Source organism: Camarhynchus parvulus, chromosome 4A, assembly GCF_901933205.1.
Source record: "Camarhynchus parvulus chromosome 4A, STF_HiC, whole genome shotgun sequence".
NCBI lineage: Eukaryota > Metazoa > Chordata > Aves > Passeriformes > Thraupidae > Camarhynchus > Camarhynchus parvulus.
This window is the reverse complement of record NC_044600.1, coordinates 5,918,962-5,979,909: the sequence shown is the minus strand read 5'-3', so window position 1 is coordinate 5,979,909 and position 60,948 is coordinate 5,918,962. Positions and strand designations below refer to the sequence as shown.

General features: G+C 56.9%; 1 protein-coding gene across 7 annotated transcripts; it reads left to right on the top strand.

Annotated features, from left to right (window-relative positions):
• Window positions 1-4,557: 4,557 nt before the first annotated feature.
• Window positions 4,558-44,406, top strand: STARD8 (StAR related lipid transfer domain containing 8). Of its 7 annotated transcripts, XM_030967797.1 has the most exons (15): window positions 4,558-4,719; window positions 6,906-6,939; window positions 35,616-35,687; window positions 36,914-36,995; window positions 37,978-38,041; window positions 38,330-39,696; window positions 40,187-40,453; window positions 40,915-41,074; window positions 41,320-41,518; window positions 41,637-41,847; window positions 41,992-42,106; window positions 42,387-42,602; window positions 42,809-43,026; window positions 43,616-43,792; window positions 43,905-44,406. In XM_030967797.1, the coding sequence occupies exons 1-15, from the start codon at window positions 4,675-4,677 to the stop codon at window positions 44,020-44,022; spliced, it is 3,345 nt and encodes a 1,114-aa protein (XP_030823657.1). In that variant the 5' UTR covers window positions 4,558-4,674; the 3' UTR covers window positions 44,023-44,406. The 7 variants fall into 7 exon arrangements, with proteins under 7 accessions (XP_030823657.1, XP_030823662.1, XP_030823663.1 ...); XM_030967802.1 differs by lacking the exon at window positions 6,906-6,939 and having other exon boundaries at window positions 4,661-4,719; XM_030967803.1 differs by lacking the exons at window positions 4,558-4,719; window positions 6,906-6,939 and adding an exon at window positions 11,409-11,453.
• The last annotated feature ends 16,542 nt before the right edge of the window (window positions 44,407-60,948 follow it).

The following is a 60,948-nucleotide window of genomic DNA, read 5'->3' as shown; positions in this document are numbered from 1 at the left end:
TCAAAATGCAGCCTGATTTATATTTCTTGCTTTCACAAAGGCATCTTGAAGAGAACTAGAGAGCAGCAGCAGCAGGTTTTTGCTGGAGTTCTGTCCTGCATGGGAGTCTCTGTAAACACCCCCAGACAGTAACTCTTGGCTGCTTGAATACAAATGGAGTTAAAATTGAATGGGAATATGGCTCTCAAAAAATCTCTTTCCTTCTGTATCACTTGTGTCTATCAGTAATTTGTGTATCTTGTCTACAGTATCTCAAAAATGTCACCATTTCAGATATATGCTCTTTTAAGCGTGTTTAAATAGCCTCATGCTGAGCACAGCCCCAGGCCCTTGTTGAGCTCCCCAATCTTTCTGGCTCTGGGAATTGGGGTGGGAGCACCCCCCATCTGGTGCAGCAGAAATTCCCCAGAACTATCATGGACTGGTTTTTTTTTCAGTGAAACTGGGAGGTATTGCCAGTCTGTGAGGATTAGTCAGCTGCAACGTTTGTTTGGTTTTGTGTGTGTGCTAAATCAGTCGGTGTTTGTGAATTCTCTCACTGGTGTTTGCAAACTGGAGCATCCTGTGTGGGGAAATGCACAGAGCTGTCTGTGCCAGGACCCCTCAGGGAACAGGGAGTGCAGGAGGCTTCCTGCAGCCCTTGGCTTGTCTCTGGGAGTCCAGCGCACATCTGAGCTAAGCAAAAGTGTCACTGGCTTTGGATGGTGACACTTCAGCAGGACACCAGTGCTGGGAGAGGGGACATCCCCCTGTGCTGCCCCAGCCCTCGGGAAGGGCATTCTGAGGGGATGACATGGGCCTGGCTGGCTGCTCCATCCCTGTGGGACGGGGGGATCGATGCCCTTGGCCCCGGGAGGCTCTCCAGGGTACTGCCCTGCTCACCCGAGCGCTTCCTTCTGCCACAGGAGCTGCCTGCACGTGGGGATTAAGTAATTGCCTAATTGCCCGTCCCGGAGAGAAGCTTTCCCTCAGGGCTGGAGCTCCTGTGGTTTGTGTGGCAATCCCCGTTTGTCCTGAACCCTCCCAGTGTGTCCGTGCCCAGCACATCCCACCCCTGAGCCACTGGAGACCAGAGCACATCGGGATTATTTTAAATGAGGAGCTTTTTAATGGAGAAGCAGTGGTGGCAGGGGGCTCACAGGTGGCCTGTGGGACTGCGGGGAGCTGGGCAGTGTCTCCTGCTGCCCTTGGGCCTCTCTCAGCTGGCTTCTTGTGCTCTGCTCGTGGTGGTGCCGCTTTGGTGGCATCAGAGGCATTTGTCCTCTTGAGCTGGAGCTGGGCACGGAGCTTTGAGCAGGGCTGGCCCCACAGTGCAGCCCCAGCCCTGGGGAGCTGTGGGGTGCCATGGGGTGCCATGGGGTTCTGTGTGCTGGCCCTCGCTCGGGGGCACACAGAGGGGTTCAGCCCTGTCCTTGCCCTCTCTGTCTCCCCTCTGCTGCTCCTGTGGGCTGCAGTTTCCCCGTGTTCTCCCTCCCCCGTCCCTATCTCACCGCCCTCATGGTGTCACAGCCCCAGCGCCGCCAGCACCCGCCCCGTGTCCGGCGTCGGGAGAAGAAAAGGATCCCTGTTCCCGCTGTGTTAATGGGGAAACGCCAGCTCGGCGGGAGCTGCGCCCTTCCCAGCCTCGGGAAATGCCTGTGCCCGGCGGAAAGTGGAAAATCCCCGAAAATCCCCGTGTGCCGCGGGCTCGGGGCTGGGCCGGCCCGGGGAGGCCCCGCTCACAGCCCGCGGTGCCAGCGCGGCCTCTGTGGCTGCGGGGACCCGGCCCGGGCTGGCACTGATCCGGGTGACAGCCGCCACAGCAACAGCTCATCGGCACTCAGAAATAGCCCTGGACACGGGATCCTCCTTCCAGGGAATGATCTGCTGTGGGAAGAGGCTGTACCTGCCCTCCGAAATTCCGGCCCTGTCCCGTGACTTTCGGAGAAGGCGGAATATATGTGGCCGTGCTGGGGCTGGTGGGTGACAACCTGGTGTCCTGGGCACTGTGGGCAGCTCTTAGTGAATGTCTACAGGGTGACATTCTCCTTAGAATCAGCTTCTTAAAATTAACTCAGGTTTAAAATGGGTTCTCGTGTGGGTCTGAGGAGGATAGTGACACACACACATGCACACACACATATTTATTTATAGAATGAATGGATATTGCTTTTGCTTGTCCTGTGAGCTCGTCTGCAGAGTGGGTACATTAGGAATTTTGGGACGAGCCAAATGCAGCAGTAGGGTCGGCCCCCTGTCCACTCAGCAGAAATACCCATTTGGTGTGCACAGCTCCTGCCACTTCCCCATGGATCCAATCCCCAGGAGCTATTCCTGCCGAGGACAGTGTCCTGGCACGCTGAGGAAGGATCCAAGATGTAGCATTACTGGAATGCTTTTGGGATGACCGGGTAGGAAGAAGCTACACAAGTATGCAGAAACCGCTGTGGTTTGTCTCCCAGGCCTGGGAAGGAGACAGCCTGCTTCTATTTGTGCTAGCTCGGCTTTTTTAGCTTCTGGAGGAAGTGGGAGAAGGATCCGATGCCACTGGAGCCAGCAGGGGCAATTCTCCGGATCCTGGCAGGGTTATGGCTGCAGCAGCAGGGCCTGTCCTGCTCCAGAACAACGCACGGTGCTGAAGGGTGAGCCCCTGATGGGAACAGGAGCCCTGTGCCACCAGGCCTGGCAGTGCCTGCCTCTCTGAAGGGACAGGCCCTCCTGTGACAGCTGCCTTCAGCCTCACCCAGGCCCAGATATCCCAGAGCCTGTGGAGTCATTGAAGAGTCTCCTTGGACTCCTTAGAATGACAATGGCAGAGCCTTTCACAGGACTCTGTGCTGGCAGTGCTCTTCTGTGTCCTGGCCACGGTGGTGGTGCCCTGGCAGCCTCAGCGCCAGGACAGCAGTGCCCAGTGAGCTGAATGGGGATGGCTGGCCGTGAGCAGTGCCCCAGCTGCCTTCCTCCCTGCTGGGAACTATTTGCAAGTCCTTGGGGTAAAACTGCAGCTCTTGAGGCAGTGGTGGGTGAGTTACTGAGGGTGGGCAGCAGTGTTGGGCTTTAAATCCCGTGGGGAAAATCCCTGCTAGGAGAGGTGACCCTGGTGGGCAATGTGCCACAGAGGTGACACTGTCTGCCCAACCCTGGGTTTTTGAGGGAGGAGAAGAGGGATTGGTGTACAAAGCTTGTGCTGCTTTGGTGTCCCCAGCCCTGCTGGGGACATTAGTGGCCCAGTTACACCAGCAATGCAGGGGACAGGGTGAGGAGCTGCAGCTGGTGCCAAGGCTGGGAGCGGTGCCAGAGCCCGCGGAGGAATGAGTGAGGGGGAGATGGAAGGAGGCAGCTGGAGCCGGCGCCGGGACTGCTGCTGCTCCTGTGAGCTCCATGGCTGCTGGGGCCATGGCAGGGCTGTGCCAGTGCCACCACACTGCTGCCAGTCCAGGGCCCTGGTGCTGCTCAGGTCTGCTGGATGCTGGCTGCTGGCAGTGCCTCATGCCATCCTCCCCAGGCAGGTACACCTGACATGGTTATGCCGTGGCCTTCCTGCTTTCTGGGCTTGCCTTGTCTCCCTTATCCTCATGCTTTGGGGCCCCACACCCTGCCCTGGCCTGCCCTGACACGTGGCACTGGACACAGCTGCCACAGCCGCCAGCTGCTGGGGGTTGGGTACAGACGTGTCACATCCTGAGCAGAACCATTGTGCTCTGGCTCATGTTCCTCCTGCAGGTCCTGTCAGAGTGGAGCTGGCACTAGCCCGAGATGGGCAGTGGGCAGGAGCGATGCCACTGGAGAGCCTGATGCCAGTCCAGGGTGGGTGACAGCCACCAAGGGTCCTTGGGAGCAGGGCTGAGCCCAGGCATCACTGTGGATCTGCCCGCCCTTGCCCCTTCTGAATCGCTGACACAAATCACCAGTTTGTGGGGGGTTCTTACGTGCCTGCAGGAAGAACCCTGGCCCGAGGGGCTGCGAGTGGGGGGCTGGCACAAATGTTTGTGACTTGACCTTTTATTGTATTTGTGAACAAATGATGTTTGCAGAAGGCAGATAAGGAGTTGTGAATAGCTGGAGTGAAGGGCTCAGATATATTTGATGTCTGGGGGGGTTCCCCTGTGTTGTTTGCCCCGCTGGGATCCCACCAGCAGGCTGACCCTGCTCTGCTGTGCCCGTGGTGAGGCCAGCAGCACCTGAGCACCCAGGGATGGCACCACGGCTGGGTACACCTTGTGCCTGCAGAGGAGAGCACCAGGAGCTGCCAGCCAGCTCGGGCAGGACCCGAGTGACAATCTGAACCATCCAGGGTTTGGGTTTCTAACGTCCTACACGTGCCTTTGACAGCCCAAATCCCCCTTCTCCCGCTCTGGCGTGTCGGTCATCCCTCGCCCCTTCCCACTGCCTGGGAATGGGAGCAGCTCGGGTGCGTTCCAGGCAGGAAGGAAAGCCTGGAGCTGTTTAAAACTCGCAATCTTCAGGGAATTTCAATCGCGTCCAAGCCCGTTCCCAACCAACTGAATAACGGTGCAGGGTTTGAATGCTGGCCCGCCTCCGCCGCTGCCGGCCGCTCCTCCCTCCGCGCCGCCCGCACCGGGCTCTGCCGGCTCCGCCGCCGCCGCGCTGCCATGGGGGTGCCGCGGGGGGCTCTCCCCGCTGCCAGGGGCACCCCCGCGCTCTAGGGGGGTCTGCCGGGCCCCTCGGCACATCATGCCATTGCTGGACTTCTTCTGGGCTTGCTTCAAAAGAGCCAAGGTAGGGGAGCACGGTGTCCGTCGCTGACACGCTCCGCTTTGCGAAGCCTCTGCAAGGGGCGCTGGGGACGCGTCCCCGGCGGTGTCGGCGGCTGCTCCGGGGCTGTCGTGCCCGCAAGAGGGTTTAATTTTGGCTGGTCCCTGTGCCCTGAGCTCGCCCGCTGCCCTTTTCTGGGTCACCGTGTCCCGGCAGCGGCAGCCCTGGGTGAGCAGGGGGACTCTGTATGTCTGTCTGTCTCTGTGTGTCTGTCTGTCTGTGTTTTTGTGTGCGTGTGCCCACCCTCAGCCCCCCGAGGTGGTCAGCCCATGCCAGGACGGTCCTGCCGTGCCTGCCTGTGTGGTGTGGCCGGGCTGGGACATCCTTCCCAACCCGGAGGCTCAGGTCACCCGTGGCGTGGCTGTGGGACCGTGGCCAACCTGGAGGGTCAGGGCAGCTCTGAGCAGGATGACAAAGGAGCAGCAAGGCCAAGGGCTCCCAGCTTTTCATTTCCTGCAGCAGCAGTTCTCATGGCGTGACATCTGAGATTTTTCTTTAGGGTTTAATTCTTCATCTGTCACCTTAATAACAAACACCTCTTCCTGCCTCCTCCTGATCGCTGTTGGTTTATTCTGTCCCAGCCTATGCAGTGTGGTGGGAGGTGAGCTGGGGAGATTGTGGAGTTACATTTAGTGTGAATTTTGGGAGTTGCAGATTGGGAAAAGTGTTAAAATCCCTTTTCAGACAGTGCTGTACACCGGGCTGTGCTGGGTGAGTGGATCTGCTGTGGTGAAATGGATGTGGAATGCACGCTGTCCCCCCGGGCTTTCAGTGTGCAATGCTTAAAATAGTTGAGTCTAAAAATGACATTTGTGAAATTCATTGGTAATATTAGTGGCTGTCTTGTCCCTGCTGTCTCGTCCCTGCTGTCTCTGGAGAGCTTAGCTGTCCTCATTAACCCTGTTTGTCCCTGTGTGCTGCCTCTTGGCATTGCCATCATCCTGGTGGTGGCAGGGACAGGGACACTGGGTCCTGCATGGCCACAGGCACAGCTGCAGCTTGGGATGGCTCCAGCCTGGCCTGCACAGACTCTGGTGCCCATGGGTTTCATCCTCCTTGGAAGCACCCAGCAGTCCCCTGCCTTCAGCCCATGCCTTTGGCCCAATGTAGGGTCTGGTGGCCCAGCTGGCCAGGGCACCACCCTCCTGGTTGCCTTCAGTGGCTTCCTGTAGGGTTGAGCCTTCTGCCTCAGCCTGGACCCGCTCTCCTCGCCATGCCAGCGCTGCTCAGCTGCTCACCACCAACAGGCGAGAAATTCTCACCTTCCTTGCTGAGGAATTTCTTGAACAGGGAGAAACGTGCTGGGCTCTGTCTGTGGGATTAAAGCTTTCCAGGCTAAATGAGGTGGATCTGTGGCTGGTGGAAGATTTCACGGGAAAGGGAAGGTGTGGGAACAGATTAGGCAATGCCAAAGGATCCAGAGGAGCTGGGTGACCTCCCCTGTGGACAGGGGCACGCTGTGAGATCCAGCGATGGCTCCAGCCCTTGTGATGGCCCCCCTCGGGCAGGCAGGGCTGGGGAAGCACAGCAGCAGGGACATGGTTAAGCCTGGCTTTCCTGGGCCAGGCTCAGCCCTGCTGCCCCGGCAGGAAGAGGGGTTCTGAGGTCCGTGGGAAAGCCGGGCTCGTCCCGCAGCACATTCCTGCAGTGATCTCGTGGGGCAGCAGCACTGGAGGGGCTCAGTCTGCACCCAGACAGGGACTGGGCACCCTCCTGGGCTCTGGGCTCACCTTGGGACCAGGAAGGATGACCTTCTGCTGCTCCTCCACTCTGCAAAGTGCTGCTGTGTCCCTAGTGCTGCCCTGCTGCTCTGAATCCCGTTTCTTGTGGCTTCCCTTGGGAGCTGGGCTGGTGGGTGCCAGCTGGGCACAGCATCTTTGCCGGGTGCTCAGGGCCCTTGGGAGTAGCAGTGGTGTTTTACAACCCGTGGGGTGATGCCCTTGGGAGAAGCCTTTGCCAGGGCCCCAAGCATCATTGCTTGCTCCAGCTCTGGGCCAGCACTGCTGGTCTCAGGTCACTTCTGGGCACAGGGGAGGCTGGAGCAGGGACCAAGCCCAGATGTGAGGGGCAGCATTCCACAAATGTGAGAATTAAAATGATTTTTAAAAATTTTTTTTTTTTTTTTTTTCTTTCTTTCTTTCTTTTCACAGAAATTCACCTTGTTAGAAGATAAAAAAGATGCAGGTAAGCTGCAGCAATAATCTTTTGGGCAGGAGTGCCCTTGCTGTTAAACAAGGGCAGGTGAGCAGGGATCATGGGAAGAGGAATGTCCCCTTGCTGGGTTCTTCTGCCAGCAGTGTGATTTTCCCCCCGAAATGTTATTTTCAAGAGAATATATTTGCAAAGGAACCTTGGTTTCTTTGTGCAGCTTTGTGCTCAGCAGATAATGCCACGGGGAGCCCCAGAGCCCTGGCACTGCAGTGCCATGGGCAGGAAGGGCACCCCTGGCTCAGAGACCCCAGTTTTGTGTGCCTGGGGTGTCTCACCCCTGACTGCGGGGCAGGAGGGACTGGCAGTACAGCTGCAGGATCATGCTGGGGGTTGTGCACGGCTGCTGTTGCCCTGCTCAGACCTCTGCCAAGGTGAGGGCACAGGCTGGGGATGGGGCTGCCCTGCCATGAGGGGTCTGTAGGTGCTGGGGAGGCTGGTGGCGGTCTCTGGGAGAAGAGGAGGAGGGGGAGGATGTGTGTGCCAGCAGGACCAGGAAGCAGGGATGGGGATGGGGCTGTGGCAGGGGGGCAGAGGAGCCTTTCCTCATCCCACTGTTGGTGCCTTGGGGGTCTTTGTACAGTGACACCCCCAGAGTCAAACCTCTCCCATCCTATACAGGATGTCCCATGGCTCTGGTGGCCCTGGAATTGGGGGCACCTGGAGCTGGGGTGGCTCTGCTGCTTTGGGCACAGGGCTCAGGACAGGCCCTCTGGATGGCAGCTCTGGTGTCAGAGGTGGGGGCAGTGGGGCTGCCCACACTGCTGGCTGGAGCCCTGGCACCATGGAAAGGGAAACCCACCGTGCAGGGAGCCCATGGGATGTGCCTGGGGATCTCCAGGCAGTTCCCTGCCCAAAGGGTGGTGCACTGAGGGCCTCTTGTTTCCATGCACATAGGAGTGAAGTGAGCTCTGAGTCTGGCTGGTGAGAGCCCAGAGCACAGGAGAGCTCTAGGTAACAAAAGGTGCTTTGTGAGAGAGCCCCAGAGGTATCTTGGGTGGTCTCTGGCCCTTGCACGGGAGAGATTAAGAACATAAAAGTCAAGAGTTAAAGAGCCCTGTGGAAGGGAAGGGGCAGGGAAGGCTCCTATGGATCACACTGTGACTGGGATTTTGGGGCAAAAAATGTTTTTAGGTTTTTTTTCTCTTGGTTAAAACTGCCTGTAGAATCCAGGTTTCTCCTGATGAAGGCTCAGTGACACTCACATGACCCCAGCTGACACCTGCCTGTCACATGTCCCTGTCCCAGCTCTGGCTGCTGGAGGAATGCTGGGTGGCCATGGGCTCTGGGGGCAGGAGGAGCAGGAGCCTCATGTCCTGAGCATCTGCAGAGTTTCTCACTGTGGGATTTGTCACCTGTGACTCGATGTGATGATGGGGCCATAGCAGCTCCTGGTGTCACTGTGACTGCAGCAGCACAGTGCCTGGGGCAGGCTGGACTTCTCCTTTTCCCATGGATTACGCTGGACAGGAGCCGACCTGCAGGGGGGTTGTGCCCTCCACTGCGAAGGGACCAGGTCCTGCTGTCCTCTTCACTCGTTGTCCCCAGAAGATGCTCAAACAAAGAGGGCATTAAGGCTGTGGGTTTGGGGGCACCATTCCCTTCCCTTATGATGATTTTCAGTCACTTTGGATGGGTGACACGAGGACTTCAGCTCCTGACACAGTGGCACAAGGCAGGGTGGAGATGGTTCTGCTTTATCCCAGCAGCTCTTGGCAAAGTGTCTCTTCCATCAATTCCCAGAGCTTGCCTCTGACTTTCCCCCTTCAGCACTGCTGCTCTCCCAGCACACCTGGCAGACTCCCTGAGCTGCTTTCCAGGCATGGACAGACCCATTCCCAGCCCCCTGTTTGGAGCTGTGGTTGTGCTGCCACAGCCCCTTCCCTGAACATTGCTGGATAAGGTCATTAAAATACCTGGGTATGCCATGGCAGCTCCTGCAGTGATGGTGGAAAACAACTTGGATTTCGTCTGCCTTCTTGGAGGTGATGTTCCAGCCGTGGAGCACGTGGGCACTGCTGTGTCCCTGCTCTCCCTCCTGCTGCCCTGCCCCACATCAAAGCCCTCCCTGGCCCACCCTGCAGCCCCCTTGGCTGCATGGACACAGAGCCCCTGCACAGCCCCAGACTGAACCACTGGAACAATCCCAGCTGGGTCAGGTTTCCATGGATTTCCTAACCCTCTGTTTCCTCTCCAGCATTCACTTCCCATGTATTGTTCTGGACTGAGCAAGAAAGGAAAAGCTTGAAGAAAGGAAAGGCTCACAACCTGGCCATGCACCTGAAAACTGCATCCTCAGAATAAATTCCTACCAACAGCAGCATCAGGCCCCTCCAAAAGGGATTGGGAGGTGCCCTGCCCGTGTCACAGAGCAGTGGCTCCTCTTGCTGCTCAAGGACAGGGACAGAGCTGGTGGCTCCTCTCAGCACAGACAGACAGTGGTGTCACAGTGGTGACATTGCAGCATTTCAGGGTGGGCTCCTGTGGCTGGCTGTGGTGAACTAACAGGGAAAAGCAGCACAAGGGACTTGGCTGAACTTTTGCCCCTGCATGAAATAATAAGGTTGTATTTACTCAGCATCTGGATCACCGAAAATAACCTGCTAAATTTAGCTGTTGTTGATGTGTTGTCACAGCTGAGCTGTTCTTCTCTCCTTGCACAAAAATCTCCTGCACTGGCTTGTTGGGTTTGTGGCCTAAGCACGAGGCCCTCGTTCCTCACCTGACCTGAGCCCATGACTGTGGTTCCCTGGGTTTGGGGGGAGAAGCAGAGACTGGGATCTGGTTTTGTTGTTGTCTGAATGTGTTGGAAGGGAGAGGGGCTGGGGGCTGGCAGGTCCTGGGGTCTGTGGGTGTGCAGGGGCTGCTGCTCGTGGCACTGGGGCCATGTTCTGGCTGTGGCATCAGAGCCAGGGAGATCAGAGGGGACCCATGGAGTGAGTGGGATGCTGGATGGGGCAGCAGGGACCCGTTCTGGAACTCCTCGAGAAACTGCTGCTCTTACATGGTGGAAAAGGCAGTCATGGGGCTGGGCGTGGGTCAGAGCGCTGGGAAGTAGAAAAGCTGAACCGAATGTGATTATTTGTGGTTTTGGTGGGACATGTGATGAGGGGATTCTGTGCTGCTCCTTCCTCTTCCTCATCCCTGCCCTCCTGGGGTCAGGCTTGGCTGGTGAATCACCAGTTCTCATTCTTGTGTCCCTCTGCCTGTAGAATTAGTGTAGCTCTGACCCCCTGATGACTGCTGCAGTGACAGAGACCCCTCCCCCAGCTCAGCTCCTTCCTTCTGGGCTTTAATTCCAGGGCTGGAAGTTTTCCCATTTCCTGTAGCTAACAAAATACAGATTCCCCCCTCTGGACAGCAGGATCCGCTCACAGGTTGGGGGATTTTCTTTGAAGGCCAGAAAGGAAGAGTCTGGGTTAGAGAGAAGGTTTTTCTGTGTTGGTGAGTTTCAGAGCACGTGGGAAGTGCAGGGAATGAGCTGGGAAAAGGTTCCTTTAGCCACCTCGTGCCCGGAGTGTCGCCAAATTTTTCCCATGGCAGCAAGGAGTGACTGAGACTGACTGGAAAGTAACTGCAGGCAGGAAAGAACATTTCTATCTGCATCCTCGGCTGGTTTGCATGAGACTGAAAGGAGCAAGAGGGAAGTTCCGAGTGTGGTCATTTCCCTGAAATTACCACGAGAAAATACACTGAAAACTGGTGGAAAGGTTTGCCTGGGCAATGGTTTTTCTTTGGTCAGAACTTCGACATGCAAACTGCCTTAACATGCACAGGAAGGTAATCATGTGCCTGAAATAGCCCCTCAGTCCTTCTGGGCAAAGCTGGTGCACAGGGAGCAGGCATGGGGCTGTGGGAGCCTCCTGGGGCTGTGTGATGCTCACGGGAGTTTGTTTTCAAAGCCCGAGAGGTCAGATGGGGAAAAAGCAATGTGAGGTGTTGGCAGGCCAGTCTGATCACGTTAATTCCTTCCCTTCTTAATGAAGAACCCCTGAGCCCTGCCAGGCGCGTCCGCAGGGCTTTGAAACATCCGCCCGCCCCCGGGAGCGGAGGCGGCAGCGGAGTGGGGGTGACTCAGTTTTCGGGGGGTGCAGGTGGAACACGTGGCTCAGCATCACCTTCACCTGGGGCCCTGGATGCCCGAGCCTGGGGGACGGGGCTGAGCCGGATCCCAGGTCCCGGGGATGCTGCGGGACCCACCGGGGCGAGCTCTTTCCTCGGCCGGAGGCGCTGCCGGGGGGGCTCCGCCGGGGCCGCGGGGAACGGGCGGAAGGGGAGCGGGCGTTCCCCGGGAGCGGCCCCGGTCCCGTGCCCGCATCCCCGCGGGGGAGGAGCCGCAGCTCCCGCCCGTCCCGCCGGAGCAGCGATGGGTCGCCGGGACGGGGCCGGGGTCGCGGCTCCGCGCCGGGGCTCCGGGCGCTCCCTGGGGCTGCGGCTCCGCCGCGCCGCGGCCGCGGCTCCGTGCGGGGGAAAGCGGCGCGGGCGGGCAGGTGAGTGCGGGGCCGGGGCTGCGGAGCCGGTGCGGGGCTGCGATCAGCCCAGTGCGGGGGTCAGCCCGGTGCGGGGCTGCGGGGGCCAGCCCGGGACTGCGATCAGCCCAGTGCGGGGCAGCGGCGGCAGCGGGAACGTCGCGTTCGGTGCGCGGCGGGCGAGGGACGGGGCTGGCGCAGGGTGGGCTCCGTGCGGGTCAGTGCGGTGGGCGCAAAGGGCAGAGCACAGACAAGGGATGCCTGTGAGGGACGCGGGCTCTGCTTTCCGTCCAAACCCGATTTTGGTGGTGTTCTGGGCCGTGCCCCGCTGTCTGTCGTGTCTGAGTGATGCCGGTCACAAAGCCGAGGCGGGGATTGCTCTGAGCCGACTGGTAAAGCAAATGTTCCTCCCGAGGGTCGGTCAGGTGAAAAGGACTTCCACTTTTCTTCAAAGAAAGAGCTTTATTTTGTATTTGATAACGTTTTAATGATGCTTGTAACAGTCATCTTGTCGAGGGTGTGAAAATGCTTAAGGAGTTTTTGTTCATTTGGAACTCCGGTGCTAAAACTGGTTTGATGTGGCTTGTAAAGATGCCTGTGATAACAGGGTGTGGGTAATGATCTTGAAAGCCATTTATTTTGGGTTGTGTGAAGGAGAAACTGCTGCTGCCTGGTTTCTCCATCGGCTGTGATGCTTAGTGAACAATTCCACCTCACACCTGGAGACTCATTCTTTCTGCTGATAAATGATCCCTTCAGGAATGGCCCAAAACACTCTGGGTGGACAGGGGTTATTCCTCAGGGATGAGAAGATAAGCTTAATTTGTCGAAGGCAAAGGGGAAGTCGAGTTCTCTAAAGATCTCCCACTTCCAGACCCCGTGCCAGTGACATTGCCTGGCTCAGAGCTGGCACATGTGGCAAGTTGTAGCCAGGGGCTGTTTGCCCCATGGATCAGGGGGACAGGATCTCCTGCAGGGGCCAGGAGATTGTTCTGGGATCATCCACATGAGAGCAGGGAGCACAGATCCTCTCTGGGGTCTCCTGGAGGGTCTGTGGTTGCTCCCAGGAACCAGCCCTGCCAGGAAGATTTTCACAGGATTGCTCAGCATCCTGTCTCTTTTTACCTGTGCTGGTAACCCTGTGCATGCTTCCAAGGATGGACCAGAATGGAAACCCACATTCTTAGACTTGCAAAGCACTGCCCTTATCTTTGGGACCACAGCCCACTTGCCTTGCCATGTGTCCCCCGGGCAGCCCTGCAGCCCCTTGTGCCCCTTGGTGGGCCTGTCTGGAGGCAGGAGCAGCAGCAGCAGCAATCCCCTCACCCCTGATGTGGTGAGAGGAAGCTCTGACTCGGGTGGGTGAGGCAGGAACAGTTGGATAATGGAGCTGGTTGCTCATCTCTTGCCAGCGTTTTGCCTTCCAGGATCTGGGGGCTTTCTGCTCTGCTCCAGCAGTGGCCACATAATCCGGATTCCTCGGATAAATTCCTGCTGTTTCTCCCAGATCTGTGGCTGCTGTTTTAATTGCCTGGAGCTCCAAGGCAGACACAGGACCCTTGTTGCACAAACCCAGCTCCATGAATGATGCTGTTGTGTGTGTCTCTGAGCTTCTCTTTTCCTCCCTCTCGCCCTCCTCCTTTGGAAGCTGGGGAATTCGGCGCTGCTGAGATCCTGCCTGCTGTGTTCATGCAGCTGGCAGCACAGCTCCAGCTGCCATTTCGGGTGTGCCAGGCAACCTCTTTCCCCTCATTTCCCTCTCATGAAGGACATTGGAGCCATCCTCCTCCTCTTGGCTGGTTTGCTCCCTTCCTGCTGGTGTGAGGCCAGCACTGAAACATCCCTGTGGTCCTGGAAGCTCCAGGTGGATGGGCAAAGGTGGTTTATGGCCTCTCTGTGCTGCAGATTCACTGTTTTCAGGGGTTTTAGGGTTGCCCTGTGGGCCTGGGGCTCCTTGTGGGATTTGCTGGGTATCCTGTGGTTGGAAAGGCTGCAGTGGCAGCGCCTGGGTGATGCTTTTAGGGCTGGGTATTGGGAAAAGCCAACAAGTGTTCTGCACTAGGGCAGCTGGACAGACATAAATGGGGCATCCCAAGGTGGGCAGGGATGCCAGTATAGGCTGGGCCAGCTCTGCCAGGGGGTGGCACCATTCATGAGAAAATAACACCAGTTACTCCATTCTCCATCTGCAGCAGTGGAAAAACAGGAGCCATGGATAATGCATTAGCAGGGCAGGAGTCCCCTGGCAGCTGAGTGTGACACACATGCCCCAGACCCCATCACCTATGGGTGCCTTTCGAGGCTCTGTTTGTATTTATATGCCTGAAAGAAAACTGTAACCTTTTTTCCCCCCTTAGTTTATTTGAGTTGTTGGAAAAAGCAGCAGTGAAAAGGCCGTGGTGTGCTGGAGCAGGCTGTGTCCGGGGGTGCCTGGGTTCCCCTTCTGCGGGGGGTTCCCAGCTGGAGCAAATGTGTTTTTCCCTTGGATTCTGAGTGGTTTTTTGGCCCTTCCCGCCGTTTCCTTGCTGTGACTCTTCCGGGGGTTTCAGGAGCCGGGGGTAGCAGAGGGATCCGTGTCCCTCGGGGTGTGGGGGGGTCGCGCTTTGGCACCCCCGAGCCCCGCCTGGGAGCGGCTGCCCCCGCCGCCCCCGCCGCCGCTTTCCAGCTCAGCGTCTCCGCGAGATTTCCTGCTCTTGCCTCCACACCCTCCCTTGTTCCTGCTTCATGCAAAGAACGAGCGGGAAAATGCCCGAAACCTCCGAGCCCGGCGCTTTTCCAGTGGCCGTCACCGTGCTGGGACCACCCGGGTGAAACAACCATCCCGGCTGTCCCGGGTGCTGGCTTTGGGGGTCAGCATGCCAAGACTCTGTGCCCGAAGTGTTTCCAGAGGCTTTGCTCGCCCTCTGTCCCTTTTTGTCCCCTCCCCATGAGCCGGGGAGCCAGATTCTGGCAGGGTTGGGACTTGTGGGGGTCAAGGCTCGGCTGGGTCCTGACACCCGGATCCCCCTGACCCCTCGTCTGCCCGCGGGTTCTCACAGCCTAAATGACCTCCCAGTGATCCCCCCAGATCAACAGCTTGTCCCCGCGCTGGGGCTGACCCCGCGGGGCACCGGCTGCCTGCTGTCACCCCCTGCCACCCCCTGGCCGCCCCTCGGGTCCAGCTGGCGAGGGGCTCTCACGCACAAAGCTGCGGGAGGAGTTTGCAGCCAACAAGAGGCGCATTGAGCAGCCTGTGCTGAGTCCCTTCCCTCCGCGGGGAGAGCCAGGGCAGGGGGGGCTGCGGCAGGGCAGAGGTTGGTGGGAGGAGAGTCAGGAGCTTGGGAAGGAAGGAAGGAGATGTGCCTCTCAGGCTATGAAAACAATGGGGAAAAATCCTGTTTTTTAACTTGATTCTCCCGTGTTGGGAGCTTGGGCGTCCCTCCAAGCAGTGATTTCCAGAGGAAAGGTGGTTTATGGCATCCCTGCAATGTACCTACCTGGTCTCTCTCCTGCTTTTCTGGTCATCCCACCCACCCCAGATCACTGCCTGCATCCATCTCACCCTCTGCCTCCTCTTCCTCTCCCTCCATGCTTGGACTGGTGCTTCCTGACCTCCAGCCCTTTCACCTCTCATTACTCACAAAAATTTCATCCTTCAAGTCCATTTTAAGCACCGTTTTTCCCTCTTGCAAATCACCTGTGGCTGTGCATCTCTGGTGTGACAGGAGATGTGGTCCAGAGCCAGGTTGTGAGGTGTGTGTGCCATGAAGAAGGTCCTCCTCACTCTGTGCTGTTGGAAGGGTAATTTTTGGGGACACTAATAACTACAGAACAGTGCAGGGGGATTTTTGGGGACACGAGTCTCTGCGAGCAGCCCCGCTGCTCCTCTCAATGCCTCCCTGTGGCTTCCACCCCAACTGTTCATCTGCTGGCTCTGACCAACAGGGAGAGCTGAGGACAGCCAGGTGTGTCCAGAAATTGTCCTGGGGCTCCTGTTTGTGGGGGGAACAGCCTGAGGGATCCCTGTGTGTGCTCAGCCCTGCGGGGAGGTGGCAGCTGTTGGTGTCCCCATCCTGCAGCCCCACGGGCCAGGCCAGGCCCTGCAGTTGCTGCTGCCAGTCTGGGAGTGGAGGGAGAGGGATGGATGAGCTGGGGGGACACAGGGGCCTGCGGCACTGCGGGACATAGACAGGGCTTGGGGTTCCACTGGGTGCCACGTGTGGCACAGAATCACAGAATGGTTTAGGTGGGAAGGGACCTTAAAGTTCATCTCATTCCCTCCTCCACCATGGAGGGACACCTTCCATTATCCCATTGCTCGTCCAACCTGCCCTTGGATACTTCCAGGGATGGAGCAGCCGCAGCTTCTCCGGGCAACATGTGCCAGGGCCTCCCCACGCTCACAAGGAAGAATTTCACCCCATCTAACCTTCATCTTTTTCAGTGAGAAGCCATTCCCCCTTGTTCTGTCCCTCCATCCCATGTCCCAAGCTCTCCTGAAGCCCCTTTAGGCACTGGCAGGGTCTTTAAGGACTCCCTGGACGCTCCTCCAAGCGCACACCCCCAGCTCTCCCAGCCAGGCTCCCTGGCAGAGGGGTTCCAGGCGGTTCCAGGTTCCATCTCCATGTCCCCCTTCCCCGGCAGCGGCCGATGCGGCACCGGGAGCCCCCGCCGCTCCAGCCCGGGGCTGCGGGCACGGGGCGGTGCCGGGGCCGGCGGGCGGATCCCGGGGCGGGCGGTGCTGGGGATGGGGGCGGGATCCCGGGGATTTGGAGGCGGATCCCAGGCAGTCCCGCCGCACAGCCCCGCACCTGCTTCTCACACCGACAACAGCCGGAGCGCCGGCTGGCACTGCGGGGCCCGGCCACCGGGTCCCCCCTGCGCCCCCCATCTCCTCCAGAGCCCTCCGTCCTCCCCATCCCTCGACAGGTCCCCCGAGAGCGCGGCCCGACGGGGCACAGCCACAAGGTACATGGGGAACCTGCGGCTGGGTGCGGGGGGTCAGTGCAGAGCATGAGGTGGGTTTTGGGGGAAAGCACCCAGCAATCTGCTGTCTTTGGCTGGGCTGTGCTCCGATTGTTGCACAAGCGTGGCAGAATCCCTTCCTGAAATCACTTACAGCTCTGTGTGTGCTGGAGCGAGTCGACAGGAGGTGAGGGAGCGGTACAGTGGCCTCAAGTTGTGCCAGGGGAGGTTTAGTTGGATATTAGGAACAATTTTTTTCTTTGAAAGGACTGTCCAGCCGTGGCACAGGCTGCCCAAGGCAGTGGTGGAGTCACTGTCCCTGGAGGGGTTTAACAGCTGTGTTGCTGTGGCACTTGGGGACATGGGCTAGTGGTGGCTTGGCAGTGCTGGGGGAACACTTGGGCTCGGTGGTCTCAGCAGGTTTTCTAACGCGAATGAGATTCTGCGATTCACCTGTGGCTCCAGCAGCACCGGGATGCCCCAGGTGGGATGTGCGCTCTGGCACTGGTGTCCGTGCCAGGCCGCACTTGGTGCCTGGAGGAGGTGGCTGTGCTGCAGGTGGGGAGGATGAGGAGTTTGGAGCTGGCATGCAGCTCCTGACAGCCTCGTGCAGTAACTGGATCCCCCTCTGTCCTCCCGGGCTGAGTCATGGCCGTGTGTGGGGCGAGAATCTGGGTGAGATTCTGCCTTTGGAGCGGCCGGTTCGGGTTCGGCACGTTCAGTCCGGCTCGGCCGTGCTGGCCCACACATGGCTGGCACGGCTCAGGAGGGATGGGGGTTTGGGCCACCTGCCTTTCCCCAGGGCTCCTCCTCACCTACTCTAGCTGGGATTAGTGCAGGTAGCCTGGTGGCTGGGAAAGCACCGATTTGCCATCTGTCACGGGACTCCAGATCAGGCCCTCCTCTCACTGCAGTGGGGGAGGCTGGGCTCTGGGTCCTGACTTTCAGTGCCATGGGCACGTTTGTGGCAGGTTGGCTCCTTTGGAGCCCTTTGTTGTTGGTAGGGAGGGGTGGGTTAGCTGTGCCTGTGTCATTTGTCACACGGTGACCCAGCAGTGCTCTGGGGAAGCGTGCTGCCAAGGTGAGAGGCTGCTTCCTCAGGGGCTCTTTGATGTGCCGAGCTCAAACACCGGCTCTTTGTGTGTTTGGATTTGTGGTTTGTGTTCTGAAATGCTCTGTGTGCCGAGGGCAGCAGAGCCTCTTCTACTTAAAGACCTTTGTACAGTCCCTGGGTGTTGGAGTGCATATCGTGAATTTTTGGCAGAAATCCACACTCTTTTCCACTTGCATACGTGAACTGTTATCAATGGCTGTGCCTTTTTCTGTTTGCACTCTCACCAAAGCCCAGCTGAGGAGGTGCTGTGCAGCCACCCCTTGCTGCTCTTGGCACGCGTGTGCCAACAGGAGCAGGGGCCACGGATCAGCATCAGTCTCCCTCCAATCTTGCAGGGGAAAAATCAGCTCCCACCCTTATCCTGACAGCATTTTCTGTGTGTGGCAAAACACAAAGTTCCAGCACGGAGCAGGTATCAAAGCTGCTTCTGAGGAGCAGCTCACATTCCTGCCATGTGCTCGCACTTCCTCCAAGAAATCCTTTTCTGATAAAAGACTGAGTGCATAAATCCAGCCGTGCTTCCGTTGAGAATTCCTTGTCTGCATCGCCTGCAGTGCCCAAACCCCAGTGTGTGTTCACAGGACAGGCTGCCAGCGCTTCAGTTTCATAAGAGAACAAAATGTGGTTGTGCCCAAGGGCACGTCAGTACTTCCCTTTGGTTTTGTACTAATTTCAAAAAGATTTGATGGTTCTCAAAGTCAATTGAAGTGAGTGGGGGAACGAAAGGTCGCCCTTTCCCTGAGGGCATGCTGAGGCTGCTGCGTGACTTTGGGCAGAAGGACCAAGCCTGGAAGTTGGCTGGCACTGAAGGGTGCAGGCAGTGCTGAGGGTAAATCACTGCCAGTAGAGAGAAGAACGAAGTCTCCTTCCTTTAAGTGATCACCCCATGAAAAGCCTGAGACAGTTTGCCTGTTGCAGGGGTTTGGGATTTGTCTTTGCCCTCAGTGTGGCTTTGGAAGGCTTTTGCATTTGGTGTCTGTGGGAGTTCAATCCCCAAATTCAGGCAGGGTCTGCAGGGAAGGGAATGCCTTTGGAGTGGTTGCTGTGGCCCTGATGGGGAGCTGGGGGTCCTGTGGTGCGGTGGGACCAGGGGTCAGAGCGTCCCCTAACATGGGCGTCTCCTTTCCTACCCCCAGCCCCATAGCAGAGATGTTGCTCCATCCCTTCTGCCCACTGGATTTGGTGACAAGGATTACCAGAGCCCAGGGATGAAAGCTGAGCTGTTTTTGTGCATGTAAAAAACTTTAGAAGTGGCGTGGGGGCTGTAAAAGCCGAGATGCTGTTGCTCTGCCGCTCTTCCCATCCCACACCATGCCCATGCTGGTCCTGCTGCAGCAGCAATGGGACTCCAAGGCAAGAGGAGCCACGGGGAGGAACAGCTCCCCACACCATGTCACAGGTTTGCTGAGCATGGGAACATCTCCCTGGAACTTGGGGTTTCTTATTTCTCAACTTCCCTTCTTGCACGTGGTGTTCCACCCCTGCTGGGACGTGTGACAGAGGTGTCTGGGGGGTTTAGCCCTGGAGGAAAGCTGTGCTGGAAAGTGGCTGGAGCCTCCAGGGTCTGGAGCAGGCCAGGGCAGAGGAGCTCCTGTGAACCTTTGAGCAGAGCTCTGGAGGGGACTGGCACATTCCAGCGAGGCCGGGGGTCTTGGCAGGTTAATGATTGAGCTGCTCTGGCCCTTTGGCTCCTGCCATTTGCAGAGGCACCTCGGCAACACGGGAACCTTTCTAGGCTGCTGGGGATTTAAAGAGACAGGGTCTGTCCTTACATTTCCAGTAAGAGGATGCTTTTTTGGTGCTCTTCTGGTGATGGCTTCTGGATTTTTATTATCTCTTTGCCTTCTGATTCACTGTGTGTGTTACCTGCATGTCCTGCAGGAGGAGTATTGTTGGTGTGGAGCTGTGCTGCCCATTCCAGGCTCATCACCCTCTCCCTGATGATGCAGGTGTGACCCTGATCCTACAGGATGTGGCTTTTAGTGGGTCCCTATGTGTCCCCTGCCTGTGGGTGCTGTGACACCCACGGGTGGCCGTGTCCCCAGCCTGCTGCTGTCCCCTGCAGCTGCTGGGTTAATCATTGACAGGTCCCTGTGCCACGTGGGCACCGGCCTGGCTGTTTGCAGAACGCTTATCAGCACGGGGCACTTGTCACCCTGTGCCAGTTATGGGCAGAGCAAACGTTAACGGCAGGGCTGGGAACAGCTTCAGCAGCTCAGGACCTTCCCCAGGCTCAGCCACTTCCTATCCCACTGCACATGGAATCCCAGCAGGGCTGCAGAGTCAAAGCCTGGGGGTCTACAGGGCAGACAGGGTGGTGGGGTGGTCAGGATAAGCCCTGGAACATCTGGATTCTGGCATGGTCCTGGGATGAACATCTGGATTACCCTGGGTGCTGCAGCCAAGGCTTGGCCCTGTTGCTTTAGTGAGAGCAGGAGCTGGTGGCTTGTGCTGAACCTGAGGGGTCCTGTGTGTCCCAGCCTGGGTGAGCTGGGGGATTTCCTGCCCTGCAGGTGCAGGGGGAGAGGACAAGAAAGCTGGCATTTAAAGGGAAAAGGAAGAAAAAAGGAAAAGGAGTGAAGAGGACGAGGCTTTGCTGGCAGTGCTGAAGGCTGGGCTGGAGCAGGGCTGCAGGTGGGGTTTGCTCTGTGGGGTTTCAGAGGGTTGGCTGCTGGCCTCTGCTGCTCCTGCTGAAACTGGAACTGGCCCTGGGCAGGGATGTCACAAGGCTGCAGGACAGTGCCCACAGCAGTGACGCAGAGGCCACTTGACCTCATTTCATCAGTGTCATTGGGCAAGAGCAGGATGTCTGAGCCAGGGCTGGTGCTCCAGCTCTGTTTTTCCAGGCAGAGGGTTGGCCCATGGCCTCCGGACACCTTCCTGAGCAAATCCCAGGCTGGCTGTTGCATGGAGAGCCTGCATGAGGCTCCTGGACACACTGGGGGCACACAGGGACTGTGGCTGGGTGAATTCTCCTGGTATGGACTCCTGGGAGCCGTGGTGCTGCTTGCTTGGGAGCAGCAAGGATGTAGGATGCAGCAGTTCTCCCCCAGCTAAAAATAATGGACATACACAAAGTGCAAAATCAGGGAGAAGGCAGAAATTGCTTCTCTTCTCCAGGCAAGTGATCTCTCTCCTGCTGAACCCCGAGCCCTGGCTGCTCTCTGGACAGACATTTGCTTCCCAGCCAAGTGGCAGCTGACCCCACACTTCCCTTTCCCATCCCCACGCCTGGCCTCACACCTCCACAGCTCTGCTGAGAAATTCCCACCCCCAGCAGGCATGGAGGCGTTCTGCAGCAGCAGCTGAGCTGGATCAAACCACTCTGGGGCTGAGAGCACCAAATGCCTGCTTATTAAGGGGATGTTCAAGGGGCTGGGGGCTGGTGACACAGGGAGTGCTTTGGCTGTGCCCTTGACCTTGCTTTGGTGTCCTCTGCTGTGTACAGAGGGAATGGGATCACCCTCTCTGTGGCTGTGACCTGTGAGTGCACCGGAACACTGCCAGATCCTGGCACTGAGCTTATTTATTGTTTTATTTATTGTGCTGTCCCGTGCTGGAGGGCCCAGGAGAGCGAGCTCTCTGCTCTTCACTCGGGGTTCTTGGCTTTGCTCTGTCCTTGACTGACTGCTGGAGGCAGCTGCTTCTCCACCTCCTGCATTTCCTGCATTTCTTCTCTTTTTGCTTTCTTGTGCCTGGTGTCAGGAGGTTGCTGTGAAGGCAGCGTTTGTGCTTCCTAAGCCTCCACGTGTGTCCCTGCTGGGCTGCAGCAGCTGCAGTGCAGGGCTGGGGGGGCTGCAGGGGGCTGCAGGGGCCCGGGTACCCCATCCCTGCCCTCCACAGCAGGCTCAGGAGCCACATTTCCATCTGCTGGAGATCCCAGCACAGCTCCCGAGGGACCCTCGGAGAGGGGTGACTGACACAGCCCACTCAGGGCCCTTGTGGAAAGGGTCTGGGTGGGGAGGGGGGCACAGCTGCAGCGCCCTGGCTGCAGTGCAGGACCTCCAGCAATGCCAGCAGCTGGGCAAGTTCTGCCCAGTGCCTCTGGGAATGGAGCCAGAGCTTTTGTGAAGTCAAGAGTGGGTCCCCAGCTATGAGCCCTTCGGGGATCCTGAGCTTTCCTTGCCAGACAGAGAAATTTGTGTTTGGATTCTGGGTTTTGTGGCATTTTTTTCAGAATCTGGCAATGCCACAGATATGCTCTTCTCACATCACCAATGCAGACTCCAGACACCTTGAGATTCCCTCAGGCACACAGGGAACATTTGCAACATTTGCAGCAGGGACTGAAGGGGTTAAAGCTGCTTTGCAATGTGATTAAAAAAAAAAACAAAACATTTCCTTCTTGTCCAGAGACAGTTTATTTTCTGGGCATTCTTCGGGACGCAGGGAGGTGCCTTTTCTTTAAGGCATTTCCTGTAAGCAAATTTATATTTGGCCTGGGGAGGGTGGGGAGAGGAGGTGGGTGCTGGGGAGGGTCTGCAGCCGAGCTGGGTGACCTCAGCTTTGGCTCCTTGTCCCCAATTGTGGAGGTGGCAGCTGCGGGAGGTGCTGGCTGGGCTGCCTGTCACAGCAGGGCGAGGAGCAGGGTCCCTCCTGTCACAGCAGGGCGAGAGTGGGGTCCTGCGGGGTCCCTTGTGTCCCTCGCAGTGCTGCTGCCACGGTGCTGAGGCTGAGCTGGCATCCACGAGGCTGCTTTCAGGCCATCCCTTCCATTATCTTTAAGATGATGAAGATAAGAGCTGCTGAACCCTGTTATCCTGTGCTTGGTGTGGCTGTCTTCCCTCCCCCAGGATGGCTTTGATTGCCACTGAAGAGTTCAACCAGCCAAGGTGGAAATGCATCAGATCATCAGCATTCACTGTGCCCCTGGGGTGGGTAGGGCAGATTTAACTCTTTCCCCGAGGATATTTGATCAGATCCTGGGCCCGGGGCTGCAGGCAGACCCCGATGCCCCAGGCTGGGCTCCCCCAGGCTCGAGCTGCTCCCTGATATTCCCCGTGCCAATTTTCTTCTCCCCCATTTTGTTTTCTTTTTATTACCGTGATTTCCTAACATCGGAAGAGGCGAGTTATGAAACTGGAGTTATCCAAACACGTCTTGTTTGAAGATAGCGTTTCATGCAGCAGATGCAGCTTCCTGCCCTGTAAATGGCTCCCATTGTTTTGCCTTGGCTCCTGGCCCCAGCAGCGCTGGGGTGTCGCTCTGCTCCAGCAGCCACAGGAGTGGTGGTCCCAGGGCTGGACTGGGAGCACTGGTGCTCTGTAGGCAGCCTCTGAAAGCACCTGGAGCTGCCTCAGGTAAAAGGCAGTGAGCTGGCTGGGTGGGCTGCAAACATCAGCTGCAAACTGGGATCGTTGTGTGCTGGGCCAGGCACAGGGGTGGCACTGATGGGTGGTGTGTGCATGGCATGAGGCAGGGAAGAGGGGGTAAATAAAAGAGGTGGTGCTGGTTGGTGTGGTGAGGACACTTCGCAGCACAAAAGAAGCAGCACACATTTTTGATTTAATTTTTTTTTTTTTTTTTAGTGTTTAAATGCAAAGAGAGGGTTCAGAGGTGACCCTCAGGTGCTGCTGAGGCACTGGGAAGAAATTCTTTCCTCTGAGGGTGCTGAGGCCCTGGCACAAGTTGCCCAGAGAAGCTGTGGCTGCCCCATCCCTGGAAGTGTCCAAAGCCAGGTTGGATGAGGTTTGGAGTAACCTGGTCTGGTGGAAGGTGTCCCTGCTTATGGCAGGGGTTGGAACTGGATGAGCTGAAAGGTCCCTTCCAAACTAAACCGTCCTTTAGTCAATGATTCTGTGATTCCTGTGGTGCTGTGTGATTAAAGCAGTGGTAACAGTCAGATTTGCTGGTGAGCTGCACTTTTGTGCTCCATGTTCCCCCTGGGCACTGCCAGGTGACCTTGGGTGAGTGTCCTGCAGCTCCAGCCAGCTCTGGCTCCTGCAGGATCCCAGGCACAGGGAGGTGCAGCAGGAGCAGGCTGGGACCTGGTGAGTTTTGGGTGGATGTCCTTCCCCACCGGCAGAGGCTGCTTTGAGAGGAGCTGGGTGTGCCCAAAGCTCTTCCTCTGACTGAGGAAGCCTGGTGGGGATCACGCTGTCCCTGGAGCTTGGGCTGTGAGGGTGCCTCTCTTCTCCTGCTCTCCACAGCCTTCCCACCTGCTCGAGCAGCAGGGATTGTTTTTTCATTAATTTTTTGTTTCTGTGAACACTGTTAGGGGCTGGGGAGCTGCAGCTGTTGGCTCATTAATGAGGTTCTCTGCAGAACCGGGGCAGGAAGCAGTGCTGGACCCTTGGCTGAGCTCGCAGGTTGACGCTTTTCCTTCCTGCCCTTCTCAGCAAAGCAAAGTCACTTTGTGGCCGCCCCCACCTCAGCCCCTGCTCCCTCCCTGCTTTGGGTGTCAATTTTTGCTCTGAGGGTTGGGCTGGGGTCCCCCAGGCAGGGTCCTGGGGAAGGAGCCTTGTGTCTCTGTTTCTTTGGCCACAGCAGTTGGAGAAGACATTGATAGTGAGGTCAGGAGTTTCAATGATTGGTGTTTGATAAGGTTCACTGATATTTTATCAATGGTCTCTGAGGACAGAAGGAAACTTTGTGAGTTAAGAACATCTGTCTGGGCAGGGCCACATCCCCCTGAGTGCTCAGTGCTGGCTCAGGATGGAACTCAAATCTTCAGAGATCCCATTCTCTCCTTAATGCCAGCACCCACGGAGATCTTGGCTGTTCCTGGGCTGTTCTCTGGCTGTGCTGGCAGTCACTCACCTGCCCAGCTGCTTCACCTGGGATTTTCCTGCTCTCATGCTGCTCCTTGAGCAGGGACTGAGCCGTGAAGGGCCCCTGGCAGCATGGAAGATGTGTTAGACTGGGTTCCATGGATTATTGAGCATTTGTGTTTCTTGGCCAGGCTCCTCAGCCTCAGTGGCATGGAGTGGTGGCTTTGTCAGTGCTTTCCCTGTTGTTCCAGCACTGCTCCCCTTCAGCTCATCTCCAGCTCTGCCCAGCTCCTGGGTGGGGATGGGCACGGGGGTGTTCTGCCGTGGAAGGGGGAGGAGATGCCATATCCCACCCCTCTCTGGGAATGCTCTGGAGACCGAGGAGAGCCAAGATCAGCTCCTGCAGCCCTGCAGGTGCTCTCAGGCTGCAGGGACCTTGTGCCACCCCACAGTGCTGTGGGCAGGTGGGAATGAAGCACTGGGTGAGCAGCCGGCGGGAAGAGCAGCGCGTCCTTGCGAGCGGCGGTCACGGCTCAGTGTCACCTGTCACATGCCAGGCAGGGCACTGGAGCATGGCTGGCCTTGTGGGCATGGCTCAGTGAGGCAGTGCTGGGTGAGCAGCCACGGGTCCAGGCACTGGGACTGGGATTTTGGGCAAGTCAAGGCACCAGCTGTTTTGGATGGAGCTGGGGGCAGGTGCTGCTCATCCTCGGAGATGCTGAGGTGTGTTGGGGCTTTGGGTCCCTTCTGAAAACTCGCATTTGAGTCAAAAATTAATCATAAAATTCGATGGATAAAGTTCTAGAAGGGTATGAGCTGATTGATTGACCACAAACATGTCAGCCAGCAGCACGGGGGGAGAGCTCTGCTGAGGCAAAGGCTTCCTCAGAAACACCAGTGGGGCAACTGCTGCACACTGCTGGGACTGGAAGGGAATGTTTGCTTGGAGAAAGACGAGCATTTTAGAGTGCTGTTCTGAAAGACACAGCCCTGACTGCTGGGGATGGCTCCCCTGCCATGCACAGCTGCTGTGGTGGGGGTTTGGCTGGGGAGGTTCCTCCCTGTGTGAAAGCAGTGGCTATTCCAGAATGACTATTTTGAGGGCAAAGTGTTCTTAGTATCACCCCTGGGAAGCTCTGAACAGGCTGGAGCCTTTGCCAGCCCTGGCATCAGCCCACCATCAGGAGGAGATCTGTCAGCCACGAGCAGCCCCATCCTCACCATGCCCAGCTGTGAGCACCAGCGAGGCCATTGTGCAGTCAGGCCCAGACAAAAAAACCCAAGTGGGCCTTGCTGTGACAAACCTTTTCCTTACAGAGGGGCTTTCACATGGAAGGGAAGCTGGAACAAACATGCCCATTCCTGCCAAAGGCACTGCTCTGCCAGTAACTGGCCTCTGCTTCCTACTGCAAGTGGTTGATGTGTGGAACTGGGGCTTCCTGCTGCCTGCTGACCCCTGGGCTTCTCCTTCTCCTGACCCCAGGAGCTGTTCCTCTGCTCCTGACCCTGCTGTTGGCAGCCACCACTCTGGCTCCGGTGTGCTCGGCGTCATAACTTCCCGTGAGCGGGAATGGCTGTGCCAGGGTGTGAGCTCCTGGAAATCCCTCAGAAGGCTGGGAAGTGCTTGGTTAATTAACCAAATTGAAGAGGAGTTGTTTGAACCATGTCTGGGACGTGTTCCACCTGACTTACAGCAAAGATCTTCGATTTGGGATCGTCTTTTAGCCACGGAGCAGCCCAGATCCCTTTGTGCATCCTGGGATCCTTCCTGATCCACGGCTCTCCTCTGTGTGCCACAAGGCTTTGCTTGCCTTGGCTCCTCAGAAATGCTGTTTTTTACATAAAGGACCCTGGTTTGGTCTATGCCCGGGTGCAGGGTGGGCTTGGCTGTGGGAAGGGGCCCACCAGACCTGTGCTGGATTCTCTGGTGGGAGGCAGATGGATGGGACCATGTAAGCTGACTCTGCCATTCCCCTGAATTATCTTCCATTGGGATTCAGCATCTTGCCTGGCAGAGCAGCGTAAGAGTCTCTAATATTGCTTGAGGCCAGGTTTTGCATCCTGTTTTATAATATTCCCTGACATTCCCCACATTCCTGGAAAGGAGACTTCTGTATTTTTTTGAAATGTTCCTTTGTCTCTTTGGAAAACTGTGGCATCCTCTAAGACTTCTTCGAAATGCCATTGTCCTGCTGTCCTGGCACCTCCTGCTAGCTCCATAAGGAATGGGCAGCCTTGAGTTTCAACTCCAGCCCCAACATCATCTCCTTCCAGTTGGGAGATGAAGAAAAAAGTGTAGACCATGTGCTGAGGGCAGATGGGATGTTTTCCAGTGCTGTATCCCTGGGTAGGGATAAGAGACCTATGGTGATACTCACCGGGAATCAGAAGCAAGGGGAGATGATGCTCAGCTCATTCTGGGAATGATTTATGCCAGAGCTCTGGTTTGGGAAGTGCAGGCACACAGAATGTGGTTTTCATTGCAGAGACTAATCCCGTGTCAGCCACAGCTTCTTGCTTGGACTGTGCTGACCCCTCTGCTTGGGCTGAGAGGTGAGCAGACTCCTGCTGCATGGAGAAGAAACATTCCCAGGGCAGGTGGAGCACACTGGGCTCAGCACAAACTGTAAATTTGTAGGGAATTGGGTGATTTAATCTGGATATCTCACATTGCAAAGAACTCAAGAACTGCTGTTCTTATCCCTCAACCATCTTTTTGAGCTTTTTCCCCTCTTTGATATCTTGAGGGACTGGGAAATTTATGCTGATCCAGCCTTGGCTGTCACTTTTCCCATCCCTGGCACGCAGAACCTGCTGGCAGCTCCTGTTGTCCTGCTCCAAGAGGAGCCTCAGCTGAGGCTCACAGCTCTGGTTTGATGATGATGAGGGTGGCCAGTCTGATGATGAGAGGGGGTTTTGGGGTGTCCATCCCGGTGTCCTGCCAGGCAGGACAGACTGTGCGGGACGCTTCGCCCTTAACCCTTTATTTCTCGGCTTGGCACGGGAAGCTGCGGCTCACCTGGCGGCCCCGGGGTGCCGAGCCGGGCAGGACGGGTCCGTGCTGGGCTGGGCAGGACGGCGGGGCTGGGAGCGGTGCCGGATGGAGCCCTCCCGGCGCTCCCACCCCCGCCGTGGCGCTCAGCCCTGCGGGGCCGGCGTGTCCTGTTTGCCGGGGACACGGCTCGGCTCGGCACGGCTCGGCACAGCCCTGCATCTCTGCCATGGAAGGTCTCTTGCCGCCGCTGGACAGTGCTGGGTGGCCGAGGAGGGCGTGAAGGAGGCTGGGGGGGTCATGCTGATATTTTTTTTCTGCGTTTAATCCACGGGTTCCAATGAACAAAGCCGGGATTAACAGCTCCTGCCATGGTGAGTCTGCTCGTGCCCCGGCTCTGTGTTTGGATTGGGAGGCTCCAGCCAGCAAACGCTCTCGGGGGAGGTGGGAAAGGCTCTAAAATGACCTTTTTTTCTTGTTAGAGATTTCTTGGAAGCAGCGTTTCCTGTGCAGCAGGGCGGTTTGCTCCGGCTTTTACGCAGCGGGGGCGAGCGCAGGGTTCAGAGGTGTCGCTTGTGTTGTTGTTAAAATTGTTGGGGAGGTTTTTTTTTTAAGTCTTTTCTCGAAAACCAGAATTTCCTTCCCCGTTTTTTCCCGTGCCCGGAGCGGGGCTGTGCAGGAGCCCTGTGCCTTGCTGGGACCGGGGATGCGGCTGAGCGGGGCAGGGATGCGAGCGGCGGTGGTGGTGACACAGCACGGGCTGGCCTCAGTCACAGCGCCAGAGCTTCTCCTCACCCATCCTGCTCCCCACTGGAGCTGCAGCCCTGGCAATATTTGGGTTTATTTCTGCCAGAGCCAGCCAAGCCGGTGGGAGCGCTCCTCCTGATCTCCGGTTGTTTCCCGAGCCAAAATCCTTTCGTGTGAGCCCGAACCCCCCCGGCCCTGGCAGGCATGGCCAGGGGTGCCATGGTGCTGGTGCCAGCCGTGCTCTGGGATGTGGCATCATCTGCTGACACCAATTCACTGATTTAAAAGCAGTTTCCAGAAGAAGGAATGAGAAAAAAAACGGAGTTTGGAGCTGTGGGGTGGAGGTGGAAATACCCCAAGCGGTGCCCGTGGGCGTGGGGTGCAGCAGAAGGGGGTCCTGATGGGAGAGACCTGGGAGCTGGTGACAGTCCTTCCCCTGGGCACACAGACCCGTGTCCCCCTGAGAAATGTCCCTTGGCTGTGTTTTTGGAGTTTAGGTTATGCCTTGATCTGGGGCAGTGCTGGAGGGGGTCTCTGCATGGACAGGGGTTCTGAGCCTGCACCCCGTGGGCTGAGGGGGGCCTTGTGCTCAGCTGCACATCCAGGACTCCTTGGGGCTAAACTCCTGGATTTTGCAGATTTTTCTGGGATTTCAGGAGTTTAGCAAGGAGCACATGCAGGCACCTGTACTTCCCCCTGGGCCGCAGGGATCAGTTGATAAACCAAAGCTGAGTCTGGTGGGGAAGGAGGAAGGATCATGTGCTGAGCTGGGAAATACTTGATTTGGGGTTATTTTTGTATTGCGAAAGGGAAGAAGAGAGCCCTAAACTAACCATTCATGGCTCTGCTGGGAATTCAGTGCCTGTTCCTTGCTGCAAGGGCTCGTGCCCATGCCAGGGCTGTGGCAGTGGCTACTGGCTGGGTGTGACAGCTGTGGTTTGGGCTCCCTGTCCCTGGGGACATGTAGGGCTCCCACCAAAGCTGCTGGAACCTGAGCATTCTTCAGCCAGCAATGGGATGGGTTTGTGATTCTGTACAACATGGAAAAAGCTGCAGCAAGACCACAAGGGAATTCTGCTCCATGGGTTCCTCTGGTAACACACGTGTTTATGCTAAATAAATGCATAAAAGTAGGAGGGCATTCCCTCGTGTATTAAGGAAATAACTGTTCTTTAGTGCCTGGATTTAGCAGCAGGAGCTGGAGGTTGTTCCTCGGCGTGGGAAGCAGGAGAGCAGCTGCAGCAGGTCACATCCATGGGAGATACAAATGCTCCAGTGGGTGATTGGAACTCCTGGCAGAGCCAGAACTGCTGCTGGTTCTGTTTTTTTAGCAGAACTGTTGGTGTTTTCCTTTGGCTTGGCCTTCCTTGGCCTTTGGTGGTGGCTGGGGTTGGGTCTCGTGCAGTACTCTGGACGCTGACCTCAGTCCATGCTGGGTTTAACGCTCTTCCAGGTGGTGAAAACTGGAAAACTGGAAAACTTTTGCTGTTGTCCATCTAAAGAAAAGTGAGATGTGATCCTCCTCACTGGGAGGAGCAGCCTGGCTGGTACCTGTGGTGGGTGATGGATGCCAAAGCTCCAGCACTGCTGGCTGCCCTCGGACCGACGGCGTCCGCTTGTCCAAACAAAGGGCGTGTGAGGTCCATGGGATGGCCAACAGGAAAACAGTGCAATTTTAGAAAGGGTGGACTACAGGATGGGCAAGACAGATTGATTTTCTTCAGGATCCAAGTAGCTGTTCTCATCTGGCTCCTTGTGGATGCCTCATGACTGTTCTAGGTCAGGTTGGATGAGGCTTGGAGCAACCTGGGGTTGTAGAAGGTGTCCCTGCCCATGGCAGAGGGCCAGAATGAGTAATCACCAAGGTCCCTTCCAACCCAAACTATTCTGGGATTCTCTTCTGGATTTTCCTTTCTGGCTTCACCAAACACCAAAGAGAAGGAAGAAACTTCACCCCAAGCCTGGATCTGGCAAAGGTGGCTGGTGGCTGTGCTGGCACTGATAGACCTTCTGCACAGGATGAGCTGGAGCCAGAGATTCTCTTTGCTCTGAGCTTGCTTTGCCATTGCCTTTTCAGAGATGGAACCCCAGGTTCCCACCATGTTGGGCTTGCCCTCAGGCGTGGTGGGCTGCTGCTGTGTGCTCCCAGCACAGTGGGACAGTCCTGCCCTCTCTGTTGTTCCTCTGGGGTCAGAGCAGCTGCAGAAATGCAGGTGTGGGAGGCAAGGACGCATCAGGGTCCTCACCTTCCTGGTCCTTTGTTTCTGTTCCTCTCTTTTTCCATCCCTTGCTCCCCCCAGACATCTGCTCTGCAGCTGCAGCCAGAGCAGTGGGACGTGCAGAGCTCCTGCTCCCGAGTGCTCTGGAGCTGCTGGGAGGAGGTGTCCTGTAGGCTCAAGGGGCTACAAGACTCTGAGGAGCTGCCTGGAGGAGCAGGAATCTGTAATGTGATGTAGGACACTCCCGTAGCCATCACAGCAGTGCCAGGGGACACTGACTTGGTCTCTGCCACTTCACTGTGTCCTGCTGCCAGTGTCCATCAGATGGCATGTCCCAGAGCACTCAGTCCTTCTGTGCATCCCATGTTCAGCCCTGCCCTGTGGGGTCTGTGAAGATGTTTTGGTGTGAAGAAGGGACTTGGGTTAGTGGTGTCCTTGGCAGTGCTGGACTCGAAGATCTTAAACAGCTTTCCCAGCTTAAACCATTCCATGATTCCATAATCCTACACGTCATTTCTTGTGGCCAATATGTCTGCTTCAGTGCTTCCTTCTCATCTTTACTAAAGACAGCACTGGCTGCAGACCTGAATTTATGTTGTTCTGAGTGTTGTTTGAGGAAGCAGAGGTGTTCTCTGAGCAGGCTGGGCCCCTCTCCCAGGTGCCTCCTTTTGGGTGGACGAGTGCTGCAGCCTCACCTCGGTTTCCTGGTGCCCGCACTCCTGCGTGGTGCAGCACAAAGCTCTGCACACTGTGGGCGTGAAGGGCTGAGTAAACCAGACCTGAGGCTGCTGTTGGGTTCGTTTGAGGGGAGGAAATGAGAGCTACCACATTCAGCTGATAAGGGTGGTCACACGCAGCTCTGGAGCCCAGCGGAGGGATGAGTGGGCAGAGATAAGGCAGGGGAGAGCTCTGGGGGGCTCTGATGGTGCTGCTGGGGGTCTCTGTGCCCAGCCTGCAGGGATTGTGATCCAGATCTGATCCAGACACCCAACAACCACAGTCCCCCTGCCCTGTGGTGGCCAGAGGGGTTCCTGTGTGGGTTGTACCAGCCAGTACCCACGGACACCATCCAGCAATTCCTGTGCAACCTCTAGGATCATTTTTACCCCTGGATGTCCCTCGCGTTCATGTTCCCAGCAGCTCTCTGGGGGTGGCAGAGGGCTCTTCTGCCATCCCTCCTGCCAGGTGCCATCTCCTGGCAGCAATGCCCTTGGAGCAGACATTTCAGGGCTGGAGGTGAAGGAGGCATTTGAGCAATTCCTGATTGGTGACATAGCAAGGAGCAGTTCCCAAAGCTTGTGGGACCTATTTACTGTGTGAAGGTTAATTATGGAAACGCGCCGTGTCTGGGAGAACATCCAAGAGCATTCCTCATTCCTGTCCATGTGCCCTGTCCATGTCTGTGCTGGCAGCTCCAAAATCTCTGCCCTCTGCTGAGTGGAGCTGGCAGCTGGAAGCAGGAGGTGCCCGTGGCTGGCAGTGTGGAGCTCTGTGTGCCCCCTGCCCCAAGAGCCCAGCTGGGTGGGCAGTGAGTTCCAGCTGTGGAACCATGGGGGCTTCCTCCAAACCCCCCTGGGAGGGTCTAGGATTGGCCCTTGGCTGCTGTGGGAGAGATGCCCTGCTCAGGAAGGCAGCTCTGATTTCTCCAGGCAGAGTCAGTCCCTCTGTCCCTGGTAGCATACACCTTTCCCATGGGACACCCCATTCAGCTCCTCATGTTCTCAAGCAGTGAGGGCACATCCCCCTGGTTCAGGAGAGGAGTTGGGACTTCCTGTCATTCCTGTAAAAGGCAGGCAAGAAACTTCTGCTTATAGCTGGGAAGGAAAGTCCCTGTTGTAGGCAGTTTTACTTTCAGGCAGGATGGAAAGAAATCACACCAACACGAAAGGAAAAAGAGCAATTTTCTCCCCTTGGTGCTGGGGCTGAAGCTTCCCCCGCAGTGCCAGGCAGCTGCTTCCAGCTTTCCATGAGGTAACATGTGAGCAATTTTGTGGTGGGGTTTTCTCCTCACATGCTAATTGGCTGTGTGGGACGTTTTATGGGGATTTGGAACCTTGCTGTGGGAAGCTGAGAGCCTGGCCTGGGACTTCTTGTCAGTTTTGATTGTTAAAGTGCAGAGCTGGGGTTCTGGGAAGTGGCTTTCCTGCCTGTAATTCTGCTGGCCTCCAGTGTTCCAGGTTGCTTATTTTAGAGCTTTTATGGAATGCCCTGGGCTTTTCCCTTTTTTCCTGGTTCACGCCTGTTCCAGAGTGGGTGGATGGAGCACCAAAAGCACTTGAGAGAGAAATATCAGGCTCCAGACACTCACAGCCAGGAGCCATTCCTGCCAGAGTCACCAGTGCTGCCCCAGGAAAATGCCACAGTGCAGTCACTGCAAGAAAGGGATTGGGAAACTTTGTCCTTTTTTCTCCACTTCAGTGTTGGTTTTCATCCTTTTCTTCTGGAACAATCAGAACATCTTCTCTTCCTTCATTTTTGATTTCCACCCCTTCCTGGGGGTGTTGGGAGGTCAGGCTGGGGGGTCTGGACCCACTTGGGGGGTTTCTGATGGACCGTGGTGGTGCTTGGTTTACATCTCTGCCCCTTGCTGGGTGCGTGGCATGGGAGAACTACTGTGGAAACCTTTTCCTTGGGAAGCACCATCCAGCCTCAGCAGCTGCTGGACAAGGGCAGAGGCTTTGCTGGGGGAGGATTCTCTGGTGGCCCATAGGATGGTGCACCACTGGGAGCTTTTTCCACTGAAGGTGTTGGTGCTGGTTTCCCCATGGGGTTGTCCAGGCATTTCCTGAGGGCTCATCTCCCATGGAGAGCTTCCTTTGGAACATGAAACATAACGGGGCTGCTGGTCTGCCTTCCCTGCCTGCAGTCAGGAAGCTGGTGGGATTTATCCCCTTGTTTCTCAGGGATGCATGGACTCTGCCTCTACCCTCTGCCAGCTCCTCCTGCTATGCAACTGGAGTGGGATGATTTCTGCACTATTTAAACCGCAGATCTCAAAGATATTGAGTTGCTATAAGATATTGAGTTGCTGTAAGCTCCTGGAAATTATTTGCTGACCAGTGGAGGCATGGAGACCCTCTTTGTGCCCTGCTGAGAGTGGATGTAGTGCTTGATGAGCCTGCATTAGACATCAGGGAATCCTGGTATCTTGAGATGTTGGCAACCCATTTCTGTCACTGCTGCCTGGGGCTCAGGTTGAGCGGGGTGGAGGGTGGAGGGTCTCTGGGCAGCAATCCCTGGGCTCAGGCTGCATTCCCAGTGGAGGCTGCAGCCAGGGATGTGTGCTGGGCTCGGGCCCCATCACCCTGCCCGACAGTGAGGCTCCTGAGAGGTGACAGGGAGGGCTGGGAACCCGGCTGGAATGGGTGACCCTGTGCCCAGCATCCCACGGCAGGAGTGTTTGCCTGCCCGGCCTTTCCTGCACTTCCCTGGGAAAGCACGTCCATGGGAAGGGCAGGAAGAGGAGGAAGCTGGCTGCTGGCTCCCTCTGGGACAGGATACTTGGAAACCTTTTCTGTGACAGCACTTCTACATCAGGAGAGCTCAGCCTGGGCTGGTCAAACATCCCCCTGCTCTAAGGGGCTTCTCCCTGCTGGAGGGGCTCTGGGGGGATGCAGGACTTGTCAGAGCAGGCAGAGTCTCGGAGCTGGCTGCTGGAGAGGACAGGAGGGGTGGAGGTTTGGGGCCCTGGCCCCCTGCCAGCCCTGCGTGGGGAGGGTGGAGGAGGGAAGGAAATGTCGTGCTCTGACTCCGCATTTCCACCACGGTGATGGGAGGCTGAGCCCAGTCCTGCACGGAGAGAGCATCCTGCTGCAGCCCTGGGCTCTGGCTGGGGTGGCCGTGGTCACACTGGGTGTCACCAGGCTCTGGTGTGGCCCCAGCCATGCTCTGGTACCAGCTGAGCCCCGCTGTGGGCAGGGGTAAGCTCAGCCAGGGCCCTGCTCCTGCTGCCCTCCGCCAGACCCGTCCCTGGAGCAGCATCCGTGGCACAGGTGGGACATTGCTGGTTTTGCTCATGGCTTGGGGCACACGGAGCTGCAGTCCCTGGTTGGGATTGCTCCCATGGAATTCCCACTGGGAGCAGAGTCAGGCAGCGGTGGGAACTGGCAGGGGCTTTGGGAAGTGCCTGTCCCTGGGTCCTGCCCACTGCAGGAGGGATCTGCTTCCAGAGCTGACATGGCCAGAGAGCATTCCCAGGGACTACCAGGCTTGGTGTCCTCCTGATGGAGAGATGCAGCCATGGGGTGTTCTCCTTGTGGGGTGCTGAGTTCCTTGGGAGGGATGTGGTGCTCCACATGGAGCAGCTGACCCAGGATGGCTCCGGGGTTGAGTTCTCCACTGGGATTGCTGGGTCAGAGCCCTGTTGGGGGCAGGAGGGGTCAGCCCTGGGCTTTGGCAGGACTCATGGCATGTTTAATGACAGCTGTGTGGTTTGGACCCGGATCCAGATGCTCATTCCAAAACTTCTTCCCAAAACTTGCCAAGTATTTGGGTCCAGGGCTTTGGCTTAGTCCTGTCCTGAACTGAGCTGCTTATTTGGAACTTTTTTTTTTTGCTTCTGTAAGTCTGGAATTGGGAATGCAAACTGTAGCCAGAGCTCTGGGCTGAGGCAGTGGGCGGATGGGGATGGAATCAGGGTATTCCAGTGCTGGGTGGGTCTGGCCTCAGCCCGCCGTGTGCCTCCAGCAGGGACAGATCAGACCCTGAGGCTGCCAAGGCATTTTCTACCCCTGAGGTCAGATGTTGTCACCCTCAGCAGCAGAAATGTCATCGGGCCAATGGGTGCTGACACTTGGCAATGACTCGCTGTGCCTGCGGGAGCTCGGGGCTGTTTTCCCTCAGTTTCTCTAAACTGGAGGAATTTCCCAGGAAATACTGCTGGCTGCTGAATGGGCTCATCTGGGCGATGGCTGATCCCTTTGTGAGGGGTGGGAACCAGCTGGGCAAGGGGTGAAGAGCCCCACCAGGGATTTGGTGCTGACTGGGATGAACACCAGCTTGAAAGAAGAGGTGGAGAAGGCTGGGTGATGGGAAGGAGGTGGGGAGGAAGGGTTTCTTTGGCAGCCTTTGCTCAGGGATGTTTGCAGAAGTGATCAACGCTGAGCTTTGATGATCTCTGAACTGATGATTACAAAGAAAGATCTTCCTCTCCTGCCTGGCCGAGAACTGTGTTTGGTTTGGAGGGTTCAGAAACAAAACGTTTCATCAGAAGGTTAAAACTGCATCTTGTGGCCCTGTCATTCAGGTGGCATCACTGTCACCTCCTGCTCTTTGCCCAGTGCTGGCAGAGAGCTGCAGCTGAACTGTGTCTGCCCAGGCCCCCTGGCTCTGCAGCCACACATCTCTGCTCTGTGCACATGGAACATTGGCTTGCTGTCAGGACTCTGGGGGTGTGGGCTGTGTTCTCAGGGCGTTGCTGCTGCAGGATGCTCAGGCTGGTTCTTTGCTTTCTTACAGAAATTGAAGCCAAGAAAGCGTGTGACTGGCTGCGGGCAGCGGGGTTCCCCCAGTATGCCCAGCTGTACGAAGGTGAGAGCTGCCTCCTGCCCTGACCTTGCTCTGTACCTGCCCAGAGCCTCTATCTCAGCCAGATTCCAAGGGGGGCTGCAGGGACAGCGCCCACAGCTCCAGGGAGAGGAGGGGATTGCTTACTGATTATATGATTGTTTGTTACACTTTGAGCCCTTGGCCACGGCCTGGATAACCCGCCAGTTAACTTCCCTGCATTCCTGAACTTTTCCCCTTCAGGCAGGGCTCTGAGGAATCCTGGGGCGGCTGCTTTGGCCATGGGCAGCCAGGCTTTGGAGAGCCATCAGCTCTGAAGTGGTTCAGGGAGTGTTTGCCGTGGGTGGGAGCATAGTGGAGGTAACGTGGAGAGCGAGCGTGTTCTCCCTCCTTCCATCCCTCCCCACTCCCGCAACCCCTGCCCTGCTCCAGCCTGTTCTGAGCGCTCAGCCTGGATCAGACATGGTCCCACTCCCAGCTCCTGTGCCAGGCGCCCCGGGCGGTGGCAGGGTGGCTGTGGTGTGGCTCACAGAGCTCAGCTGTGTGTGCTTGGAAGCCCCGGGGGGATGCTGGTCCCGGCGGTGCGAGCAGCGGCGGCCGCAGCCGGGCCCGTCCTGCCGGACAATAGCGGGAAGCGGGGCTGGGGCGGCCGAAGCCAGGGCCATTGTTCGGCCGGGCACTTCCCCCGCCCCCTGCAGCACATCCCCCGTGATGGCTTCATGAGCAGCCTGTTTGCTGCCAGTGCCTATTTTGGGGGGCAGGCCACACGTGTTCCTGCCGGGATGCCCAGCCCCAGGTGCTGGCCCCAGACAGTGCTCACAGCTGGGCAGCGAGGAGCGGTGCTGGTGCTGCAGTCTGTGAATCAACCAACCCTTCTCCAGCCTCTGGCCACAGAACTTCCCACATCCTCCAAGTGTTTCCCTCTGTTTCCCTTCCCGTGGTGATCACACTCCATGGCTTCACAGACAGATGGATAGAGACCCTGGGGGCTGAAGGTCCAGGTCCCACATGCACGATCCCAGCAGAGCTGTCTGTGCTCAGGGATGAGCAGGGAACTGAATGGAGGTGTCTTATCACCCTCACCTAACATACCTGGGAAGAACCGTGCCCAGAGACCCTGGGCATGCCCCACCTCCCGGTCATCTCCAGCCACTTCAGCCTTTCCTCCTCTTCCCATGCCCACTGCTGTCCTTTGTCCCTGATGGAGCAGCTGGCTTGGGATCTGCCACTGATGTCACTTCCTTCCCCAGAGTCGTCATTCCCTCTTGACATCAGTGCTGTGAAGAAGGACCACAGCTTCCTGGACCAGGATTCCCTCAAATCCCTGTGCAGGTAATGCTCCCTTGCTCCCCCTCACATGGAATCAGCAGGGGGATGTGGCACAGACAAGGACAGCAGCCCAGGCTGATGGGGTGGTGGGCTTATAGGGTGCCTGCCTTGACCTTGGCTGGGCCCAGAGCCCGCTCCAGCGCTGTCACTCCCTCTGTAGTGAGGGCTCAGTGGTTAGATCAGGGAACATTGCTGGTGTTGGGGGGTTCCAGGGAAACAGGAGGTTTCTCTGCTCCATGTGATGCTGGTTGTCCCAGTACTGGGCAATGCAGCCCAGCCCAGTTTCCACCTGGGCACGGCGCTGCTGCAGCTGCAGGTTTGGGAGCTGTGCAGGGCTGGAGTGCAGAGAGCAGCGTGGGGGGACTCAGAGCACACCAGAGCTGGCACCCACAGCGGGGCACTGACCGATGGTCAGTCTGGATGGGCTGTGTGTCACTCAGTGCTGTGACTCAGCCCTGCCTTGGCTCTCAGGACACATCATCACAGCCATGTCCCTGTGCTGGCTCCGTGCCGTCCCTCCCACCCAGAGCAGAGCAGAGGCAGGAACAGGGTCTGTTTCCTATTTGTTTCCCAGCAGAGAGGCTGCTGTGCTGCGCAGGAGGGGATCCCTGTGCCATTTCCTGGGTGCAGTGAGGCAGGAGATGATGGGAGGTCTCTGCCTGTCCCTCCCTCTCTGAGCTTTCAGGTCCTTTAGTCATTCCCTATCTGGGGCACAGGAGCTTCTGAGGTGATTTTGCTTTAGTAGCCTGGAGCAGACCACCCCTGCCCACTTGCCACAGCAGCTGGCATGGGCATTGCCTGGCTTGGGCTACCATCTGCTGGCATTGTCCCCTTGTTAGTCAGGTGTCCTTCTGACTGTGGACTCAAAGCAGCAGGTGACAGGCACAGCCAAGGCTCTAAGGCAGGAAAATCAAAAGAAGCCAAAGCCATCCCTGTGGTTGGGGCAGGGGCTGGGACCAGGGTAAAGCCACTCTGTTTCTTGCAGGAGGCTGATGACCCTGAACACCTGTGCCTCCATGAAGCTGGATGTTCACTTTCAGCGTAAACAGGTAAAGCATCCTGGATGCTCGAGGCAGGTGAGGGGCTGAGGGGTGCAGGGGATCATGTGCTCGATGTGGGGGCAGTGTCCTGGTGAGCTCTGGGACTGCCCTGGGCACAGAGTGGCTCCTGGAGGCCTCCACTGCCAAAGGGGTCCTGAGCTGGTTTAAGAGGTGACCACGCTGCTCTCCTCCCCACCTGGGGCCATGCTGGTGGCTGTGCCCCTCTGAGGTGGGGGGATGTGCTGACCCTCAATGGCTCCAACTGATTGATCATCCCCTGTTCTCAACCACCCACAGAATGAAGACTCTGAGGAGGAAGTCGACTTTGCCATCAGCACCCGGTGGTCCTACCAGAGGGACAGCAAAAGGTGGTCACGGGTGGGGTCCGCCGATGTCGTGTCCCAGGGCTCGGGGGCCCTGAGCTGCACCATGCACCCGGTGTCCAGCCGTGAGAGCGTCCTCACAGACCTCAGCACCAACCCCGAGGCCACGTCCCTGCACAGCACGGGCAGTGTGGGCAGCGTGGGTGGCACGGGCGGCACGCTGGGCAATGCAGCTGTGCCATCCCAGCCCCTGTCCCCCCTCCGTGCCGCTGCCACCGCCTCCAGCTGCAGCCAGAGCGAGGGCTCTGCCCCAGAGCAGCCCTCGGGCCAGGGAGAGACCTCTAAGGAGAAGCTGAAGAAGCGACGGTCTCGAAGCTTCCTGAAGCGGATCGAGTCCCTGCGGAGGAAGGACAAGGAGAAACCCAGCCCAGACGGCAGGGTGGCTCCGCACAGCAGCGCCACTCTCCCGCCAGGATGGGGCTCTCTGAAGGATGATGAGGACCTTGCAGCCACCCGGACCAACTCCTCTAAAAGAGGGACACCTGCCTCTTTCCACAGCAAAAAACACTTCTTCTCGGTATCATACAGGACTAACCGCCTGCTCGGCCCCGGGGGCACCAAGGGCAGCTCTGACCCCAAACGCGGTGGAGTTTATTTGGAGGATTACGACACAGACACAGCCCCTGCCGCCGGCTGTGCCTGGGCTGCTGCCGAGTGCCAGCGCCGGGCTCGCCATGGCGATTGCCTGGTCTATATCCCCTGTGACCACAAGCCCGGCACCTTCCCCAAATCCCTGTCCATCGAGAGCTTGTGTCCCCTGGCCGGCAGTTCCCTGACGCACTGGAGCGCCGGGAGCGCGGCCGTGGGGCTGGGCGGGGGCGGCAGCGGCAGCAGCGTGGAGGGCTCGTCCTCCCCGAGGGGCTTCGCCCGCCGGCGCCGGGGCTCCTGCAGCTCCCTGGGCAGCCGCGTCAGCGTCTACGACAACGTGCCGGACTTCGGCAGCAGCGAGGATTTCTGCAAGGACGGGGAGGTTGACTTCAAGAACCTCGACGACATCCTGCAGCAGATGGGGATGCTGCAGAAGAAGGTGGAGCTCTGGTGTAAAGCCGTCTCCCCTGGCCTGGATGGAGAGGAAGGGGGCGACGAAGAGGAGGATGAGGAGGAGTCGGACTCGGGAGGGGAACCCTCCAACCTGCATTTCGAAGAACAGTCCATGTCAGATGTTGGCACCTCTGCCAGTGACTTTGATAGCACTGGGAACTCCCTCAATGAGGCTGAAGAGATCGAGACACGGGAGCGCCGGGATTCGGGGGTAGGAGCATCCCTCACGAGACCCTGCAGGTACCACAGAATCCCGAGGTGGTTTGGGTGGGAAGGGACCATAGAGACCATCTCGTTCCACCCCCTCCGCTATGGGCAGGGACACTTTCCACCAGACCATACTGCTCCAAACCCCGTCCAGCCTGGCCGTGAACACTCCCAGGGTCGGGGCTGCTGCAGCAGGGAGGAGTACACAGCCTGTGGGTCTGGGGAGCAGCGCCCGATCCCGTTCTTGGGGGCTGGATGATCGGCTCCTCCCGGAAGGCAGGAGCGGGAGGGAGGGGAGCGCTGCCGGAGCCGCACGGCGCGGGCAGGGCAGCGCAGCGCGGGGCGCGGGTGCGCCCTGGTGGCCGCAGGACACCGCTGCCACCGCTGCCGGCCCTGTGTGCCTGCACAGACCCGCGATTAAAGGGGTTTTCATTGATTAATAACGAGTGTAAACGCAGCGGGTACGTGCCTCCCCTGTGCCAGTACTCCCTGGGGTTCTTGCTCTCTGGCTTTCCTCACCCAGTTTGGCTGTGCTGGAGGGTGATGTGGCAGTAACCATGAAGGACTGGAGTGCAGTGGGAGTTTCTTCAGCTGGGAATGTCCCGTGTGTCCCCAGAAAGCTGCGTTGGCACAGCTTCCAGAACTCGCACCGGCCCAGCCTGAACTCAGCCTCGCTGGAGATCAACCGCCAGTCCTCAGCCCAGCTCAACCTGCTCCAGAAGTGCTCCCTGCTCCGGCTCACAGCCATCATGGAGAAGTACTCTGTGCCCCACAAGCAGGCCTGGACGTGGTGAGTTGGGGCAAGGGGGACCAGGAAGGGGCCCACGGGCTCGTGCTGTGTCCCCAGCCTGGGGCATCTTCAGAGTGTGGAGGGGGAAAAGCTAAACCAAGGGCTGGCTGCTTTGGCAAGTGTGAGCCAGAGCTGAGCCCCAGGCTCCTGGCATCACCCGGGCTTCCAGGGAGCTCCTGGCATCATCTGCCGCTGTGGGAGCTGCACGTATTTGTGGGGCATTAAAAGTGCTGCAGCAACATAAGAGAGTGGGACAGTGGTTTCTTTTCATAGCCAAGTAACAAAATTATTTTAGCCTAATAAAAGGTGCTGCCATTCCTGCTGGGAAACTGCCTTGCTTGTATTCCAAATACTGCAGAAATGTGTTTATGTGTGTGTGTTCCCAGGATCCTGCTCCTCTGTGAGGGGAGGTGCTGAGGACACCGATCATTGCACTGACGTCTCTCTGTCCCACTCTGCAGGACTGTCCCCAAGTTCATGAAGCGCAGTAAAGTCCCTGACTACAGGGACAAGATGGTTTTTGGGGTGCCACCCATCGTCAACGTGCAGCGGACGGGGCAGCCCCTGCCCCAGAGCATCCAACAGGCCATGCGCTACTTGCGCAGCCAGTGCCTGGACCAGGTGAGGCCGTGGCTGCTGGGATTTGGGGGGGAAAACAGCTCTAGGGGTCCTTTGTTCACCTCTTGTGGTGTGTGCTGAAGCAGGAGGGTGGGATTGTCCATGGGAACCCAGCACCATCCCTGTGGCCATACCTCACTCAGTGTCTCCTCTGGGTTCAGGGATGATCCCTTTGGGAGGGAGTCTTTGCCTGTCCCACAGGTGCCCACCCAGGCCGGTGCCCGCTCACCCCCGCTCTGCTCTGGCAGGTTGGCATTTTCCGCAAGTCTGGAGTGAAGTCCCGGATCCAGGCGCTCCGGCACATGAACGAGACCAGCCCTGAGCACGTGGACTACTCGGGCCAGTCAGCGTACGACGTGGCCGACCTGCTGAAGCAATACTTCCGCGACCTGCCCGAGCCCATCTTCACCAGCAAGCTGACCGACACCTTCCTGCAGATCTACCAGTGTAAGGGCCGGCCTGGCGGCACCTCGGGGGCTTTGGGGAGGAGGGGTCCCTCTGTTTGGATGCAGGGGATGGGTGGTGGCCATGGGGACGCCCCGCTGACGCCGCCCCATGCCCGCAGTTGTGTCCAAGGAGCAGCGGCTGCAGGCGGTGCAGGCCACCATCATCCTCATGCCGGACGAGAACAGGGAGGTGCTGCAGACCCTGCTCTACTTCCTGAGCGACATCGCCTCGGCCGAGGAGAACCAGATGACGGCTGGGAACCTGGCTGTGTGCCTGGCCCCCTCCATCTTCCACCTCAATGTGTCCAAGAAGGAAAGCACATCGCCCAGGTAAGGGCTGGCTGAGCTGCCCAGTGCTCCTTCCCTGCCTGCTGTGGGAGGGGGAATGGTGACACATGGGGGGGCTGTTGGCTCTGCTCTGTGACACAAATGAGGGGGTGCCCACCGGTGCCAGCACTACCTGATCCCCCACAGGGCCATACACAAGAGGGGCACCATGGGGAAGCCAGACCAGAAGGACCTCAATGAGAACATGGCTGCCACGCAGGGGCTCTCCCACATGATCAGCGACTGCAAGAAGCTCTTCCAGGTGGGTGGCAATGGTGTCCCAGCCCAGTGCTGCCCATGGGAGACATGACCTTGCTGGCAGGTGCTGGTCCTGAACCACCTCAGTGGTTCAGCAGCCACCAGCCATTCGCCCTGGAGCCAAGCCCAGCTATGTCCTGGGGTAGGAGGTGGTGCAGGCTGTATGTCCATCCTCCCCACTCCCTGAGGAATGAGTTATGGTTCTCTGTCTGTCCAGGACCACTCACAAAGTGCCCACAGGATCTCTCTGCCTCACTGAACATCTGTGTGCCTTTGGCTTGCAGGTCTCCCATGACATCTTGCTGCAGCTGAGCAGCTCCTATATGGCTGCAGATGCTTATCCCCACCCCCTGGCTGACTTGGTGTGTCAGGGGGAGAGCAAGGATTTACACTCCTACTTTGAGCAGAGTGTCCAGAACCTGCTCAAAGAGTTGTCAGAGAAATTCAAGGGATGGCTGAGCACGCCAGGGCCCCTGAACACGGAGCTGTCCTGCAAAAAGGTAAATGCCACTTTGTGGAGGGGCTTGAGAACATGTGCATGGGGTGACCTCTCCAGCAGCCAGAGCAGGTCCCGCCCCACCCCTCACTAGCCAGCAGATGGGACTGTGCTGCTCTATGGCAGTGGGAGCCATCAGTGAAGCTGCTCAGGGGCTAGCACTGGGGGTCCTGTGGGACAGTCTGTGTGACCCTCCCCTCGTCCCCTCAGGTTGGGGACGGGAACCCTCTGCGCCTGTGGAAGGTCTCCACGGATGTCGAGGCCCCTCCTGCCACGGTGCTGCACCGGGTGCTGCGGGAGCGTCACCTGTGGGACGAGGACCTGCTGCAGAGCAGGGTGGTGGAGGCTCTGGACAAGGACATGGAGGTGTACCACTACGTGACAGACAGCATGGCCCCGCACCCGCGCAGGGACTGCATGGTGCTCCGGTGAGGGCGGCTCGGTGGGGCACATCCCCTCTGTTCTATTGCACTAAATAGTTCATTTAGTTGTTGTTTTGCATGGAGTGGTCCTTATATTGCAGTGGATAGTTGATGTTATATCACATGGTTTGTTCTTCCCCCATCACGTGGTCTTTCTGTCACCCACCTCAGTACCCCCTGGTGGTCTCTTCCTGGGTTACCCCTCCCCTTGCCACTCCTAACTGGTATCCCACTGGTTGTGGTCCTCCTCCTCCTCTGCCCCCCATTTCCCCTGGGTATAAAAGTCTCCCGCCATCAGGCCACGCCCTCTTTCTCGCGTGGGGAGTCACCAGAGTCTGAGGTGTCTCCTAGCAAGTCAATAAACAGAGGACATCCGTCCCCACGTGGAAAAGAGCGCTTTCGATCTTTTCCTTTCGTCTATGTAAGACCGTGTGGGCTGGGTCACTAGCTAGCCAGAGTGGACCCAAACAGCCTGCTGAGACATGGTCCTACACCCCTCTGCTCCAGCCCCATCTCCTCCTCCTTTCCTGGGCTGTGTGGGGCTCCCGCTGTGTGATCCCACGGTGGGCAGGCACTCACGGCTGCTGTGTCGCAGGCGCTGGCGCACGGACCTGCCACGGGGAGCCTGCCTGCTCAGCTCCCTCTCGGTGGAGCACGACAAGGTGCCAGTGGAGGGAGGTGTCAAGGCCATCGTGCTGACGTCCCAGTACCTCATCGAGCCCGGCGCCATGGGCCGCTCCCGGGTCACTCACATCTGCAGGGCTGACCTCAGGTAACGGGATCCTCCGGGAGGGCGTGGAGCAGCAGCAGCAGGATGTGCTGCTTCCTGATACTGCCAGGGTCTCTCCTGCCCACTCACCCCTCCTGCCTCTTCTCTTCTCCAGGGGTCGGTCTCCCGAGTGGTATAACAGGGTCTTTGGCCACCTCTGTGCCATGGAGCTGGCGAGGATCCGAGACTCCTTCCCAGCCCTGAGTCCCATCGGCCCCGAGACAAAGATTTGAGGCACCAGGAAGATGCTCTGTCCTTTCAGACGTGGACTTGCCATTGGATCCGGACTGGGGCTCTCAGCAGGAAGCACGGTGTGGTGCAGTGCCCGTGGAGGGAGACAGAGGCACATATTTATAAACATCCTTTCACCCCAGGCTGGGCAGTCCCGTGCCGCAGCCCAGGTGCTGCAGGGCAGGGTGGCCACAGAGGAAAAGCCGTGGTGTCCCACAGGAGAAGTGGGGGAGCAGAGGGAAAGAGTGGCCATGGGGTGACCCCTGAATGCAGCCTGTGGCAGGAGCTGGGGCCCCCACACAAGCCAGGAGCAGCAGCAGGGGTGAAGGAGCGTGGAGTGAGGCGGGAGGAGCGAGCAGGGAAAGCGGGGCCGTGTCCGCAGGTCGCAGTGCAGGGGTGGGAAGTGAGGGTGGGCAGTGAGGAGGGGACTGTGTGTGTGGTGTCACCCGGTGGGGACAGCCAGGGAGTCACTGTGGGGTACTGGAAGAGGCTGCTGTTCTGGGAGGAGGGGGCTGCCGATAGATACATAGGTGCCAGCCCCTGTCGAGGGGCAGACAGAACCTGTTGCAGCATTGGTGCTGAATGCGTGGAAGAAGCAGCCCTGTACTCCCGTGCCTTGCTCTTCCTTGGCTAAAAGCCCTCTCTCTGCACTTGGTGTCACTGAGAGGAGGGGTGCATGGACCATGTTCCAAGCCAAGGCCATCCTCAACCAGCTGACCCATTATTTGCATGGGGCAGGACACTCTGGAGCCCTGGGGCAGCTGTGCCTGGGTGGGAAGGGGCAATGCCTGGAAAGAGGCATTGAGGTGGGGAGAGACTCCCCAGACCAGCTCCCCCTTTATGCTGCCTTCAGTATTGAGGGCCATACCTGGAGAGGGAGTTGGGATGGCTGGAGGGGCAGTTGTTTGGAATTCACCCCTCTTTGGGCACCTACACATGGCCCATGCCCACCTACTCCTGCAGAGACATCCATTCCCCTTTCCACCCCTTCTTACCTTCATGAAGGAACAGTTCACTGGAGCTGTCAGCACTCAGGAGATGACCTGGTTTCTCCATTCAGGCAGGGACCCAAATTCCCAGACGTCGTTCCAACTGGAAGGCAACACGACCCATGAGCTGGGGATCCCAGTGTTAGTTTGGCCATAACTGTCTGTCTTTTGGTAAAAAGAAAAGCACAAGTCAGCCTCTAGTCTGTTTTTATATATATGTATTTTTTATATATATATATATAAAAATATAACTAACATGTGGGGGAGTGAATTTTCTCCTGATATTTTTTTAAAGTGTTTCTTTTTTTAATCTATAAATACTTGTACAGGTGGAATATTAATATATAACTCTGGTGTCAGAGCTCAGCATCAGGTGATGCTCACTTACAGCTGGTATTTTGTATTTAAGGGACTTTTGTTTTGTATCATATGAAAGTGCAGCAGTTGTTTGACTTGGATTGGGGCTGCTCTTCCCATCCATGCAATTAATAAAGTACTAACAAGGTCTGCTGGCTGATGAGGAAACCTCCATGTTCAGGGCTTCTCCAGCACTGGAGCAGCCCAGTGCTGAGCAATGTGTGACCTTGGGGCAGCCCCTGTGTGGGTGAAGAGAGTCAAACCCAGCATTTTCCACATCCAGCTGTGCTCCAGGGCCTTGCCAGGGTTTGGGGCTCTCCTGGCATTGCCACCTGCAGCAGGGAGAGCACCTCGAGGAGGAAGATGAGCATCCAGCATCAGTGATGCTGATGAAGAAGAGCCACATTGTGCTGTTGAAGTCCCTGGAGCAGACACCTCTGGCCTCTGCTTTGGAAGTAGTGATGGGAACAGGGTGGAACATGCTGGAGTAGATGAAGATGATGGTGATGAAGGCTGCAAGATTAAAGCCTGGAGAGGAAGGAATCTCTCTCAGTTTGGGATTGGCAGCAGCAGGACTGCTCTGGCTTTTGGCACTAATGGGCAGAGGTATTGGGGCAGCCCTGGCTCATCCCAAATCCACCATGGCCAGGGCTCCAGCACTGGGATGGAGAGGGTGCCCTCCCCACCCTGGGATGGAGGCCAAGCTGGCATCTCCTCTTCCAGGGCCCCAGCAGGATGGCAGCACTCCACAGAGCCACCCAGGCACGCACTGCTGGAGGGGTGTGAGCTCTCAGGGACCCCCCTCCCACAGGGACCCCTGTCCTGCCTCACATTGTCCCCATCCTCAGGTCCCAAGTCCCCAGCACATTGAATGAAGAGTTCCCCACCCCCTGCATGATGCTGTACTGGGTGCAAACACTAAATAAGACACCAAAGCCTTTGTAAAGCTGGCTAGAGCCATCCCAGGGCTTTTGGGCTCACCCCAGCCAAGCTCCCAAATCCAACTCCCCTCACCACCATCAGCTGATTAGTCCAAAACTGTTTTCCTCCAACCCCTGCTTTACAGACACTAACATGTAAAATCAATTTCTTACTGAAATCCTCCAAGTTTCATTAACAGAGATTTATGTTTTCTCCCTGCACATTATTACAGATTAATCTTTTCAAACCTTATAAAAGCCAATCCCTACAACTTAACAAACCCCTGCATTGGGAAATGATTGCAGAGCAGCAATGCCAGGCTCAGTTTGGCTTAATTAGAGATAAAAGGAGAGGAAATCATTCCTTATTAGCCAGTCAGGTAGAAGCTGTACTGTATTTAGAGTGCAAACAGCCCAATTACAGGGAGGAACATGCACAGTTGTCTTTCATTACAGGTACTTGAAAATGTGCATCTGGGGGAAATTAATAATGATTCTGAGAAGCTGCAGCCATCCCAGCTGGCTGTGTGTGCCATCCCCAGCACAGGAGTGCTGCTTGTCCAGCCTGACCATTTGCCCATCCCTGGGATCCTTGGGCTGTTACCTCAGCCCTGGCAGAAGGATCTTTAAAGGCTCGACCACAGCTCTCAGTGCACAGGTAGCACCTGGTGCTGGAGTCTACCTGCCTCATCCCCCACCTACCTTCCCCCACCTACCCCTCTCAAATTCACCTCACTCTGTGCCACACCTGTGCCAGGACAGGACTCCCACAGCTCTGCAGCTTCCCTGTCTCCATGGGCAGAATGTTCCCCTTGCCCTAAATCAGCCCCTGCCAGGAGACACCCTCTTGTCCCAGGGGATTTAAGCAGTATCTTCATGCTGGGGGGCTTCCAGTGGGCTGGAATAACTCTCTCAGGGGATAGGAGTGAACTGGTTTCTCTCCTGCACTCAGATTGGGTTTTTTAACCCCAGGCAGTAGCTCAGCACCACAGCCACTCACTCCCACCAACCCTCATGTGGGGATGAAAATGGGAAAGAAAAGGGAAACTGTGTGGGTTGAGATAAGAACAGCTTAGGAATTAATACAAAAAAATATAATGCTAATGAAGAGAGAGGAATAAAACCAGGAGAAACAAGTGATGCCCAGTCCAGTCACCCACCCCCTGCTGTCACAGCATCTTTACACTCTGGCTGTGTTTCTCAACATGAGCTTTGTTAGTGGTCCAAGAATTTCCCACCCTTTGGCAGCAGTCCTGGTCCAGCTCCTGGGACTGCATCTCCTCCCAAGGCTGGGATGATGTGGGGCTGTTGGACACCTCCCACCATGGGTTCAGCCTCTGGGTCGTGCAGCCCAGCAAATATTACAATGCAGACCCTGAGGGGCCTGGGGAAGGCTTGTGCAACCTCATGGCAAAGATTTATATCCTGGGATTGCAAAGGTGTGACCTCCATGGCAGAGTTCTGCAGTCATGTCCCAGGCAATGCAGCATGGCTGGGCAGGCCCCTTCCCAGCAGGATAACTTTGTGTTTGAGCAAACCAAACCAGCTTTTCCTTTTTGCTTTGTTTGCCTCTGGGATGAGCCCTCAGTTCTCACTCAGGCCTGGCTTCCCTGGAGCTTTTTCCCCGTCTCTGGATGAAGACCACACCACCTACCTGGCCTGGCAGTCACACAAACAGGCACTCTGATTTCAGCATTCGTGCAGAACAGGCATTGGCTGGTCATGGACAAGATGGGAGTTCAGGCATCCTCCCTGCCTGACTCCGCTGACAGAGATTTGGGACAAAACCATTCATCTTTACATAAAAGAAAGGGCTGTGAACCCGTGCAGTGCTCCCAGCCCTGCCAGCACTGTGTTGGCACCCTGACAGACACAGCTCCTGCTGGGATCACACACCCAGCTTGGAGAAGGGCCTGCCATGAGTCCTGTGGGATGGTGAGTGCTCCCAGCAGGAATCCAGAGGGATCAGCCCACTTCAGAACACAGATTATCCATCTGCAGCTCCCAGCCCAAGGCACCTCACTGGGCTCTGCACTCCTTTTCTGTCCTCAGGTGCAGGAGAAGATCCTTCAGGCAGAAAAGAGATGGAAGTGGGCAAATGGGAGATAACATTGCTTTAACTGGGACTTTGAAAGTCTAAAAAGGAACACAGGCAGAGTCATGCTGGAAACAGATTGCACATATCTGACCAGATCCTGAAGGTAAGTGAAGTCAGACAGTCCTGGTGGCAAGGGGAACACCCACGTGCTGAAGGAAGCAGGAGACCAAGACTTTCCTAGAAACAGGGAGGGTTTAGTGGCACAGCTACAAAACAGGATGGAAGGATATTCAGGCAAGGTGCTCAGAGGATGCTCCAGCTGTCCTTTCAGTGACAGTCACTGTGCCAGTCCCATGGTTTTTAACTGGAATGAGGACACTGCAGATCCCTTGCTGTGGTTGCAGAGGTCAGGAGGGGATCCCATCCTCCCTCAGCTGATCCCTCCTCAGTGCTGCTGCAGCCAGAGCTGGGGCAGCATCCAGGCACTCCCAGGGCACGTCCATGGTAACAACAGATGTGATCCTGCTCCCAAGTGCTGATCATTCTCATGACATCCTGTTTCTGCTGGGGGCTATGAGAGGCTTTCTAGGGCAGGAGCACATCACATCACCTGCTGCAGTTGTGTGCTGTGGGACAGCTGACAGGCGAGCAGCTCCTGCTGCCCTGCCCTGCTCTCACTGTTCCCTCAGTGCCTCTAGAAAAGGCAGTTCCACCCTGGGTGCTTTCCCTGCCTCTGCAGCCCTGCCAGGGGCTGGTGGCATTTCATGTTTCTTCCCAAACTATCCAGGATTTTTACTCTCTCACATCAAACTCCTGTTTGTCACCTGCTGTGAGTGTATCACATTTGTTATTTTATCAAGATAACAAAAACCTCCCCAGCCAAACAAACCCCACCCCAACAGTGTCACAATCTCTGGTTCCAACTGAGATATCTCCATAAAGCACAGCCCTCCCTGGAAAACCTGCTTTTCTCAGAAACTTCCCCAGCATCCCAGCCCCAACTCCAGATGTAGAAGCAGCATTTGCAATAATAATCAAACCTTTAGCAAACATCATTAGTAACAGCTTGCCAATGAGCAGAAATAATTACAGGTAATTGCTCTATGGACAGCCAAGCAGGGAGCACCATTTTCTCCATGTTAGACAGGGAAATGCAAGTAGGGAATAAGAAGCACCAAAGGGCAAAAGTTGTTGTGTAAGGCTACAAAATGAGGAGAGACACCCGCTCTGAGCCTACACCACCTCCTGCTCGGCTGGCCTTGTGCGGGGGCCTGAACCACAGCTCCAGGAGCATTCCCGAGGCTGGGATCTGGAGGCACAGCTGGATATTTGCCTTGTCGCCGTGCCCCTGGTGTCCTGCCCCCAGGAGGACACCCGGGTGTTCCCCTGTCCCTTGGCTGGGACTCGGTCATCCCCACCCGGCTGCTGTGGGACACCTCGGGAGTGTCACAACAAGCTGGTGGCAGTTTAGGGCACCGCGGGGAGCGGATTATGCAAATGAGGACATCCGCTTTAATGGCATTCCAAGATTTTTAGTCAAATTTAATTACCTTCCTTCTTCCCCCCTCTCTGTGCCTGTCCCTGATCAAATTAAAACAAACAACACCCAGCAGAGTGTTTGTGACAGGAGTCGTGTTGGAGACTAATTAAAACCTGACGATTGTCACCGCGATGAGGCTGGCAGGCGGCGCGGGGACAGGGACAGGGCACGGGGACGGGGACAGGGACAGGGCAGGTGGCATTGGATGCTCCCCACGGCAGCTCGTTATCTGCTCCCGTGCCACGGCTGGCAGGGAGGGACCTGCAGGAGGAACACGGGGTCTCAATTACTTCTGCGATAATTTAATGGATTAATTAATAAACCCATGTGGCACCTTCTCCGGGGTGAGGTCTGTGCAGGAGCTGCCGTCTGCCATGGAGCTGGGGAGGGGACAGCTGGGCTCAGTGCCCTGTCACATGGCTGTCCCCTTTAGAGAGATGGTCCTGGGCACACGGGGGCTCAGGCTGGTGCTGGCAGCTCCCTCCACCCCAGCCCAGCGTGGGTTCTGTGTTCCTGCCCTGCTCCCCCTTCCCAGCAAAGCTCCAGATTTCACCTTGGTGTGGAAAACCCCCTGATGTGCTCTCCTGAGGATTTTGCCTTTTTTCCCCAGTGTTTTCCAGCACCCGTGTGTGCTCAATCCCACCGAGACCGAGCCGGCTGCTCCAGTCCCTGTTCCCCTGGCTGCACAGATCCAGCCGGGCTGGGAAGGGTGGATGGATGGATGGATGGATGGATGGATGGATGGATGGATGGATGGATGGATGGATGGATGGATGGATGGATGGATGGATGTTTGCAGGCACTACTTGGCCGAGCAGTGGGAGGGAACAATCTCCCTGTCATGAACCAGCTGTGACCCAACCCCTCGCAGCCTCTTGTTATGGCATCGATGAAGTCACTAAATGATCCCTTGTTCATATTCCCGTAAATCAATAGGTCCTGGCTCTGTAACACACTGGCTGGTTCCAGTATTTTAGTTGGGATAGTCCTCAAGGGGAGCTGGGCTCGTTAATTAAATCCATCTAATCAATCTGGCCTGGAAGGGCACCAGTTATTTATTCATCAGAGGCTGCACCGTGCAGCCCAGGCGATCTGAAAGGCAGTAAATAAACATGGAAATGAAAAGCTGAGGCAGCAGAGTTTGCCTGGGCCTGGGAGACTTCAGAGCCGGGTCAGATAAAATGGGATCACATGTTTAATTTAACAAAATCCAATAAAAAGTGCACCTGGATTGAACAAAATCCCTGGGCTGAGGGAGCCGCCAGGGCTGACGCAGGAGGAGCCCCCGGGGGCTGGGGTGTGCTCAGGCTCTGCCCTCCCTGGAGAGCCCAACCATGTCCCCACACCCAGGGACACCGAGGGCAGCACCAGGCTCAGCAGCTTCCCATGGATTGTCCTGCTCAGCTGCCTGTGCTGCTGAGGAACTCACAGCACAGTGGCGCTCATGTGTTCCTGGAAGTTAATTACAAAGAGAGCCTTCCAGGAACTGGGAATGAGGAAAATTTGAGCTGATGGATGAGAGAACGAAGGAGGGCGATATGTCACTTTTCAGCTCATGGTTTGCAGAATTGTTCCCTGCTCTAGTGTGAAATGCTGAGGGAGCTGAGCTGCCAGAGAGGATGAGCTCCCTCCCATCCCACCCAAGCCTGGTTTTGCCATTGTTGGACACCAAAGTCGTTTCAATATTGTTGTGAATGCAAAGACCTGCAAATCAGTGCTGCATAAAATATTACTGCTCTGAGTGGGGCCTGGCTGAACCCTTGGTCCGTTGGGTTTGCCGTCTCTTGCAGCTTGAAGAGCTGAAATATCCATTCTTCTGGCTTGGTTTTCATGCACAAGAACCTGGATTAACCTCCACAGCGCTATGGGATTGCCCAAGAGCGTTTCCAGAGCAAAGGCAGCGGGTTCCTGAGGAGTGAGGGCAGGAACCCTCTGTCCTGCAGCCTCTGGGAGTTTTCACCAGCCCTGGAATGAGGCTCCTGCTGCAGGCAGTGCCTGAGGAATTTGTGGACAGATGGCACAGCTAAGTACTGGGGTGGGAGTGGGAATGTGGGTCAGGGACCCACAGGGAGGACAGGAGGAAGATGAGGCCTTGTTGTATTTGCAGGGAATGCCCCAACGAAGGGAGAAATGATGAGGAAGACTCCATCTTATCAGAAGGCTAATTAATTCCTTTATTATACTATATTATTCTATACTATATTACATTATTTTACATTACATCTAAGCTGAATCTGCCAAGCACTCCACTGCACAGAAATCTCGTGACTGTCAGTCCACAGTCCCGACACACACACACCTGGATCCAACTGGTCAGGGAATCAAAACACTCACACCAGAATCCAATTGTCAATTCCCTTCAGGTAAACAATCTTCCACGATTCATTCCACTTGTGAACAACACAGGAGCAGTAAATGAGATAAGAATTGTTCTTTTTCTTTCTCTGAGGTTCAGAGAATGTGAAACCCAGAATTATTCTTGGGAAGAATTGTGCATTGCTCTTCTCTGTGAAGAGAAATGTGGTGACAGGGCATCACCGTGCTTGTGCAAAGAGACCTTCTTGCACCTCTGCAGGGGCTGAGGAAGAGACATCTGGAGTGGCTGGATGGGGAAAATGAGGAAAACCTGCCAGAACACAAGTATGGGAAGAAGGAGAGGGGAAGAGCATGGCAGAGACACTGCAGAGCAGAGACCAGCTCCGGCTGCACTATGGCTGGGGTTTGAGGCTGAGCCCTCCATGCACAGGAATGTTCAGAGCTGGGGTTTGCTCCCAGCTGCTTTCCACACCCTTGGGTGACTCTCAGAGGGAGGTGGCTCCCCTGAGACACTGAGGGCAGAGGTAGGAGGAGGCCTTGGCTGTCCCGTGGGTGGTCTGAGCCAGAGTCTGCAGGGCAAAAAGGTGATTCAGGTATGGGTGGGTGCTGAGGCTGTCACGGCACAGGGAGGGGCTCAGGTTTAGCCTGTAAGTCACAATTAATGAATATGCAAAGCTAGGAAGAAGGGTTTGTCCCATTGCAGCTCCCTTTCAATGTGAGCACTCTTGGATGTCATCCCACCATGGAGTCATTTTCCCAAAGCCCCAGACACCTGTGACCTGGAAAACTCCTGCAAAGAGATGCTCTGCTCACATTTTGTGAGTGCACTGGTGAGGAACAAGAACTCTTTGGTAACAGCTGCTGTGGAGGGGGACAACTCGAGAGAGCAGGAGGGCGCCCTCAGCCTCCTCCTGCTCCCTGGATGCATTGGGCTGGCAGAGCCTGCAGCCCTCCCTCCCTCCCTGTTCATCCAGCCCAGCAGCACCACCCACAGCCCCAGCCACGGGCAGGGTGGGGACAGGTCCCTGCAGGGCCAGGGCAGAGCTCAGGGATCCCTGGGGAGGCAGAGGCCAGACCTTCCTGAGCCCCCCACCCCCTCGCCAGCTCCTGCATCCCCCCGGGCTGGGTTGGTTCCTGTGGTACCTGGGGCTTTCCCCTTCTGCTTTCCTGGGAACTTGGAATGACAGGAACACAAACTAGTAAAGTGGTTTCAGTCATGAAGAAAGAGGCAGGGTTTGCATAAGGGTTTGGTCCAATCCGGTGTTTTTCTGAGCTGGTTTCTCCCCCTGTGTCCCAGCCTCCTGGTGATTCCCCACAACCTCATTACTGAGTTAACACAAGGTACTTGGCTGCTGGAAGATGGTTTATTAATCCTGGACTCATTCCCGAGAAGATGTGTCCTATCTAGAGACAAAATGCTTTTATCATATGTCCCAAGATTCTGGCCAACCCCTTTGGTCTCCAGGCTTGCCTGGGGTGAGGACGAGAGCACGAGGAACAATAAATACAAACTTTCAGACAGTTTTTCCTCCAAGGATCAGAAAACCCAGACACACCTGCCCAGAGGGTGCCCTGGGCAGGGGATGGGGAGGAGACAGTTCATCAGTGTCCCTGTAACAGCACAGGAGCTGTGTCCTGGGATGAACAGAGCACATTTCCCAATGCAGCGTGTTCCTGAAATCCCTGAATGGAAAATCCATAGGCCTGGAAATGAGTGCATTTGTTCTCTCTCTGTCTCCATTGTTAGCTGGAGGAACAGCTAACAGAGTGTGTCTTCTCTGGGGGCTGCAGTGGGAAGACAGATGGTGAGAGTGACTCCAGCTGTCAGTCCCTGGAGATGTGTGGAGGAATCAGTGTTTGACATCTGATTTAGCTCTGCTCCTTCCTCAAGTCACCACTGTCCCTGGCTCTGAAAGACGTGTATACTTCCCAGACGGTTCAATTAAACCTCTCCCAACCGAGGGGCACATGCTCAGCTCCTCAGAAATGTCAGCTGGCAGCTTGTCAGCAGGAGCCAAAGGATCTGGGTTCCCTCGCTGGAATCTGGGTGTCTGCCTCCTTCCCCTTGCAGGCAGAGTCACACTGGCCTGGGGGAGGATTGGCAGCCAACCAAGCAGGCAGAAACGGGTATGAACAGCTTCTGGAAAGGGGCAGCCTTTGGGGAGCATCCCCTTGCCCGGGCCAGCTCCAGAGTGGGGACAAGCCAAAGGGAGCCCTGCTTAGGGGACAGGCTGTGTTACCTGGGATGGGGACACCTGAGAAGCAGAAACACTGGAAAGGAGGAGGAGGAGAAAGAGGCAGACATTCCACGAGAATCTCCATCTGTATGCAAAGGGAGTATGGTCCAGGGCTGTAACACGTCCCAGATGAGGCGGGAAGGGCTCAGCAGAGCATGAGTCACTGCAGGGGAGGGGAGAGCAGCTTTCTGATAAGAGGTGAAGCAACTCCCTGTGGCTGCTTAATCTTCATCCACTGACTCTGCCAGTGGAGCCTTGCACAAGGCTTGGTGACCCAGCATTCAGCCCCATCCCTTGGCTGCTGGACAGTCCTTGTGTCCCTCCTGGCCATGTGGCAGTGAGGTTCTGGTACCCACAGAGAGTGTGGGGTGGGGAGACATGAGAGCTGCCTGTAGGGTCAATACAGATGGGGCTGCCTCTGGAGACTCCAGGAGGTTCCATTTCCAGCACAGATTGGACCCATCCCATCCCCATTGGCACGAGAAGCTTAAGGGACACCTTCCACTGTCCCAGGGTGCTCCAAGCCCTGTCCAACCTGGCCTTGGGCACTTCCAGGGATCCAGGGGCAGCCACAGCTTCTCTGGGCACCCTGTGCCAGGGCCTGCCCACCCTCTGAATACTTTCGGTCTTCTCTCTTGAGTAAATCTCCCCCAGTGTTTGAGCATTTCCCTCCCATCCTTCCCATCCTTCCCGGTGACCCGCGTCTGTCTCACACTGCTGTGGGTCTGTCCGTGCGTCTGGCCACGGTTCCCTGGTGGGTGCGTGTCCCTCTGTCAGTGTGGGTGTGGGTCCGTCCCTGGGTCCGTCCCTGGGTCTGTCCCTGGGTCTGTCCGTGTGTCTGTCCGTGGGTGCGGGCCCGTGCCCGGAGCCGCCGCGCGGGGGCAGGCGGAGACCGCGGGAGGAGCGTGGGACCGGCCGCGCTGTCGCTGCTCGGGGACTCTCTCCTGGATGGAGGCGAAGCCTGGAGCAGGGGGAACCCGCGGGCTGCGCTGTCCTCAGTGGGGTCCGCAAGCTCTCCTGGGAGCAGTGGGACAGCGAGCTGTGAATCCGAACCGATGCAGGGCTAAAAGGAACAAATCCACCGGGAACGGGATCCCCACTGCAGGGTGACAGGGCAGGGACAGGCAGAGGATGGCCCCGCGAGGTGTGAGGGCACGAGTGAGTGCAGAGAGGGACTTGCACTGGGAGCGAGGCCCCAGAGTGCTCCCAGACTCTGTCTGAGCTGGGGGCTCTGGTTGTGTCCGTCCTGGAGGCAGAGCCAGGCTGTGAGGGGTGATGTCCACACCTGCAGATCCCACAGGCAAACACATCCAGAGTCACCCCCGTGGGTGCTGCCTGGGGCCAGCACCAGCTCCTACCAGGAGCATCCTCTTCTGGGGCTGTTTTCTCCCATCTCGGGTTTGTTTCCAGCCCCCCTCCCTCACAGAGGTGTGTCCCACTGGAGACACCCGTGTGACAGCGGGATCCTGGTGCCAGGGTGTGGGGCTGGCACAGGCCCCACGTGCCACCACCATCCCTGCCTGGGCTGCCGTGGTTGCCAGGGCAATGGATGTGATGTGATAAACAGAGGGAAATGGGGATGACGCCAGCAGGGAAAGGGCAGAATGGATTTTATTTCACGTTTATTGAAACACAAATTGCCATAAGAACCAACTTCCTCGGGAGCGAACAAGGGGAGCTGAGACCCTCTGGGCTGCATGGTCTCTCTCTGGGCTCTGAAACAGCCTTTCAGCCAACATCCCTGACCTGCTGCTTGAACTGAGCCGTAGGGTTTCCAAGGAATTGCCCGTTTTCATTTGGATCTCAGAGTGTTTGGGAAGGATCTGCTGCAATGGGGCTCTGCAGGGAGCTGCTCCCTTCTGCAGGATAGGGAGGGAGATGGTGACCCCGAGGGCACAGGAGAGCTCTGCTGCCTCTGACCATGCTGGGAGGGGGCTCCAGCAGAGGTTATGACTGGTCTAACAGCAGATAAGGAATAAAAAAAATCCAGATTTTGCATCTACATTTGTGCAAGCTCTGGTGATTGATGTATTTCCACCTCTTCCTCCCACCTTCCTGGGCTGCAAGATGTAGATTGGAGAGACAAGGAAGATGCTGAGGGGCTGGAGTGTGTCCAGGGAAGGGAACAAAGCTGAGGAAGGGTTGGGAGCATCAGGAGTGGCTGAGGGAGCTGGGAGGGGCTCAGAGAAAAGGAGGCTCGGGGGGGACCTTCTTTCTCTGCACAACTTCCCTGACAGGAGGGTACAGCCGGGTCAGGATCAGGCTCTGCTCCCAGGGAACAGGGACAGAGAGAGGAAACGGCCTCAAGCTGTGCCAGGGGAGGCTCAGTTGGATATTAGGGATAATTTCTTCCCCAGAAAGGTGGTGAGGCACCCCAGAGCAGTGATGGAGTCTCCATCCCTGGAGAGATTTAACAGATGTCCTCTGGAAGAGTTACAGCAAAGGAGTTTAGGGGAGATCAAGTACCTTGGAGATGGATTTCCATCTGTAGGTAACAGTACCCCCCTGGGCTGGTGCTCTCTGTGCATCCGTGTGTGTCCCCAGCACAGCCCCAGGCACACAGATGGCTCCTGGCCGGAGCAGGGATGAGCCAGCAGTGGTAACCTTATCCTTGCTGCAGATGGAATTGCATTTACTGATATTCAGGCCCAGGAGGGCCCATGTACAACTCTCTGGTCTGATCTGCAGGGAGGGGAGGGCTGCTCTGAGTGGGAAGGCCAGAGGGAAAATGAGCCAAGGAATGCTGATCTGTACAAAGCCTTCCCAGGTACCCCACTCCATGCAGCTCCTGCTGTCCTGCTTCCAGCCCATCCCACTGTGGGTGAAACAGAGAAGCCCTCGAGGAATTTTAAAGTGTCTACAGGAAATACCTGAAACTCTGTGCAGCACGAAATGGAAGTGGAGGAGGTTGAGTGGCCATGAGGGCCGGGACACTGGCCCAGAGCATCCTCAGCCTGCTGTGGCTGAGGATGTGGAGGGAAAGGGATTATCTACAGCTGGTGAAACAAAGGAAAAAGGTTTCCTTTAAGAGAAGGGGAAAGATTCTATGCAGTCACTCACAGAATCCCTGGTTGGATAATCCCTTGAGGAGAGGGAAAATGTGCTGCTGGTGCCGATGGGGATCATTTATGGGTGAAGTTATTGGTGATTTATGTTTCCAGTGAGCTGGATGAGAGCAGGAATCTATGGAGAAATGGAGGCAGAGGCCAGGAGACTTGGCTGGGCATCTCTTCCCCATGCCCCATTTTGCAAGGCTCTATTCCCAACTCAGCTGCTCTCTCCCCCTGATCCCTGTTCCTGCCATCCCAATGGATGGATGAGCTTGGAAGTGGCTCCAGCCTGCTCAGAACATGTCCCACAGGCACTACCAGAATCCTGTCTCCAGACATGTCCAGCTCTTCTGGCCACAAGACTGAGCTGAGACCCTCTGGGGAGAACAGACAGGGGTGCCTTGGGAGGGGGAGGAGGAGGAGGAAGAGGAAGGAGAGGAGGAGGGCAGCAGGGTGAGGACACACATCTGCTGCTGGGAGCCTGTTGGGAACTGAGCACCCCCTCACCCTCTGGTCTCCTCATCAGTGACGAACACGTGCACCAAGGGCCACCGCAATGAAATATATATTTATAACAATCATCATTATTATTCTTTCATCAATTTTCTCTCCCGTGGATGGAGCCTGGCAGAGACTTCAGAGCAGGCAGAACTGCTAAAGCAGAAAGTAATGGTGCCCCCAGGACGAATAAACGGAGCACTTCAAACCAGCAGATGCTGCGGAAAGCCCCAGCGCAGGAAATATCTGCGGAATGAATCGGGAGCTTTATGGAGCTGGGGCTGAAGGAAAGGGCTGCAGGAAAGTTCACCAGCCCAGGAGGGGAAGGAAATAGGGAGGACCAGGAGCTGGCACCTCAGGGTGTGGGGCTGGCACCTCAGGGTGTGGGATGGAACCCCTTGATTGTATAGGGTCTGACATCAGCCCTGATAGGAAAGACGAGCAGTTCCCTGCTCATGGGTGCCCCAAATGTGCAGGAACCAGGAGCTCAGCGAAACCCCAGGAAAAGCTGAGGGGTCCCAGATGGGCACAGGCTCAACCCCGAGGAAAGAGAGAGAGGGCTGTGACAGGTACAGGAGCTGAGGAGCAATAACTGCAGCAGCATCCTCGGGACAATGGGAGGCCCCTGCTCCTGCCCCTCCTCACACTTTGCAGCTCCACTGATCCCCACCCTCCCAGATCTGGTTTGGGGAGCCCTGGGCAGGGCCTCAGGAGATGGGACCCAAAGGACAGGTGGCATCACTGACTGTGCACAGCCACCACTGCTGCCCAGTGCCAGGAAAAAATCAATAAATAAAGAAAAACAAGGTTCCTGTCCTGAAAAGCCTTCAGACTCAGGCAATCCAGCAACAGCTGGGACAAAGGCATTCCTGCATGTGCTGCTGAGGTTTGGCACGTGTCTCCTAGTTCCAGGTTGTTTTTTTTTTTATAGTACATCATAAAATAATGTTCTATATTCTATATATTTTTATGGGCGGCAGGAGAGCAGTAGAAGGCAGGGATGGCAGGAGGCTGGCCAGGAGGAGGGAGGCTGGGGGAAAGAGTCTCCAGAGGAGCACCAAGGTGGGCAAGTGCCCTGGAAGCAGGGTCTGGGCTGGGGCAGAGGTAGCAGCACCTGGAGGAGGGATGGATCTGGTTCAGCACAGCCAGAGCAGAGCAGGAGCAGGGAGGGATGGCTGGAGAGGGGGCATGGCCCTGGTCAGCTTTGCCCTGTGGGATGTGAGAAGAAATCCTGCACCGTGGGCTGGGATGAGGCTGTCCCCTCCTGCAGCAAGAGCTGAGACATCGAGGGACTCACCCACACACTGGGTGCTGTGCTATTCGCAGCCAAAAAAGCACAGAGGGATGGAAAATTAAGCTCTGGCAAATTGCCCTCAGCCCAGCCCTCAGGTCCCTCTGAGATGGCCATGGGCGGGACTGCTGCTGCCCTGCTCTGGGAGGGAGGATGCACAGCTCAGAGGAGATGGCACCACGGCACCAGGGTGATGACAAACCCTTGGCTTTAGCCTGAGGGCACAGGAGACTGACCTTTCCCAGACAGCCACCCCTTGGTGGTCGAGGGGACATGAACCCGTGGCACCAAGACCTGAAAACAGGTTTTCAGGAAGTGAAATGTTTCTGGGAGTGGAAGAGCAAAGGGCTTTGGTGAGAGAATTCAGTGTCCTCAGGCCATTTAAGCAGCGGCCATGTCCTGGGCCTATCCCCTCAGCCTCACACTGTGGCATCCATGCTGTGGGATGGGCAGGGCTCGGTGTGGAGCCAACACCCAGCTGGCACCCAGCCCTTGGCTGCACCATGGGCCTCATTAGCTGCTTAATTTTTAAGATGTTCACCAGCTTTACGGGCTCTTTCCTGGCCCAGAGTGGAAACCTGCCTGTGGATCCCTGTGGTGTCTGCAGGCCGTGCTGCCAGTGTCGCGTGCTGGGGCCTGCGCCGCCACCGTGGGTGCAGGGCCATGGCCTGGAGCCCACCTGAGTCTGTGCCAGGCGTGTTCTGTTCCTTCCCCATATAAGTGTTCCTGCAGCCCTTCCTGGGCCACCCCCCCTGATCTGTGCCAGGCGTGTTCCTGCAGCCCTTCATTGTTTCCAGCCCTTCCTGGGCCATCTCCCCTGATCTGTGCCAGGCGTGTTCCTGCAGCCCTTCCTGGGCCATCCCCCTGATCTGTGCCAGGCGTGTTCCTGCAGCCCTTCCTGGGCCATCCCCCTGATCTGTGCCAGGCGTGTTCCTGCAGCCCTTCCTGGGCCATTCCCCCATCCCATCCATGCCAGGCGTGTTCCTGCAGCCCTTCCTGGGCCATCTCCCCTGATCTGTGCCAGGCGTGTTCCTGCAGCCCTTCCTGGGCCATCCCCTGATCTGTGCCAGGTGTGTCCCTGCAGCCCTTCCTGGGCCATCCCCCTGATCTGTGCCAGGTGTGTCCCTGCAGCCCTTCCTGGGCCATCCCCTGATCTGTGCCAGGCGTGTCCCTGCAGCCCTTCCTGGGCCATCCCCATGGCAGCCCAGGTGATTCTTTCTCTTTGCTCCCTGCCCCTGGGGCAGCTCCAGGCCTTTGATTCCAGGGGCTTGTCAGGACATTTCAGCTGCTCCAGAAGATGCATGTAAACACAGTGATTAAAAAACGCAGTTCCAGGGGCTGTGCTGAGGCTAAAAATGGCACCGAGGTAGCCCAGAGAGAGAAAAGGGTGCCACAATAACTGTTCTATTTTTTTAAGCCCTCAGAAGGTCACAGACACATGTAGGAGGGGGTGAAGGTCTGGGGATGACACCCCCAGAAGACAGCAGGGAGGAGAATGTGTTGCTGTAGGGTCCAGGGAAGATTCTCTGACTGTTCAGCGAGGAAGGAAGGAGCAATTTTTAGATAAAGTCACTGGACTGCCCTGACAACCACATTGTTTATTAGTGGAAAGTTGGAGGATTTCATAGAGAAAAGTGTTATGAAGGTCATTTATTCTGTTCAGCTCTGCAGAGCAGCCAGGGCCTCACCATT

What these genes read in the sequence shown, in the direction of transcription:
- STARD8 (XM_030967796.1), top strand. Translation starts at nt 34,042, where the DNA reads ATGCTCTGGTACCAGCTGAGCCCCGCTGTGGGCAGGGGTAAGCTCAGC. An exon ending in TCCCTCACGAGACCCTGCAG is followed by an intron (nt 39,697 to 40,186) that starts GTACCACAGAAT and finishes TTCCTCACCCAG; the next exon opens with TTTGGCTGTGCTGGAGGGTG. An exon ending in GCAGCCAGTGCCTGGACCAG is followed by an intron (nt 41,075 to 41,319) that starts GTGAGGCCGTGG and finishes CTGCTCTGGCAG; the next exon opens with GTTGGCATTTTCCGCAAGTC.